Consider the following 72,089-nt stretch of genomic DNA (forward strand, 5'->3'; position numbering starts at 1 on the left):
ACTGATGACAAGTAGCAAGGCTGTAAGTAATAAGCAAGAAGTAAAGTGAACCAGAGAGTGCCTGGGTGACTGCTGGGGCTTGAAAGAAGCACTGTCAGAATCATAACTCTTCCCTTATATATACTTGAAGTGAGTTTACACTATCGCCATACTTTGGAAAATCATTTAACTCAATATCACCTGAGTTTCCTACATATAAATATGTGGCTCATCAAGAGTTCAAGTCAACCACTCAGAATAAAGTTCTACAAGTTTCATAACGCCATAATTCAAAAAAAGGAAAACAAAAAGGAAAACAAAAATAAAAACAAAAACAAACTCTTCTTGGTATTTCTATGTGTAGAAAACTGACTGGGTCACAGAAAGTCCAGGGAATAAAAAGACCAAGTAAGTACAACTCCCCAACAAGCTAGAGAAGATGACCTTCTGTCTCCAGCACACCATGTAGGAGGAAAGGACATTTCTGCCAAGTGTAATCCAAGCTTTTCCCACTTCCTTGCACTCCCTAGTTTACTTTCATTGCTTATTCTTTTGCCCCCTTAGAATATGAACTAGATAGTTACTGTTCCTTTGTGCCCCTGGTATTTCTCCCAAAGGTCAAAACTTAGCCTCCTCCTTGCCACTGCATCCAGCCTTTGACAGACCCAATAGCTAAATATTCCATACAAGGTCTTGTTGAAATCCCTTTTGGGATGCCTCATTTGCTGCTGTGGTTCTCCCTGGGCTTGGCATTGTAAAATATTGTTGATGTGAGGGGCGCCTGGGTGGCTCAGTGGGTTAAGCCGCTGCCTTCGGCTCAGGTCATGATCTCAGAGTCCTGGGATCGAGCCCTGCATCGGGCTCTCTGCTCAGCAGGGAGCCTGCTTCCTCCTCTCTCTCTGCCTGCCTCTCTGCCTGCTTGTAATCTCTCTGTCAAATAAATAAATAAAATCTTTAAAAAAAAAATATTGTTGATGTGAATTTCTAGGCATTAAAACCCAACTTTTTCCATGGAAAACTATACTATTTTAGACACAATTGAGATCTCTCCTTACAATGAAAATAACAATTGACCAAAATTTACTTTCTTTATAAATTCTTTTTCTATTTCTTCCAAAGTTTGGCCAAAATTGATGTTAAATGTAACCTTAGTTTTCCATAGTGCAAAATCATTGATGAGAAACTTATGATTGGAACTTTCTAGAAGTAAATTGACTTGCAAGCATACTTTTAGAATTGAGATATAAACTCTTACATTAAACTTTTAAAATTTCAACCACAACATTTTTTTTTTTTTTTTTTTTTGCTTCTCCATGATCAGCCATAGCTGATATCTTGAACTTGCAGAATTCAAGAAGATTATCTGAAAGGAGAGATGAAATAACATTTCCATGCCTTCTTTCCTGAGCCAAAAAATCTTTAAGTACCTAGGGCTCCCTAAATAATTGCTTATAGGTCATTATGTTACTGGCTAGTCCTATTATCAAGTGAAGTATGTATTTTTTAGGATTCTCCAGAGAAATTAAACCTGTATTTGTACATCCTATTGGTTCTGATTTCTCTCTGGCTCGATCTCTTTCTGTCTTTGTCTCTTTCTGTATATAGATAGGTAGGCAGATAGAAAGTTAGATAGATAATTAATAATAATATTAATAATAATAAAAAAAAATTGGTTCACACTTTACAGTCTGACAGGTCCCAAGACCTGCTGTTAACTGGCCAACTGGAAATCCAATGGTGTAGTTCCAGTCTGAAGTCTGGCAGGCTCAAGAATCAGGAAGACCTGAAATTTTAGTTTCATTGGAAAGGCAGGAAAAAGTCATTGTCACAGTTTAAAGGGAGTCAAGCAGAAGATTTCTTTCTTTTTTGAGTAGGATCAACCTTTTTGTTCTATTCAGGGCTTCACAGAATTGAATGAGGCCCACCCACAGTAGGAGAACAATCTGCTTAACTCAGTCCACCAATTTAAATGTTAATCTCACCCAAAAATAACCTCACAGAAATACCCAGAATAATGTGTGGGCAAATATTTAGGTATTCAATGACCCAGTCAAGGTGCTACATAAAGTTGACTACCACATAGTGATTTATAAATGTCTGGATGTAAATATACACATATGCATGCTATTACTAGTATAATAAAATTATCTAAACTAAAGGAAGAAATGTGCATTGAAATCTCAAAATAATTTTCCATTCTATTAAATAATTGGCCATACTATCTCTTCTATTTGAAGTTCTGTTGTATTTTTAAAATGTGAAACAAATTTGAAAAGAAAATTTACATGTCAGAGTGTTTCTTTTTACATAGAGAAAAAAAAGTGTGTTTCAGGATAAGTAAAGTTGATTGACAGCTGAAAATAAGTGAAGTTATACTAAAATATTTGAATTTTTCCACCATTTAAAAAAGAATTATCGTTTTTGCTAAGTGAAATGTGGCATTTAAAAGTAAATAGCAAAGAAAACCATTGGTAAATTCATTTGATACTGTTATTTGATTCATGGTCTTTTATGACTTGTTTCTGAATATGACTTAGATTTCTAAGTCATATTCAGAAAGTCATATTCAGAAACAAGTCTTCTACCAAGATTACTGCACAGTTTTTCAAAAGACAAACCATTTAATGAAAAGTCTGTAATTCTATTAATGCAAACACACTGCAAATACCATGGACTTAAATGTAAATCAAAAGTACATATTGTTAACACATTAAGATGCAGAGATGATTGCCATTATATTATTTCTTAAGACTTAATCTTGGATTTTTTGATGTTATATAAAACTTAGTTCATTTTAAATCTGTAATTATAAATCCAGTCCAGAAAGGCAGATTTCTTTCAGTTTTCTGAGCATGGAGGACAGTCTTCCCTTGCCCCTTTTGATTCACTTTTTATCCTTCTCCATTCTGCAAGGTCCACAACCTGAAAAAACATTAAAAAAAAAAAAAAGTCTTTTGGGGGGGGATTTGGGGTAGAAGCACAGCTTCTTTTGAATGTATGTTACAAAATAATGCACAGAGTTGGAGTGAAAGGCACAGTGTTAACATTCTTCAGAGTAGTCCCAACATGTACCCCCCAGACTTACAGGCTTCAGGAGGTTTTGAGAGAACTCTGGTGGCATAGAAATAGGAACATCTCACAAAGTGCCCTGGAAGCAGTTTCAGACTTACCTATTTTTTTTTTCTTATTTAAATCAATGTTTTATTTAGAAGAATTTTAGATTTACAGAGAATAAAATAAAATATAATATAGATTATTTATTTAAGTAGCAAAGGTGGTGCAGGGGTTCCTGAATGGCTCACGCCCAGTTTTCCCTACTGTTATATATTGTATTAATATTAAAAAAAATGTTACGATGGGGGAGGAGTCAAGATGGCGGAGAAGTAGCAGGCTGAGACTACTTCGGGTAGCGGGAGATCAGCTAAATAGCTTATCTAAAGATTGCAAACACCAACAAATCCAACGGGAGATTGAAGAGAAGAAGAACAGCAATACCAGAAACAGAAAATCAACCACTTTCTGCAAGGATCTCTTCTGATTTGGCTAAAGCATATTTTCCTGGGGTTGTTGCCACCCTTTTAGTATTTTACTTGCTCCTTCATAAACTCTTATCTGGACAAAATGACAAGGCGGAAAAATTCACAACAAAAAAAAGAACAAGAGGCAATACCAAAGGCTAGGGACCTAATCAATACAGACATTGGTAATATGTCAGATATAGAGTTCAGAATGATGATTCTCAAGGTTCTAGCCGGGCTTGAAAAAGGCATGGAAGATATTAAAGCAACCCTCTCGGGAGATATAAAAGCCCTTTCTGGAGAAATAAAAGAACTAAAATCTAACCAAGTTGAAATCAAAAAAGCTATTAATGAGGTGCAATAAAAAATGGAGGCTCTCACTGCTAGGATAAATGAGGCAGAAGAAAGAATTAGCGATATAGAAGACCAAATGACAGAGAATAAAGAAGCTGAGCAAAAGAGGGACAAACAGCTACTGGACCACGAGGGGAGAATTCGAGAGATAAGTGACACCATAAGACGAAACAACATTAGAATAATTGGGATTCCAGAAGAAGAGGAAACAGAGAGGGGAGCAGAAGGTATATTGGAGAGAATTATTGGAGAGAATTTCCCCAATATGGCAAAGGGAACAAGCATCAAAATCCAGGAGGTTCAGAGAACCCCCCTCAAAATCAATAAGAATAGGTCTACACCCCGTCACCTAATAGTAAAATTGACAAGTCTTAGTGACAAAGAAAAGATCCTGAAAGCAGCCCGGGAAAAGAAGTCTGTAACGTACAATGGTAAAAATATTAGATTGGCAGCAGACTTATCCACAGAGACCTGGCAGGCCAGAAAGAGCTGGCATGATATATTCAGAGTACTAAATGAGAAAAACATGCAGCCAAGAATACTATATCCAGCTAGGCTATCATTGAAAATAGACGGAGAGATTAAAAGCTTCCAGGACAAACAAAAACTGAAAGAATTTGCAAATACCAAACCAGCTCTACAGGAAATATTGAAAGGGGTCCTCTAAGCAAAGAGAGACCCTCAAAGTAGTAGATCAGAAAGAAACAGAGACAATATACAATAACAGTCACCTTACAGGCAATACAATGGCACTAAATTCATATCTCTCAATACTTACCCTGAATGTTAATGGGCTAAATGCCCCAATCAAAAGACACAGGGTATCAGAATGGATAAAAAAACAAAAACCATCTATATGTTGCCTACAAGAAACTCATCTTACACCCGAAGACACCTCCAGGTTTAAAGTGAGGGGGTGGAAAAGAATTTACCATGCTAATGGACATCAGAAGAAAGCAGGAGTGGCAATCCTTATATCAGATCAATTAGATTTTAAGCCAAAGATTATAATAAGAGATGAGGAAGGACACTATATCATACTCAAAGGAACTGTCCAACAAGAAGATCTAACAATTTTAAATATCTATGCCCCTAACGTGGGAGCAGCCAACTATATAAACCAATTAATAACAAAATCAAAGAAACACATCGACAAGAATACAATAATAGTAGGGGATTTTAACACTCCCCTCACTGAAATGGACAGATCATCCAAGCAAAAGATCAACAAGGAAATCAAGGCCTTAAATGACACACTGGACCAGATGGACATCACAGATATATTCAGAACATTTCATCCCAAAGCAACAGAATACACATTCTTCTCTAGTGCACATGGAACGTTCTCCAGAATAGATCACATTCTTGGTCCTAAATCAAGTCTCAACCAGTATCAAAAGATTGGGATCATTCCCTGCATATTTTCAGACCACAATGCTCTAAAGCTAGAACTCAATAACAAGAGGAAATTTGGAAAGAACCCAAATACATGGAGACTAAACAGCATCCTTCTAAAGAATGAATGGGTCAACCAGGAAATCAAAGAAGAATTGAAAAAATTTATGGAAACAAATGATAATGAAAACACAACAGTTCAGAATCTGTGTGACACAACAAAGGCAGTCCTGAGAGGAAAATATATAGCGGTACAAGCCTTTCTCAAGAAACAAGAAAGGTCTCAGGTACACAACCTAACCCTACACCTAAAGGAGCTGGAGAAAGAACAAGAAAGAAACCCTAAACCCAGCAGGAGAAGAGAAATCATAAAGATCAGAGCAGAAATCAATGAAATAGAAACCAAAAAAACAATAGAACAAATCAACGAAACTAGGAGCTGGTTCTTTGAAAGAATTAATAAGATTGATAAACCCCTGGCCAGACTTATCAAAAAGAAAAGAGAGAGGACCCAAATAAATAAAATCATGAATGAAAGAGGAGAGATCACAACGAACACCAAAGAAATACTGACAATTATAAGAACATACTATGAGCAACTCTACGCCAACAAATTTGACAATCTGGAAGAAATGGATGCATTCCTAGAGACATATAAACTACCACAACTGAACCAGGAAGAAATAGAAAGCCTGAACAGACCCATAACCAGTAAGGACATTGAAACAGTCATCAAAAATCTCCAAACAAACAAAAGCCCAGGGCCAGACGGCTTCCCGGGGGAATTCTACCAAACATTTAAAGAAGAACTAATTCCTATTCTCCTGAAACTGTTCCAAAAAACAGAAATGGAAGGAAAACTTCCAAACTCATTTTATGAGGCCAGCATCACCTTGATCCCAAAACCAGACAAGGATCCCAACAAAAAAGAGAACTACAGACCAATATCCTTGATGAACACAGATGCAAAAATTCTCGCCAAAATACTAGCCAATAGGATTCAACAGTACGTTAAAAGGATTATTCACCACGACCAAGTGGGATTTATTCCAGGGCTGCAAGGCTGGTTCAACATCCGCAAATCAATCAATGTGATACAACACATTAATAAAAGAAAGAACAAGAACCATATGATACTCTCCATAGATGCTGAAAAAGCATTTGACAAAGTACAACATCCCTTCCTGATCAAAACTCTTCAAAGTGTAGGGATAGAGGGCACATACCTCAATATTATCAAAGCCATCTATGAAAAACCCACCGCAAATATCATTCTCAATGGAGAAAACCTGAAAGCTTTTCCGCTAAGGTCAGGAACACGGCAGGGATGTCCGTTATCACCACTGCTATTCAACATAGTACTAGAAGTCCTAGCCTCAGCAATCAGACAACAAAAGGAAATTAAAGGCATCCAAATCGGCAAAGAAGAAGTCAAACTATCACTCTTCGCAGATGATATGATACTCTATGTGGAAAACCCAAAAGACTCCACTCCAAAACTGCTAGAACTTGTACAGGAATTCAGTAAAGTGTCAGGATATAAAATCAATGCACAGAAATCAGTTGCATTTCTCTACACCAACAACAAGACAGAAGAAAGAGAAATTAAGGAGTCCATCCCATTTACAATAGCACCCAAAACTATAAGATACCTAGGAATAAACCTAACCAAAGAGACTAAGAATCTATATTCAGAAAACTATAAAGTACTCATGAAAGAAATTGAGGAAGACACAAAGAAATGGAAAAATGTTCCATGCTCCTGGATTGGAAGAATAAATATTGTGAAAATGTCTATGCTACCTAAAGCAATCTACACATTTAATGCAATTCCTATCAAAGTACCATCCATTTTTTTCAAAGAAATGGAACAAATCATCCTAAAATTTATATGGAACCAGAAAAGACCTCGAATAGCCAAAGGAATATTGAAAAAGAAAGCCAAAGTTGGTGGCATCACAATTCCGGACTTCAAGCTCTATTACAAAGCTGTCATCATCCAGACAGCATGGTACTGGCACAAAAACAGACACATAGATCAATGGAACAGAATAGAGAGCCCAGAAATGGACCCTCAACTCTATGGTCAACTCATCTTCGACAAAGCAGGAAAGAATGTCCAATGGAACAAAGACAGCCTCTTCAATAAATGGTGTTGGGAAAATTGGACAGCCACATGCAGAAAAATGAAATTGGATCATTTCCTTACACCACACACGAAAATAGACTCAAAATGGATGAAGGATCTCAATGTGAGAAAAGAATCCATCAAAATCCTCGAGGAGAACACAGGCAGCAACCTCTTCGACGTCAGCCGCAGCAACATCTTCCTAGGAACATCACCAAAGGCAAGGGAAGCAAGGGCAAAAATGAACTTTTGGGATTTTATCAAGATCAAAAGCTTTTGCACAGCAAAGGAAACAGTGAACAAAACCAAAAGACAACTGACAGAATGGGAGAAGATATTTGCAAATGACATATCAGATAAAGGGCTAGTGTCCAAAATCTATAAAGAACTTAGCAAACTCAACACCCAAAGAACAAATAATCAAATCAAGAAATGGGCAGAGGACATGAACAGACATTTCTGCAAAGAAGACATCCAGATGGCCAACAGACACATGAAAAAGTGCTCCATATCACTCGGCATCAGGGAAATACAAATCAAAACCACCATGAGATATCACCTCACACCAGTCAGAATGGCTAAAATTGACAAGTCAGGAAATGACAGATGCTGGCGAGGATGCGGAGAAAGGGGAACCCTCCTACACTGTTGGTGGGAATGCAAGCTGGTGCAACCACTCTGGAAAACAGCATGGAGGTTCCTCAAAATGTTGAAAATAGAACTACCCTATGACCCAGCAATTGCACTGCTGGGTATTTACCCTAAAGATACAAACATAGTGATCCGAAGGGGCACATGCACCCGAATGTTTATAGCAGCAATGTCTACAATAGCCAAACTATGGAAAGAACCTAGATGTCCATCTACAGACGAATGGATAAAGAAGATGTGGTATATATACACAATGGAATACTATGCAGCCATCAAAAGAAATGAAATCTTGCCATTTGCGACGACGTGGATGGAACTAGAGGGTATCATGCTTAGCGAAATAAGTCAATCGGAGAAAGACAACTATCATATGATCTCCCTGATATGAGGGAGAGGAGATGCAACATGGGGGGTCGAGGGGGTAGGAGAAGAGTAAATGAAACAAGATGGGATTGGGAGGGAGACAAACCATAAGTGACTCTTAATCTCACAAAACAAACTGAGGGTTGGTGGGGGGAGGGGGTTGGGAGAGGGGGTGGGATTATGGATATCGGGGAGGGTATGTGCTATGGTGAGTGTTGTGAAGTGTGTAAACCTGGCGATTCGCAGACCTGTACCCCTGGGGATAAAAATATATGTTTATAAAGCTGTAAAAAAAAAAAAAAAAAGAAAGAAAGAAAGGATGAATCCCCAAGTTTTGTAGCAACATGGACAGGACTGGAAGAGATTATGCTGAGTGAAATAAGTCAAGCAGAGAGAGTCAATTATCATATGGTTTCACTTATTTGTGGAGCATAACAAATAGCATGGAGGACAAGGGGAGATGGAGAGGAGAAGGGAGTTGAGGGAAATTGGAAGGGGAGGTGAACCATGAGAGACTATGGACTCTGAAAAACGATCTGAGAATTTTGAAGGGGTGGGGGGTGGGAGGTTGGGGGCACCAGGTGGTGGGTATTGTAGAGGGCACGGATTGCATGGAGCACTGGGTGTGGTGCAAAAATAATGAATACTGTTATGCTGAAAAAAATAAAAAAATTAAAAAAAAATTAAAAAAAAATGTTACAACTAGTAAACCAATATTGACCTATTAATGTTAAGTAAAGTTCATATTTTATTCAGCTTTCCTTACTTTGCACTAATATCCTTTTTCTGTTCCAAGATACCATGCAGGATCCCACATTACTTTTTTTTCCTTCGTTTTTTTTTGTTGTCTTTTTTTTTTTTTAAGATTTTATTTATTTATTTATTTGACACACAGAGAGAGAAAGAGAGCAGCAGAGGAAGAGAGAGAAACAGACTCTTAACTGAGCAGGAAACCCAATGCGGGACTCAATCCCAGGACCCTGGTATCATGACCTGAGCTGAGGGCAGCTGCTTAACCAACTGATTAACCCAGGTACCCCCACATTACATTTCATTATCATCTTTCCTTAGGCTCTTCTAGATTGTAACAGTTTCTCAGACTTCCCTTGTTTTTGATGGTCTTGAGTTTTGAGGAATGCTGATCAAGTACTTTGTAGAATATCTCCCTGCTGAAATTTGTTTGATGTTTTCCTCATGATTAGACTCCAGGTTGCTTTTGTCAGTTGGAACAAGGTAAGAAAATAAAGCATTTGCAAATATCTTAAAATGTAAAGGTACATGAAGCCTAATCCATGTCAAATAAATGGTCAGTGATTTTTCAGTTGAAATTTCAAATTATAAATGGACTAAAGTTGAGGTGTCTTAAAAGTATGAGGACTTAAGGTATATTTTAGCAGGTGTTTAATGGAACATGTTTTGAGGACATTTTAATGGTTTATATGATTCTTAGATTGGGTCACAACTTTGTGTGTGTGTGTGTGTGTGTGTGTGTATACACTTTACTTTATATTGGGTCATTTTCTATGTAAGCTAATATACTTGAAATAAAAATAGGTTGTATCCAAATTTACCATCCCACTATTGGTAAAAGCAAAGGGAAAAAAAAAAATAAGACTATTTTAGGGAAGGTAAATATTAACACATTTAGAGGGAAGTTAGGTAATAATCATTGAAAGTAAAATGTACATATTACGTAATCCAAAAATTTGACTTCCAATAAAAACACATATGAAGTATGTAGTAGTAGATGTTCACTGATTTTTATTAAATAATTTTCATAATTCTCATAATTGCAGAAAAATTGGGAAGCAAACTCGGTGTCAGTGAACAGCCAGTTGGTTGAGTACACTGCTACAGTCATGAATTCAAATACTATGTATACCTAAATGAAATGGTTTAACCACAGAAATACAGTGGATTATAAGAAAGGACTATGAACAATTATACAGTAAAATAATTGGACAACCTAGAAGAAATTAATACATTCCTAGAAACATACAACCTGCAAAACTGAATTTTAAAAAAATAGAAAAGTTAATAGAAAAATAAGTGAAGAGATTGAATCAGTAATCTAAAGCCTCCTAACACAGGAAAACAAAGAACCAGAAAGTCTTCCCATCATTAAAACAGAGTGGATGCCAATCCTCCTCAAACTCTTCTGAAAAAATGAAGAAAGAAAATACCTCCAAGCTCATTTTACAAAACCAGCATTACACTGATATCAGAACTAGAGGAAGACACTACAGGAAAAAAAAAAAAAAATTACTGGCCAATATCCATGATAAACACAGTTACAAAAATTGTCAAAAAGATAATAGCAAACAATTCAATAGTATATTAAAATGATCATACACCGTGAGCAAGCAGGATTTATCCTAGAAATTTAAGGTTGTTTCAACAACCACAAATCAATTGGTATTATTTACCACGTTAACAAAATGAAGGATAAGAATCATGTGATTAGGGACATGTGGTGGCTCAGTCAGTTGAGTGCCTGCCTTATGCTTGGGTCATGATCCCAGTCTCCTGAGATCAAGTCCCAAATCAGGCTTCTTACTTGGTGGGGAAATTGCTTCTCCCTCTGCCTGCCACTCCTCCTGATTGTGCTCTCTTTCTCTCTCTGAAAAATAAATAAAAATTTAATTAATTTATTTGTTTTTTATTAACATAATGTATTATTTGTTTCAGGGGTACAGGCCTGTGATTCATAAGTCTTATAAAATTCACAACACTCCAGTGCCTCCCCAGTCTCCATCACCCAGCCACTCCATCCCACCTTCCCCTCTTCACTCCAGCAACCCTCAGTATGCTTCCTGAGATTAAGATCTCTTATGGTTTGTCTCCCTCTCTGGTTACATCTTGTTTCATTTTCCCCTCTCTTCCCCTATGATCCTCTGTCTTGTTTCTCAAATTCCCCATATGAGTGAGATCATATGATAATTGTCTTTCTCTGATTGACTTATTTCACTAAGCATAATATCCTCTAGTTCTAGCCACATCATTGCAAATGGCAAGATTGCATTTTTGATGGCTGCATAATATTTCATTGAATATGTATTGAATATATTCCATATAGATACCACATCTTCTTTACCCATTCATATGTTGATGGACTCTAGGTTCTCTCCATAGTTTGGCTATTGTGGACATTGCTGCTATAAACATTGGGGGGGGGGTGCACGTGTCCCTTCAGATCACTGCATTTGTATCCTTGGGGTAAATACCCAGTAACGCAATTGCTGGGTCATAAGATAGCTTTATTTCCAACTTTTTGAGGAACCTCCATACTGTTTTCCAGAGTGGCTACACCACCTTGCATTCCTAACAACACTGTCGGAGGGTTCCTCTTTCTCATAACCACAACAACATCTGTCATTTCCTGACTTGTTAATTTTAGCCATTCTGACTGTTATGAGGTGGTATCTCATTGAGGTCTTGATTTGAATTTCCCTGATGCCAAGTGATGTGGAGCACTTTTTCATGTGTCGTTGGCCTTCTGGATGTCTTCTTTGTAGAAATGTCTGTTCATGTCTTCTGCCCATTTCTCGATTGGATTATTTGTTCTTTGGGTGTTGAGTTTGATAAGTTCCTTACAGATTTTTGATACTAGCCCTTTATCTGATATGTCATTTGCAAATATCTTCTCCTATTCTGTCAGTTGTCTTTTGGTTTTGTTGACTGTTTGCTTTGCTGTGCAAAAGCTTTTGATCTTGATGAAGTCCCAATAGTTAATTTTTGTCCTTGCTTCCCTTGCCTTTGGTGATGTTTCTAGGAAGAAGTTGTTATGGCTGAGGTCGAAGAGGTTGCTGCCTGTGTTCTCCTAATGGATTTTGATGGATTCCTCCCTCACATTTAGATCCTTCATCCATTTTGAGTCTATTTTTGTGTGTGGTGTAAGGAAATGGTCCAATTTCATTTTTGTGCATGTGGCTGTCCAATTTTCCCAACACCATTTGTTGAAAAGACTATCTTTCTTCCATTGGACATTCTTTCCTGCTTTGTCAAAGATTAGTTCACCATAAAGTTGAGGGTCCATTTCTGGGCTTTCTATTCTGTTCCATTGATCTATGTATCTGTTTTTGTGTCAGTACCATACTTTCTTGATGATTACATCTTTGTAATAGAATTTAGATGAAGAACATCTTTGTCTGGAATTGTGATGCTACCAGCTTTGGTTTTCTTTTTCAATATTCCTCAGGCTATTCAGGGTCTTTTCTGGTTCCATACAAATTTTAGGATTATTTGTTCCATTTCTTTGAAAAAAAAAAAAAGATGGTATTTTGATAGGGATTGAATTAAATGTGTAGATTGCTTTAGGTAGCATTGATATTTTTACAATATTTTTTCTTCCAATTCAGGAGCATGGAACATTTTTCCATTTCTTTATGTCTTCCTCAATTTCTTTCATGAGTACTTAACAGTATTCTGAGTACAGATTCTTTGCCTCTTTGGTTAGGTTTATTCCTAGGTATCTTATGGTTTGGGGTGCAATTGTTAATGGGATTGACTCCTTAGTTTCTCTTTCTTCTGTCTTACTGTTGGTGTATAGCAATGCAACTGATTTCTGTGCATTGATTTTATATCCTGACACTTTACTGAATTTCTGTATCAGTTCTGGCAGTTTTGGAGTGGAGTCTTTTGGGTTTTCCACATAAAGTATCGTATCAACTGCAAAGAGTGAGAGTTTGACTTCTTCTTTACTGATTTGGATACCTTTTATTTCTTTTTGTTGTCTGATTGCTGAGGCCAGGATTTCTAGTACTATGTTGAATAGCAGTGGTGACAGTGGACATCCCTGCCATGTTCCTCACCTTAGGGGAATATTGAGAATATTTGTTGTGGGTTTTTAATAGATGGCTTTGATGATATTAAGGTATGTACCCTCTATCCCCCTACACTGTGAAGAGTTTTAATCAAGAAAAGATGCTGTACTTTGTCAAATGCTTTCTTGCATCTATTGAGAGTATTGTGTGGTTCTCAATCGTTTCCTGTATTTAATATATTGTATCACATTGATTGATTTGTGGATGTTGAACCAATCTTGCAACACAGGAATAAGTCCCACTTGGTTGGAGTGAATAATCCTTTGAATGTACTGCTGGATCCTATTGGCTAGTATTTTGGTGAGAATTTTTGCACCCATGTTCATCAGGGATATTTGTCTTTAATTATCCTTTTTGATGAGGTCTTTGTCTGGTTTTGGGATCAAGATAAGGCTGGCCTCATGAAATGAGTTTGGAAGTTTTCCTTCCATTTCTATTTTTTGGAACAATTTCAGGAGAATAGGTATTAATTCTTCTTTAAATGTTTGGCAGAATTCCCCTGGGAAGCTATCTGGCCCTGGGTTCTTATTTGTTGGGAAATTTTTGATGACTACTTCAATTTCCTTACTAGTTATGGGTCTGTTCAGGTTTTCTATTTCTTCCTGGTTCAGTTTTGGTAGTGTATATGTCTCTACAAGTCATCCAGATTTCTCTAATTTGCTGGCATATAGTTGCTCATAATATGTTCTTATAATTGTTTGTTTTTCTTTGGTAGTGGTTATGATCTCTCCTCTTTTATTCATTATTTATTAATTTGGTCCTTTCTCTCTTTTTTTCATAAGTCTGGCCAAGAGGTTATTAATCTTATTAATTCTTTCAAAGAACTTGCTCTTAGTTTCATTGATCTGTTTACTGTTCTTTTGTTTTCTATTTCATTGATTTCTGCTCTGATCTTTATAATTTCTCTTCTCCTGCTGGGTTTAGGCTTTCTTTGCTGTTTTTTCTCCAGCTCCTTTAAGTGCAGGGGTAGGTTGTATATTTGAGAAATTTTTTTTTTCTTGAGAAAGTCTTGTAATGCTATATGCTATCTTCTTAGGACCACCTTTGTTGCATCCCAAAGATTTTGAACAACTGTGTTTTCATCTTCATTTGTTTCCATGAATTTTTAAATTCTTCTTTAATTTCCTGGTTGACCCATTCATTCTTTAGTTGGATGATCTCCATGTATTTGAGTTCTTTACAACTTTCCTCTGGCGATTGAGTTCTAGTTTCAAAGCATTGTGGTCTGAAAATATGCAGGATGATCCCAATCTTTCAGTACCAGTTGAGACCTGGTTTGTGACCCAGGGTGTGATTTATTTTGGATAATGTTCCATGTGCAATAGAGAACAATATGTATTATGTTGCTTTGGGATGAAATGTTCTGAACATATCTGTGAAGTCCCTCTGATCTGGTGTGTCATTTAAAGCCTTTATTTCCTTGTTGATCTTTTGCTTGGATGATCTGTCCCTTTCATTGAGGGGGGTGTTAAAGTCCACTATTATTATTGCATTAGTGTCCATGTGTTTCTTTGATTTTGTTATTAATTCATTTATATAATTGGCTGCTCTCATGTTAGGGGCATAGATATTTAAAATTGCTAGATCTTCTTGTTGGACAGACCCTTTAAGCATGATATAGTGTCCTTCCTCATCTCTTGTTGTAGTTTTTGTTTTAAAATCTTATTTTCCTGATATAAGGATTGCCACCCAGCTTTCTTTTGATGTCCATTAGCATGGTAAATGATTTTCCACTCCCATACTTTAAACCTGTAGGTGTCTTTGGGTTTAAATTGAGTCTCTCGCAGACAGCATATTGATGGGTCTTGGTTTTTTTATCCAGCCTGATATCCTGTGTCTTTTGATTGGGGCATTCAGCCCATTTACATTCAGGGTAAGTATTGAAAGATATGCGTTTATTGCCATTGTATTGCCTGTAAGACAACTGTTACTGTATATTGTCTCTGTTCCTTTCTGGTCTATGTTACTTTTAGGCTGTCTCTTTTCTTTGAGGACTCCTTTCAATATTCCCTGTGGGCTTGCTTTGGTGTTTGCAAATTCTTTTAGTTTTTGTTTGTCCTGGAACCTTTTATCTCTCCTTCTATTTTCAATGACAGCCTAGCTGGGTATAGTATTCTTGTCTGCATATTTTTCTCATTTAGTGCTTTGAATACATCATGCCAGTACTTTCTGGCCTGCCAGATCTCTGTGGTTAGGTCTGCTGCCAGTTAATGTTGCTACCATTGTAGGTTATAGACCTCTTGTCCCAAGCTGCCTTCAGGATTTTGTCTTTGTCTTTGAGACTTGTAAGTTTTACTATGAGATGTCGGGGTGTTCACCTATTTTTATTGATTTTGAGGGGCATTCTCTGTGCCTCCTGGATGTGGATGCCTGTTTCTTTCCCCAAATTAGGGAAATTCTCTGATATAATTTGCTCTAATATACTTCCTGCCCCCCTTTCTTCTTCTTCTTGGATCCCAAATATTCTAATATTGTTTCACCTTACAGTATCACTTATCTCTCAAATTCTCCCTGAATGATCCAGTAGTTGTTTCTCTCTCTTTTTCTCAGCTTCTTTATTTCCCCATCATATTTTCTTCTATATCACTAATTCTCTCTTCTGCCTCATTTATCCTAGCAGTTAGAGTCTCCATGTTTTATTACACCTCATTAATACCCTTTTTGATTTCAACTTGGTTAGACTTTAGTTCTTTTATTTCTCCAGAAAGGGATTCTCTGGTATCTTCTATGCTTTTTTTCAAGCTCAGTTAGTAACTTTATCATCGTCATTCTGAGCTCTAGTTCCAACATCTTACCAATGTTTGTATTGATTAGGTCCCTGGCAGTCAGTATTGCCTCTTGTTCTTTTTTTTTTTTTTTTTTTTTTTTTTTGAGGTGAGTTTTTCTGTTTTGTCATTTTGTCCAGAGTAGAATAGAACAACGAGAGAAGAAAATCCTAAAAGAGGAATGATAATTCCAGAAAAATATACACTAAACAAATCAGAAGAGACTTGCAACCAGGGGATAGAAAGGAAAAACAAAACAAAAACAAGAACGAATATGATCAGGCTGGTGAATAAAACAGAGCCACTCATTAGATTTTGGGTGTATTTTGAGCTGTTAGACTAAACTGCCTCCCAAAATTTTAAAGGAAGAAAAACTTATATATACACAAAATAAGGGTAAATATGATAAAAGGATGGGATATGTAAAGATGAAAATTTTTAAAAAAAGATTTAAAAAAAGGAATTGATAAGAAGTTATCTGAAAAAGAAAGAAAAAAAAAGAGAGAGAGAGAATGTGTTCAGATAGAAGACTAGAAAGAAGCCATACAATTGATTTAAGGTATTTTTGGTCTCTCAGAAGAAACTGTATACCAAAATTTTGAAGAAAGAAAAAAGAAATATATATATATATATATATATATATATATACACACACACACACACATATATATATGTGCATATATGTATACATATATATATAGTTAAATAAAATGAAGGGATAGAATATAACTACAAAATGAAAATTAAAAAAGATTTTTTAAAAAGGGGCTGATAAGATATCAGTGCAAAAGGAAAGAAAAAAAATTTTTTAAATAGAAAAATAAAAAAGAAAATTTTAAAAATTAACTTTGAAAGACTAAAGAATCATGGAGAAAAAGCCATGAATTCTATGTGTTCTGTTCCCATAGTGCTGGAGTTTTGCAGTTCTCATTGATCAATAAACTTGGTCTTGGATGGATGTTCCTGCTGATCTTCTGGGACAGGAACCTGTTGCAGTGATTCTCAAATGTCTTTGTCCAAGGCAGAATTGAATCACCCTCGCCAGGGGCCAGGCTAAGTAACCTACTCCTATTTGCTCTTGATAGCTTTTGTTTCCTGAATATTTTCTGTACAGTTTTGGGGGACATGAATGAAAATGGAGGACTCCCAATCTCTGGCCCTGGAGGACTTGCAAACTCAGGGCCCACTCCTCAGTGAGCCCTCAGGAAAAGCAGTTAATCACTCTTCTCTCCCTGGTCTCCAGTCACACTCTGAGCTCACCCAGTCTGTGACCAAGTATTTCTATCACTGGCACCTGGCCCCACTTGGAGTCTCCAAACCTAGCAAATTCCTGTGGTGTGCTCCCTTGCTATTCCTCCTGGGGGAGGAAGGGGAGTCTCCCCAGCCTTGCCACTTGTTGGGTCCCTGCTTGACGAATAGTGGCCCAACTCTTCCATGGATCACAGTTCATTGCAACCTAGAGCTGAGAGCCCACTCCTCAGCTCCATCTTTGCAGCTGGCTTCCCCACTCTGATACTTAGGAGCTCTGTCACACTCAGGCACCCCCAGTCTTTCTGTGACCCTAAGGGTCCTGAGACCACACTGTCCCAGGGAGGGTTCCACCCCCCTCCCCCACTTAGCCACTGGAGGGATGTCCTTCAACAAAGCAGACTTATAAAAGTTCTGATTTTGTGCTCTACTGCTCTATCACTTGTTGGTAGTCAGCTGACGGAGGCCCCCCCTTCCCTCCCATTGTCTATCTTCCTAAAATATTGCCTTAGATTCACTTCTCCATACATCCTACATTCCAGAAAGTGGTTGCTTTTCTGTTTATAGAATTGCTGCTATTCATTTCTTTGATTCTTCCTGTGTTTGTAGGTGTTCAGAATGGTTTGATGAATATCTAGCTGAATTCCTGGGACCAGACGAAATTTAGATCTCCTACTCCTTTGCCATCTTACTCCTCCCTCCCAAATAAATAAAATGTTTTTTAAAAAAAGAATCATATGATTATGTCAATAGATACAAAAAAAAGTATTTGACAAAACAACCTCCTTTAATGATAAAAATTCTCAATTGACTGGATAAAGAGGGAAAGTAACTCAACATAATAGATGCCATCTACAACATTATATAGTACAACATAATAACTTAGCTAACATTGTTAGCTAAATTGTTTTCAATGGTGAAAAGCTGCAAAGTTTTTCCTCTAAGATCAGGAACAAGACAAAGATACCCACTCTTGCCACTTTTGTCCTACATAGTATTGGAAGTCCTAGCCAGAACGATCAGGCAAGAAAAATGAATAAAAAGCTTTCAACTTGGAAAGGAAGAAGTAAAATTTCTCTCTTTGCAGATGATGTGATGCTGTATATAGATATTTCTAAAGATTCCACCAGGAAATTGTTAAAACTAGAGAATGGATTCATTAAATTTGCAAGACACAAAATCAATATACAAAAATAAGTTGTATTTTTATACACTAACTTGGAACTCTCAGAAGTAGATATTAAGAAAACAATCTCAAAAAAATTCCATCAAAAATAAAATATTTAGAAATAAATTTAATGAAGGAACTGAAGGATCTATATACTGAAATATAAAGACATTGATTAAACAAATTGGAAAAGACATAAATAAAGGTAAGAAATTGCATGACCATGGACTGGAAGAATTACACTGTTAAAATGCTCATATTAATCAATGCAATCTACAGATTCAATGCAAACCTATCAAAATTCCAAATGAGTTTTCACAGAAATACAAAAACAATCCTAAAATTTGTATGAACCCACAAAAGGCCCTAAATAGCCAAAGCAATCTTGAGAGAAGCAAATCTAGAGTTATCACACATCCTGATTTCAAATTATAATACGAAGGTTTAGTAACCAAAACACTACACTATTGATGTAAAACCATGCATCTAGATCAATGAAACAGAATTGAGAGTCCAGGAATAATTTCATACATGTATGGTCATTAATTTATGACAAAGCAGTCAAGAATATACAAGAAGGAAAGGATAGTCTCTTCAATAAATGGTATTTAGAGAACTGAACAGCCACATGGAAAAGAATTAAACTGGAGACATACTTTACACAGTCACAAAAATCAACTCAAAATAAAGACTTAAGTTTAAGACCTGAAACTGTAAAACACTTAAAAGAAAACATAGCTCTTCAACATCAGTCTTAGCAATGACTTTCTGGATTTGACACTAAAAGTAAAGGCCTCAAAAGCAAAAATAAACAAGTGAGACTACATCAAATAAAAACCTTCTGAACAACAAGGGGAAACATGAACAAAATAAAAAGTCAACCAAATGAATGGAAGAACATATTTCCAAATCATGTATCTGATAAGGGGTTAATATCCAAACTATATAAAGAACTTTTACAACTCAATAGCAAACATAAATGAAAACAAACAAACAAAAAACATAATTTGATTAAAAATTCAGCAGAGGAACTGAATAGACACTTTTCCAAAGAAGACATGCAAATGTGCAGCAGGTACTTAAAAAAATGTTCAACATCACTAATTATCAAGGAAATGCAAATCAAAACCATAATGAGATATCATTTCACACCTGTTAGAATGGTTATCATAAAAAAAAAACATACAAACAAAAAAACAACAAAAAAAGCAAAGATACCAAGTGTTGGCAAGGATGTAGAGAGAAGGGAACTCTCAGGCAATGTTAGTGGGAATGTAAATTGGTGCAACTTCTAAGGAGAACAGTATGGAGGTTCCTCAAAAAATTTAAAAAGAATTGCCATATGATCCAGCAGCATCCCATTTTGGATATATACCCAACGAAAATGGAAATATACTATGGAATATTACTCAACTATAAAAAGCATGAAATTTTGCTATTTATAATTACATGGATGGAGCTAGAGAGAAGTAGGACAGTCAGAAAAAAACAAATACCGTATGATTCCACTCATATGTAGAATTTAAAAAACAAAATAAAAGAGCAATGGGAAAACAAAAAGAAAAGAAATGCAAACCAAGAAATAGATTCTTTTTTTTTTTTAAGATTTTTTATTTATTTATTTGACAGACAGAGATCACAAGTAGGCAGAGAGGCAGGCAGAGAGAGAGGAAGGGAAGCAGGTTCCCTGCTGAGCAGAGAGCCCAATGTGGGGCTCGATCCCAGGACCCCGGGATCATGACCTGAGCCGAAGGCAGCGGCTTTAACCCACTGAGCCACCCAGGTGCCCCAAGATTCTTAACTATAAAGAAGAAACTGAGGGTTACTAGAGGGGAGGTGGGGTAGGGGAATGGGTTAAATAGGTGATGGGAATTAAGGAGTGTACTTACTATGATGAGCACCAGATGTTGTATGGCAACTGTTGAATCACTATATTGTATACCTGAAACTAATATTATATTGTATGTTAAATGACTAGAATTTAGATAAGTTAAAAAAAGAAAATAAAATATTGAAGATGTATCCATACTCCCATGTTTATTGAAATATTAATCACAATAGCCAAGATATGAAAACAACCTATCTGTCAATGGATGAATGAATGGATAAAGAAAATGTGATTATATATAGGGGTGCCTGGGTGGGTTAGGCACTTAAGTGATTGACTCTTGGTTTTGGCTCAGGTCATGATCTCAAGGTCATCAGATGGAACTGGAGTAGGACTCTGCACTCAGTGTGGAGTCTGCTTGAGATTCTTTACCCCTCCTTCTCCTATGCCCTCTGCACCTCTCCCCCATCTCAAGCTATCTCTCAAATAAATTAAAAAAAAAAAAAATGATTGTGTGTCTGTGTGTGTGTGTGTGTGTGTGTGTATCACTCAATCATGAGAAAGATGGAAATTCTGCCATTTACAACATAAGTGTACCTTGAGGGCATTATGCCAAGTTAAAAAACCCAGAGAGAGAAAGATTAATTCCACACTGTAACACTTATATGTAGAATCGGGGGTGGGGGGAGTCAAACTCACAGAAACAGAGAGTAGAAAGATGGTTGCCAGGATCTGGGGCCTAGAGGAGACAGGGAAATGTTGGTAAAGAGTACAAACTTGCAGTCATAAGATGAAGAAGGTCTGAGAATCTAATGCAGAACATGGTGAATATAGTTGATAAAATCATATTATATAATTGAAATAAACTAGGAAAGTAGACCTTATCTGTTCTCACAAAAATGTGTATATGTATGTATGTATGTATGTGTGTGTGTGTATATATATAAATATACCTTTATGTATACACATATTTTTCTATATATATTGTGATGGTTATGTTAAAAATGAAGTAGATCTTTTCACAGAAATTTTCTAAAAATGTAATAACTTGTGAAAAACTATATAAATAAATTATGTTATTCTAGATTAAGATTTTTTTCTATATTAAGCTTAAATTAAAGTCACAGTTACCAAATTTTAGTAGAAATGTAAAAGTCTATAGGGACAGTTCACCCATACAACATTTAAAATATGTTAAATGCATCATCTGTTAAGGAATAGTTAAATACATCATTTTGCTTCTTCTGCTGCTGCTCTGCTGTTGTTATTCAGTAAAAGTCTTTGGAAGATTAATTTGTGAGTCTCTCTATAATCAAAAATGGCTTTATTTTACCCTCATGATGTATATGATTTACCTGGGAATATAATTCTGGTTTCAAAATAGTTTTCCCCTTGGAGGTGCCTGGGCATCTCAGTGGGTTAAAGTATCTGCCTTCAGTTCAGGTCATGATCCCAGGATCCTGGGATTGAGCTCCATATGGGGCTCTCTGCTCAGCGGGGAGCCTGCTTCCTCCTCTCTCTTTCTGCCTGCCTCTCTACCTACTTGTGATCTCTGTTTGTCCAATAAATAAATAAATAAATCTTTAAAATAATTTCCCCCTTGAAGTTTGAAAGATTTGCTGTAATTTTTTTCTTTATTATTAATATATTATTAAGTTAAAAATAATAATTACTATTAGTATTAATGTTAAGATACCTGGAGCATATTTAATTTCCATTCATTTATAGATAATCTACATTTTTCCCTCAGAAGGTATTTTTCTTTCCATTTTGACTATTTTGATTTTTTTTTAATATTTTATTTATTTATTTGACAGACAGAGATCACAAGTAGGCAGAGAGGCAGGCAGAGAGAGAGAGAGAGAGAGAGAGAGAGGAGGAAACAGGCTCCCTGCCGAGCAGAGAGCCCGATGTGGGGCTCGATCCCAGGACCCTGGGATCAGGACCTGAGCCGAAGGCAGAGGCTTTAACCCACTGAGCCACCCAGGTGCCCCGACTATTTTGATTTTTTAAAATACTTCTTTTTTTTAATGAAAAGTGTTGAACATTACTTAATTAAATTTCATAAGGATACGTGTAATTTTGGGTCTTTTATTTTTGTATACTATTCCATACTTAGTAGGAATTTTCCATGCTGGAAATCTCTATTTTTATACTTTTCTGGAAGTCTTTGTTCTAGTATTCTATTGATGTTTTTCTTGCTTTAATATTCATTCTAGTCTCTCTTTACAAATCTTACCAGATATAAATGAAATATGGTTTTATTCCCCCCCCCCAAAATATACAACACCACATATCTGGAATTTAGAGAAAGATAAAATCAGATTGATGTGCATTACTAATAAGAAGAAACTTCCTTTGACTTTAAAGAATTAAGGCAATTGAAGGTGTTGGTGAATATTCCTACTTTATGAGTCAAAACAGTCTGGGACTTGGAATTAGGAATGCTGATAAGGCCGGGAAACAATGAAGGCATAGACAGTATTGTGTCTGAATAAACTAATTGTATTGTGACTATTTATAAATAAAATTATTTACCTATAGATCTTGGCTTTTCAAATTGTACAACATATGGAATTAGATTTGAAGATGATACTTTTGTGTTAGGATTATGTCTCACTAGATAGAGAAATTTCTGGTTTGGACAAACTTAAGAATCATGCCAAGTAATTTGAAAGAAAATATTGTTTTAGAGTAGGGACATTAGATTTAAGAAATTTTGGGTTGTTTTTGTCATTGTTTTTTTAAGAGAGAGAGAGGGGAGAGAAAGAGACCATGCATACATATAAGCTGGGGAGGGCCAGAGGGAGAAGCAGAGAGAATCCTAAGCAGGCCCCATGCCCAGCACTGATCCAATGTCAGGCTTCATCTCACAACACCTGAGATTATGACCTGAGCTGAGTCAGCCACTTAACATACTGAGCTACCCAGGCATCCCTAAAAGCTTTTAGTTTATGATATTCTGAGGATGGTATATTCTGAACATGAGGAACATAGTTTGGACCTTTAATCTTTTTGGCTCCAAACACTTTTAAGAAGCTGAACAAATCCCTCCTTTTGAAATATAACCAAACTTACATAGAGAATTCATAATTCTCATAATTGTAATAGTAGTGCATGTAGTTCACCTTCCCAAATTATGCAAATATATGATTTATAGAATAAGAAGATTGTAAAAGAGGAACATATAAAACAGGAATATTAAGAGAAAGATATACATTCCCAGATTGGTTGTAGACTTCAACTACAAGAAAACTGAATGGAAATGCAAGATAATAGAGAATTATATAGGTAATAATAGAGAATAATATAGATAATAATAAAGAATTATCATTTCCATTTGTCCATATTTGGTTCTAATAGGGATAGCTGCAAAGACCAAAAAAAGGGTGACAATCTCTTTATAGAAATGAACTCTAGTTTCTGTGTCCTTGAGAAATATTCTGTGACCATATTTTTAAGCTATTATTTAAGCTATTATTAAGCATATTTTAAAGCTATCAGATGCTTTTGTCCTGAAAACAGATCATTGATCCTATATACTTCAAAATTTGATGGCCAAAGAAATACTTGAAAATTCATAATTTTAAATATAACAAATATATACATTATTTTTAGTTTTATATGATGTAGAATATTGAATTATCTTTTTATATAGACTGAACCACCTTGGAAAAACTATCCAATTGTCCTTAATTTATTCATGCATTCAGTTTTTAAAAAAATATTAAGATGGATTTAATCTTCTCCATTTTCAGTCCAGGAAACAAAAAGAAGCAAAGACCTTTGCCAGGAACAGCCCTGGGGATATAACCTACACTATGCCAAGAATTGTTATGGGGATACAGCTTTGAGAAATAAAGATAACATTTGCTCTCAAGGTGTTCACAGTCCTGTAGTGGAAAGCAGAGTATACTCAAGTTAGTTGTCTGAGCAACTCTGTACCTCCAAGTTTGAAAACCTATATGTAAAGATTTGAAAGCTTATCTAAATAGAAGATGGTTTTATTGAAGAAATATGTCTTTTCAAATCAAGGTCTTGAGTTGAATTTTCCAAACATTATTGTTGGTTTTGGTGGAGGGGTATGAGTTTATGCATGGTCCCATGATATGCTGCTTTAGGTGCCCAGTTAAATTTATCTGTGACAAGTTGTGCGGGAAGGCATTCTCCCTACTTCTGCACATTACCTAGGACTGCTCTGACACCTTGAAGATCTGTTGTTTGGGAAATGCCAGGAGATACAACTATTTTAATAACTTTGGTCATCTCCTGTTCATTGATAGGATGTTTCCTTTAAAATGGTCCCTTGCATTGGGGAGGGTATGTGCTATGGTTAGTGCTGTGAAGTGTGTAAACCTGGCGATTCACAGACCTGTACCCCTGGGGATAAAAATATATTATATGTTTATTAAAAAATGTTTTAAAATCCTCAAAAATAAAATAAAATTGTCCCTTGCATAGAGGAAACTCAGGAAGGATACCATATGGCTGTCACAGCTGAAAAATTATTTTCTAAGTGTAACCAGGTTTCCAATTTCACATTAGAAGTAAGAGTGGGCAATGTTGCAATAGGTAGTGGAGGTGGTACAGCTGTAGGTGAGGTCAAAAATAGTGGGATTTCATTTGTGACCATGTTTGGAAGTGTCTGCGATCATTTAGTTTTGTGTATATTTTTAATATCTTCATAAACTTAAGTTTATATGTGCATACATCGATATCTTCACAAATATAAGCTTATGTGTATATATATCAATACTTTCATAAATGTAAGCCTCATGTGTACATCTCCTTAAATACATTTCATGCCTCCTTTGAGACTAATATACGGTTCAAGCCCACTCTATAACAATTAATTGTTTACAGAAAGCATATTAGGGAAATAATTGTTGTATAGATAGGTCAAGAGATAAGGTTGGTGTTTGATATAAGAGTAATTTGGAATGCAATATGAACAAAATTGAGATTTGATTTAATAAATAAACTGGTACATAAATCACTGAACTTATTCAGGGATAATATTTCAATTTGCCACCTACACGAACACTGAGCTCATATGAATCCAATCATTAAAATATCCCTTAGAGTTGACCAGAATGAATTTCAAACTCCCAAAGCTACCCATTACATAAAAATAGTTTTATACTAAAGAGGTACTTTTATAGGGTAAATAACCATAAAATGAATGAAGGTATTTCAAGGGTATTAGATATTTGCAAAGTAGTTATTTATAAAAATGTTCCATTAGGAATAAGATCAAATGTTTTCTATAGAAAATAATGATGGGATTTAATATTGGAGGTGTCAGCTATGAAGACCACAGGGTTATTGTGAGAAATAACATTTAACCTTTCTTTTGTGGCTGATGGAGGCCAATGCAGTATTTTATTATCAACATTGGCAGGTGATTTATTACCACTGTTTCTACTCCAGTAAAGCCACATTAGGCTGTGCTCAGTGTATCATTTGTTATCTTCAACCCCCTGCACACTCTGCATGCAAAATCTCTTTGTTCTAACAATTTTTAAACATAGAAGAGTAAATATTTAAGTAATTATTCCAGATTCATCAGAAACTGTGGAGGTAAAATCAACTAGCTAAATAGATTATGCCAGACAATGTCTGACGTAATCATAAAGTTCTGGCTTCAGGAAGAGTGATGGTTATACATCTGAAACATCAGCTATGCATAATGGTGCATTAGTGTAGATACAGCAGTGACAGAGAATAAATCACAGGCACACTTTCAGATGGGAATAAAATTTTGTGGAATAAATTCAGGTCAGATAGCTTTCAACAGTTTCTGTTTTCAGAACTTACTACCTAAAAAATCAAATTGTCTGAAATAGCTTCACAGATGCATTGAAAATGGTTTCCCTACCTTTTAGTGAGTTTTACTATTAAACATTATTGTGGAAGCAAATTTAAGAATATCAAAATAGTTCTGTTTTCTAAAATCCCTGGTGAGAATTAGAATCTTTAGAAATATAACTTTTGCTTCAGTAAAATATGCTTAACAATCACCACTCTTAAATCCAGAATGAATTTGCTTCCATATGTTTTCCTTTCAGCCAGTGATCATAACTATTAACTAAACTTATAAAGCATTAGAGAAGTTTTTTTCTCTATGTGATGATTTATTCTATGAGAAAGGTTCTGAATTACTTTAATTCCTAACATCTCTCTCTTTATTCACTCTGCCCATGAGAGATGGAGCAATTTATAAGATTGGTAAATTTGGAAATAATCAACCAAGCATCTTTGCTAATCTCTGTCCTTCTTTTCTTGAGAGTAAGCAAGTCAGCAGAGATAATCCATTCTCTATTGTTCTTTCAGGGTTAGATCTACTCTATGCTGTTGTGACTTGGTTAATAACTATTAAATATGATATATGATATCAAGAATCTTATTTGTTTATTTTTTATCTGTGAATTTATTCTTCAATATTTTTAATTTGTTCCTAAATTTTTATTTAAATTCCAGTTACTTAACATACAGAGTATTATGAGTGTTGATTCAGTACATTTTAATTTACATAAATTACATTTACATACAACACCTGGTGCTCATCACAAGTGCTCTCCTTAATCTCTGTCAAGTATTTTACCCATTCCTCCATCCCACCTCCCCTCTGGAAACCATCAGTTTGTTCTCTAAAGTTAAGAATCTGTTTCTTGGTTTTCATATATTTTTATCCCCTTTATGACCATTTGTTTTTCTTAAATTCCACATATGAATGAAATCATATAGTATTTGCATTTCTCTGATTTACTTCACTTAGCATAATACTCTTTAGCTCTATCCATGTTATTGCAAATGGCAAGATTTCTCTCTTTTTGATGGCTGAGTAATATTCTAATATATATTCTGAGTAATATTCTAATATACATAATATATATTATATATATATGTAATATCACCTCTTCTTTATCCATTCATCAATTGATGAATATTTGGGCTCTTTCTACAATTGGGTACTGTTGATAATTCTGCTATTAACATGGAGGTGCATGTATCCTTTCAAATCATTATTTGTATATCTTTTGGGTAAATAACCTAGTAGTGCAATTGCTGGATTATAGGGTAGCTCTATTTTTAAATTTGTTAAAAAGATTTGTTTATTTATTTATTTATTTGAGAGAGAGTGTGAGAGTGAGAGATAGCATGAGGTGGGGGAGAGACAGTGGGAGAAGAAGAAGCAGACACCCCACTGAGCAGGGAGGCTGATGCAGGGCTCAATCCCAGGACCCTGAGATTGTGACCTGAGACAAAGACAGATGCTTAACAGACTGAGCCACCTAGGCACCCCTATTTTTAACTTTTTGAGAAACCACCATGCTGTTTTCCAGAATGGCTGCACCAGTTTACTTTCCCACCAACAAGGTAAAAAGATTTTGCTTTCTCCATATTCTCTCTAATGCCTGTTGTTTCCTGTGCTGTTAATTTTAGCCATTCTGACTGGTATAAGGTGATAGCTCATTGTAGCTTTGATTTGTATTTCCCTGATGATGTGTGATATTGAGCATTTTTTCATGTGTCTCTTGGCTAGCTATATGTTTTCTTTGGAAAAAGATGTTTATTCTTGTCTTCTGCCCATTTTTTAGTTGGATTTTTTTTTTTAGGTGTTAAGTTTTGTAAGTTCTTTCTATATATTTTGGATACTAACCCTTTATCAGATATATCATTTGTAAATATCTTCTCCCATTCTGTAGGTTGACTTTATTTTGCTGATAGTTTCCTTCACTGTGTGGAAGCTTTTTATTTTGATGAAGTCCCAATAGTTTATTTTTGTTCTTGTTTCCCTTGACTTAAAGGACATCTCATCAGAAGTTCTACAACCAATGTCAAAGAGGTTACTGCCTATATTCCTCTCTAGGATTTTAAATGTTTTATTTATTTATTTATTTATTTATTTATTTATTTATTTATTTTATTTTATTTATTTTCATTAACATATAATGTATTATTTGTTTCAGGGGTACGGGTCTGTGAATTATCAGTCTTACACAATTCACAGCACTCACCATAGCACATACCCTCCCCAATATCCATCACCCAGCCACCCTATCCTCCCCCCTCACTCTGAGCCCTTAATTTATTTCCTGAAATTAAGAGTATCTTACATCTTTCATCCATTTAGAATTTATTTTTGTGTATGGTGTAAGAGATGGCCCAGTACCATTCTTTTGCACATTGCTGTCCAGTTTTCTAAACATTTTTTGAAGAGACTGTCTTTTCCAATGGATATTCTTTCCTGCTTTGTTGAAGATTAATTGACCATGTAGTTGTGGGCCCATTTCTGGGTTTTCTCTGCTGGTCCATTGATCTATGTGTCTATTTTTGTGCTAGTATCATACTTCCTTGATCACAACAGATTTGTATTATAACTTGAAGTTTGAAATTGTGATGCCACCAGCTTTGCCTTTCTTTTTCAAGATTGCTTTGGCTATTCAGGGTCTTTTGTGGTTCCGTAAAAATTCTAGGATTGTTTGTTCTAGCTCTGTGAAAAATGCTGGTGGTATTTTGGTAAGGATTGCATTAAATGTGTAGCTTGCTTTGGATAATATAGACATTTTAACAATATTTGTTCTATCCCATGAGCATGGAATGTGGTTCCATGCCTTTGCGTCATCTTCAATTTCTTTCACCAGGGTTTTACCATTTTCAGAGTACAGATCTTTTACCTCTTTGGTTAGGTTTATTCCTAGGTGTCTTATAGTTTTTGGTGCAATTGTAAATGAGATTGATTTCTCTTTCTGCTGCTTCATTATGGTGAGTCCTAGCCACAGCAATCAGACAACACAAAAAATAAAAGTCATCCAAATCAACAAGGAAGAAATCAAACTTTTACTATTTGCAGATGACATGATACTTTAAATAGAAAATCCAAAGACTCTACCCAAAAATTGCTAGAACAAATACACAAATTAAAAACTTTCATAATATAGGGCGCCTGGGTGGCTCAGTGGGTTAAGCCGCTGCCTTCGGCTCAGGTCATGATCTCAGGGTCCTGGGATCGAGGCCCGCATCGGGCTCTCTGCTCAGCAGGGAGCCTGCTTCCCTCTCTCTGTCTCTCTGCCTGCCTCTCTGTCTACTTGTGATCTCTCTCTGTCAAATAAATAAAATCTTAAAAAAAAAAAAACTTTCATAATATAAAATTATTACTGGTTTTATACATAATTTAGTTTTCCAACCTACTGTTTAAAAATTGTAATGGAATAATTTTGTTTTCTATCACTCTCTATTTTTCAGAACTCAGCTGGAAAATTTATAGGGTTGCTACCTATTGAAAGTGCTTAGTAACTCAATATGTCTTACAGATTAAAAAAAAGTAAATTCCTCTTCCTCTTTTCCTCGCTATTTGAGCAGCTCCTTTTCCTGGGATTCCATATGATTGCCTATCTTTAACCTGGCAACCACAAAGCTTGAATTTATTTCATTCATTAAAAGAAAATACTATGCATGTATTTCCTAAGATGAATTATCATGGATAAACATTTGTTAGTTCCCACCATATGTGTGCCAAACATTTTAGGTGCTTTTTAGTAAAAGACTAAACAGGTAATTGGGACCAGAAGTAAACACAAAGATAAACAAATGAATGAATCAATAAGGGATAAAACATGGAAGTGGCATTCATTCAATCAATAAACATGTATTTAGGTGCTATAATAAATAAGACCTGGATGACACAATAAGGACCAACAGATATATATAGCCAGTTTTATCTGGAACAAAATTCTGCCTGTGCCACATATTTCAACTTTGAAAAGCAATCTTCTTGAACTTAATTTTAATCAATAGTAAAAGTATGAAGAAGGAAAAAAAAACTTTTAAGCCACAGGAAATTTAGATTTTTCTTAATAATATATGTAACATACTGACACATATTAATGAATGTAATATATTAAAAATATATATGTTGATTTTCTAGCTCTCTCCAAACTTTCTTAAGGTCTGTTTGGAAAGACTGACATATAAAGAGATAATGGGTATAGAAAGATGGGTATAGAATAGCAATTATGGAATAGGAAAAAAGTACTCTTAGTACATACTGTTAAATAAAATATGTTAAGAAGCATAAAGTGGTTATGTGCAGTGCCAAGAGATTAGTTGTTCGATCTGGGTTAGCTAAGGAAATTTGTTGAATTACAATATTTTGCCTTAATTTAATTTTCTGTGTGTGTACTTGTGTATGTGTGTGTATGTGCATATGTGTGTTTGAATGTGAATATGAGAAGAAGATATACACTGGGGTGCCTGCCTGGCTCAGATGGTCAAGCACCTGACTCAGTTTTGGCTCATGTCCTGATCCTGTGACTGTGGGATAGAGCCCTATTTCGGGTTCTGTGCTCAGTGTAGTGTCTGCTTCAGATTCTCTCTCCCTCTCCCTCCTGCTTGCTCCACTCTTTCTCAAATGAATAAATGAATAATTTTTTAAAAAGAAGATATAGATTAGTGAGTAGAACATATGTTTTTAAAACGTGGGACCATGGAATAATGTGGGTAAAAAATTGGATATGTTAAATAAGGCTACTGATATGGAAGTTACAGAATGCTGGGATTAACTGAAGTGATAGGTGGCAATAGACTACAATCTGAAGACAGATACTTATTACATTCATACGAAACTTAAAGTTCATATATCTAAATTTGGATCATGTTTTATTTATCATAGGCAAAACTAATATGATAGGGTTGAGTGAATAAAGAAGATAAGTTAAGAATAGAAATACAGGGGCGCCTGGGTGTTCAGTGGGTTAAGCCGCTGCCTTCGGCTCCGGTCATGATCTCAGGGTCCTGGGATCGAGCCCTGCATCGGGCTCTCTGCTCAGCAGGGAGCCTGCTTCCTCCTCTCTCTCTGCCTGCCTCTCTGCCTGCTTGTGATCTCTGTCTGTCAAATAAATAAATAAATAAAATATTTAAAAAACAAGAATAGAAATACAATAATTTTATGTATTTTAATTTAAAGAACATAACTAATATGACTTAGTTAAGTATGTGTGCTAAATAGCAATAATAAATACGAAAATATCTTCAGTTTAAACTGTGTAAATTTGCATAACTGCATACAGAGAGTGTAGTTGCATTATTCAATTTCTCTCACAATAATACACATCAGTAATCTTATTCAAATATTTGTGACTCAAAACATACACATATAGAACACACATAAACACATGCACACAAGAATATATATGCAAAATCATTGTAAAAAGCAATTGTCATCTATATGTGTCATTTCAAAATATGGTCAGAAATGGAAGTATTGATTGATGTAAGTAAGACAAACTTGAAAAGCCTAGTCTTGAAATTAAACCTGCTTATTTAAATGTAGCATATGCAAGAACACAAAAAAATCACATAAGGCACAGAGATTCCAGAACTGCAAGAAAGTTTATCAACAGGGACCATCAATTGGCAGATTCAGGTTGTACTTCTGGGGAATAACTCCTCTATTCTAGAACATAGTTAATGCGTGGCTCTGGGAAACTGTTGACATGACAACTTTCAGAAATCCAGGGGATCAAATCTAGATGTTGATCAGCCAAAATTAAGGATATAGTATTTTGCTTAGGAGGGAGAAATTTAGGGAAAAAAAAATAAGCCATCCTTGGCTGGGAGGTCACAAGAAAGTCAAAAGTGTATACACAATAAAGGGACTGAACCATAGCAATTTCTCATTGCATTGTTTGTACCCCTATGTATTATGTATTACAAGTTCTGGGAGTATAGACTATAGACAGGTCTCTATCTGGTCAAACTTCCTCAGAAGTGCTTAGGATTTCCATAAAAGTTTTTGGTACTGGTTTTTCATTCCTCTGTATTATAATTTGTATCCTGTGGTAGCAAACTGAATTCTCTCAGATGTACTATGTTAACCATTTTTATGTGTAAATATTTCTTTATCCTTTCATTTAAAAGTTTTTCAAATGATGCTATTTTATGTATTTGTTTCTCCAAAGATTATCTCATTCCACAAGAATAATAATGATGGAGTTATCCGTTTCTGGCCATGATGGATTAACAAAGTGGATTCTCCCACCTAAAATCAGAAAACAGAACAGAATACTGAAACAATGTCTTGCAAAGACATTAGCAATCAGGCAATAAAGGATATTAATCTCTGAAAGATGCAAAACAAATGAGGTGATCCCTAAATTAGCTCCGTGTATTCCTTTGAGAGAGTTTCAAGTCTGCTACATACAGAAGACAAACCAAGGAAAAGGCTGACCAACTTCATGGGTTGAGATGGAGCAGAGAATCTTTAGAGAACAAGGAGGCCAGAGTTTGTGGGACAAAGAATGAGAAGAGAGATCTCTACAGAGGGAGAACTACAAGGATCAATATTGCAGAGCTTCTGTAATATTCAGCTGCACATCACTACAGGGAATAAACCTTCAATCAAAGAAAGGACCTCACAAAAAGATTAGGAGCCTGGGTGGCTCAGTGGGTTAAAGCCTCTGCCTTCGGCTCAGGTCATGATCACAGGGTCCTGGGATCGAGCCCCGCATCGGGCTCTCTGCTCAGCAGGGAGCCTGCTTCCTCCTCTCTCTCTGCCTGCTTGTCTGCCTACTTGTGATCTCTGTCTGTCAAATAAATAAATAAAATCTTAAAAAAAAAAAAAAAGATTAGAGGTGACGGTGCCTGGCACACATACACCACACTGGCAATGGTTCTTATTCCACTACCAAATTGGGAGACCTCAGAATTCATGAAACAACGTGCAGAGAACACAGACCATATTGCCTTAATTGTTGGGGAAATAATTAGTTCATGACACAGCACTATTCTAAATGTGCTCAACAAATCCTAAAAGTAAGACACAAAGAATCAAATCTTTTTTTTTTAAGATTTTATTTATTTATTTGACAGAGAGAGAGAGAGAGAGAGAGATCACAAGAAGGCAGAGAGGCAGGCAGAAGAGGGGGAAGCAGGCTCCCCAGTGAGCAGAAAGCCTGATGCAGGGCTCCATCCCAGGGCCCTGAGACCATGGCCTGAACCGAAGTCAGAGGCTTAACCCACTGAGCCACCCACATGCCCCCAAACTTTATTTTTTTTTTAAGATTTTATTTAGTCATTAAAGAGAGAGAAATTAGAGAGCACACACAATGGGAGAAACAGGCCCCCCGCAGAGCAAGGAGTGATCCCAGGACCCTAGGATCATGCCCTGAGGCAAAGGTAGACACTTAGCTGACTGAGTCACTCAGGCACCCCAAGGATCAAACTTTTATCTATGAATGAAAGCTCAGAATGAAAGCTCAAGAATATTTATACAGGTACAAAAATATCCAGCATATAAAAAGTTAAATTCCTCAATGCCTGCAATTGTATCAAATCAAAATTTAGCCAAAAAAAAGGTAAATCATACCCAAAATAAGAAGAAAAATTAAATAACAAATACCAAAAACAGACACATAGGTAGACATCATAGAGAAGGAGAGTCAACCTGGATCTTTAGCACATTCCTCTCACCCAGAGAGCACCATAAGCAGAATGTCTCTGAATTCTGCCTGATCTTCCCTGTGGCCTCCTAAGGAGTACTTGGAGAAAAAGCCTGGAAGAGGACCCAAAATTAGCATGTCTGCGATACTTGATGGCTTTACACTCTCACCCTGGGTCATATTCAGATTTTAGGAGTTCACTAAAAATTTCTAGTTTATTCTTTTTACTAGCTTAAATAATAGTCTCTAGCTTGAAGGCAAGCAAATGTGAGGATCTTGTTTCTCCCTGTAGGGCCCTGTCTCTCTAGATTTAGGTTTAGTCATGATGCTGATCAGGTGAAAGCATTTAAGTCATCAAGGGAAGCCAAGTATTTCTTGGTACTCTCAGTGAGGGCAATTTCTCCTGTGGATTTTAATTAGCATACTTAGTTTTAAAATGATGTATTACCTAGCCTGTATTTTGACTCTGATCCACTAAAAGCATGATTATTTCTGCAATGCCAACTTCAAACTTTAGAAGTTTTGTATTAGTCATCCAGGAGTCTACAAATTAATTAAGCCATATTAATTTTAACCTCTCTCCCAGATTAATAATAGTTCATTGTATGGATTATTAGGATACATAATTGGTTGTTACTTTTTTTTTAAATTTTATTTATTTATTTGACAGTCGGAGATCACAAGTAGGCAGAGAGGCAGGCAGAGAGAGGGGGGGAAGCAGGCTCCCTGCTGAGCAGAGAGCCCAACGTGGGGTTTGATCCCAGGACCCTGAGATCATGACCTGAGCCGAAGACAGAGGCTTTAACCCACTGAGCCACCCAGGTGCCCCTAGTTGTTACTTTTAAACAGTAGGATTGATATTAGTTGAAATTTACTTATTTTTCTTTTCCAGATATGTTTCACTGTTATCATTTGGCATAGGATTCCCCTATGAGGAACTAATTATGACACTAGAGTAAAATACCTATTTTTTATATTTATACCTATTTTTATATTTATATTTTATGTTTTTATATTTACTCCATGTAAAGAAGTGTTTGCAAAATAAATGGAAGTGGTGTTAGTATTAATTTAACACCAAACAAGTTCCTTTATTTTTCAATGCGAAGCTATTTGATCCAACTTCTTCAAGGAACTTCTTAATTGAGGAAAAGAGTGGGTAGAGAGGTGGAAGTTAAATATAAAACCAAAGGTTATTTCTAATTCATACTTTATTTACACATAATGTTGTTTTATAAAAAGTATTCTATTTTAATTATGTTAATTAGTAGTCTTGACTTTAGCACTTACTAAATGCATTTAACAATGAACAATCCACTTCACAGTTCAGAGTCTGAATTACCTACTATATAGAATGATGACAATAATTCCCACTTCAAGAGTCATTGTGAAACTTGAGATACAGAGTGGAAATACCTTCTAGCTTACAATGTTCTTTGTAAATATAAGGCATGGTTATTATGTATTTTTATTGTTTTCTCCGTGTCGGGGCTCTGCTCAAGATACTAATTTGAATACCTCAATAGATTTATTTATGTATGTGTGTATTTATTTATTATTTTTAAAGATTTTATTTATTTGTCAGAGAGAGAGTGAGAAACAACATATAAACAGGGGGAGTGGCAGTCAGAGGAGGAAGCAGACTCCCCACTGAGCAAGGATCCCAATGTAGATGGAATCCCAGGATGCTGGGATCATGACCTGAGCTGAAGGCAGGGGATTAACTGACTGAGCCACCCAGGTGTCCCTCAATAAATTTATTTTAATCCCTCATGCACTAAAGTCCATCTATATCCCAACCCACATCTTTATTAAACACATAAATAATGTCAGTCTCAAGTAATACAAGTAAAACTTTGTTCAGAATAGCTTTGGTGTCTACAACCATACCACACTGAATGTGCCTGATCTCATCAGAATAGCTTTGGTATGACTGGAAATGTTTCTTGATACATATGACACAGACTATCTCTAAGAGTTCAAAGTAAAAGAGCTTGGGTAAGCATCAAGCTTTTTAATTAAAAGAATTGACAAAGAGGAAAAACATTATATAACTGACAGAATTCATAGCAAAAATCAGAGAAACTTATTCCTAATTCTAGCTCTACCATTATCACACTGCATTATGTAGTTAGGCATGTAATTTAGTTTCTTTATCTTTCCAGTAAATATTAGCATATCTAATAATTTTTGAAAAAATATAATATGAAATTATATATATATGTATATACATATGGATGTTAAAATGGCATGCAAAATGAGACAAGGTTTTTCCTTTTTTTTTTTTAAGATTTTATTTGTTTCTCTATTTGTCAGAGAGAGAGCACACACAAGCAGGCAGAGTGGCAGGCAGAGGCAGAGAGAGAAGCAGGCTCCCCACTGAGCAAGGAGCCCGATGCTGGACTCGATCCCAGGACCCTGGGATCATGACCTGAGCCGAAGGCAGCAGCTTAACTGACTGAGCCACCCAGGTGTCCCAGGTTTTTCCTTTTTTTATTTTGTTTTGTTTTGACCTAAGAATATCTTTAAGAGAAAAATTTCTATATTTTTAAAGCCTCTTTAATGACACATGGTTGACATATGAAAAGCTGTACATATTTAATGTACAACTTGAAAAATTTGGAGATAAGCATATACTGATGAAACCATCACCACAATCTATATCATAAACATACCTTTTACCTCCAAAATTTTCCTTCTACCTTCTTCATTTTTTTAACATAAGATCAATTTTTTAAGTATACAATAAGTATTAACAGTAGGCACTATGGTATATAATAAACCTTAAGGACTTATTTTGTGTAACTGAAACTTTATACCCTTTCTTTAGTATACCATTGTCTGCCCTGCCCCAAGATCTTGTTAATCACCATTCTACTTTCTGCTTCTATGAGTTTGATGATTTTAGGTTCCTCATATAAGTGGTATCATGTAGCATTTGTACTTCAGTGTCTGACTTGTTTCATTTACCATAATGTCCTCTAGGATCATCTGTGTTGTTGTAAGTTGTAGGATTTCCTTCCTCTCCCCCTTTTTAATGCTGGATAATATTCGATTGTATGTATATACCAAAATTTCTTTATCCATCCATTAGTCAACAGAGATTTAGGTTGCACCCATGTATTGGCTATTGTGAATAATGCTGTGATAAACATGGGAGTGCAGATTCTAATTTCATTTCCTTTGGATTTATATGTAGAAGAGAAACTGCTAAACCATATGATACTCTTGTTTTTAATTTTTTGAGGAACCTTTACGCTGTTCTCCATAGAGATTGCATCAATTTACATTCCCCTCAACAGTGTACAAGGATTGCCTTTTCTCTACATCCTTTCCAACATTTTTTTTTTTCATAATATCATCCTAACAGGTGTAGAATTTGGGTACAATTAGTTTATTAGTAGGTGGTCTCAGGAGACAACAAAGGGAGAAGGAGGAGTGAAAATGGATGGAAGGCAGCCAATTAAAGGCTGTAGGAAATCTGAGATGAATTCTATTACAGAAATTTCGAAGCCAGTGCGGTATACATATCTCATCATAATACCACTTAAAAGGCCAAAGATCTGGGTTGTTTTTGTTCTGTTTACCCTTAACTGAGGGTATCTCCCAAAAAGGTTATTAAATTCCTGATACTTCTGTCTTGCTGTGCACAGCAGGTCTAAGGGGACATAGAGATGCAGGTACTGGCATTTGGAGAAGTAGGAAGAGTGAGGGGTTGAAGGTGGAACATTGTCTGCTCACATCTACTCATACACCACATTATAACCACTCTAACTTGAACATGGTTTTTTTTTTTTTTTAAGATTTTATTTACTTGACAGAGAGGGACAACGAGAGAGGGACAAGCAGGGGGACAAGCAGGGGGAGTGGGAGAGGAAGAAACAGCCCCGCAGAACAGGGAGCCAGACACAGGCTCGATCCCAGAGTCCTGGGATCATGACCTAAACCAAAGGCAGACACTTAATGACTGAGCCATCCAGGCACCCCCTTGCAAAAGTTTTTTTTTTTTTTTTTTTTTTAATATATTTCATTTATTTATTTGTCAGAGAGAAGGAGAGAGAGAAGCACACAAGCAGGCAGAAAGGCAAGCAGAGGCAGACAGAGAAGCAGGCTCCCTGCTGAACAAGGAGCCCATGCGGGACTCCATCCCAGGACCCTGGGATCATGACCTGAGCTGAAGGCAGCGGCTTAACCTACTGAGCCACCCAGGCATTCTGCAAATGTTTCTTAAAGGTAGTAAGCAGTCACAATATTTGAAGAAACGATTTACGAGAGAGAGAGAGCGAGAGAGAGAGAGAGTGTTAATAAGCTATACTCCTGCTGAAGCAGTTAATCCTGAGAAAATAATTATATTCATCATTTTTCTCTTCTGCAAAATGTTCTTGATGCTCTTCACTCTTGACTGTATTATTTGCTGATTTGCATTGTTAGACATGGAAAGTAGCCCAAATCTATATTTCCAAAGAGATCTTTACCCCCGGCTATCATGCTGTTTTCTAGGCATTGTTTGGTAAAACTGCCCAGTCACAGTTATGATCACTGAAATAATAAATGGTTTCGGAATAAATTTATCAAATCCCAAACAAATTTTCTGCCCCCAACAAGTCGTAACAACTGCCATCTCATGATAATCAGAATTAAAATTGTCACATTATAGTGGTTCCTTTCTTTGACTGCTGGTCTACCGTAATGAAGAACACAAGTGATCAGGTGGCAGTCTTAGCTTTTGTTTAGTGAAATCTTTATTCCATTAGTAGGATTATTCTTCCACAGAAACTTGGACCTCCAGTCCAGCAGAAACTAAAACTGTGAAAATAGGAAGCTGGAATTCCCCAAGTCAGTGCTTCTCCCATCCCCTGAGACACATGCATTCTACCCAATGCAAAACAATACCATATAATGACCATTGATTCAGAAAGTCTTGAAATCTTCCAGAGACTCATCCTCAAACTAAAGTCTAAGCTTTGCATTAGTTTGGTGGCTTTTGGGTGATATGTTATTACACGGTAGACCTGGGAACATCAAGCTCATGAGCTCATTTATCAGAAAGTGGACCCAGATTACATCACTAATCTAGCCAGGTTATATTATTCTCACAGCAATGGGAAAAACATGAGTAGAAACACATGAGGCCTTTTTAGGCCTAGACTTAACACCACACTACCACTTTTGCCTCATGAAACTAGCCAAAGTGAAAAGTCAAAGAGTGGGGAGATAAAATCCCTTACAATAAAGGCAATGATAAGTATGTGAATTCAAGGAGAGATGAAGACTTTGGGGCAATCTTTCATTTTACCATAGTAATTAATGACTTTTTAAAAATTAGTGTCTTTCATATATTTTTATAGTCCAAAGAAAGAATAATGCATGGACACCCTCATATGCCTTGTTTTACATATCTTTTCTCAATATTTTTCCTGAGATACATATAAATTTAAGCCTCTTACATTATCAATAGTACTTCAGAAATGATTGTAGTTAGTTAGTATCTTTCCCTCATTTATAATTAGTTAAGGACATGGGGGGAATGCAAAATATAGAAATACATTGCCGGGCTCAAGATACACAACATATTTGTAAAAGAAAAATTTAGAACTCTTAAAAGCAATAAAAAATTAGTAAAGTTAGATTAAAAGTATCCAAATGTTGACAAATGGTAAAAGGATAAGAAAATTCAAATGGAATGTCATTAACTAAGAATTTCATGTTAGAAAAATGCATTTTTTGAAAGACAAATGAGAATTGAATCAGGGAAAAGAAGAGAGTCAAATTTTAGATAGTGAGAAACAGTTGATGTTCAAATAGAAACAAGATTAGTTCATCTAAATTGAATGTCTTATTTTCAAGCTAAAATTAGATTAAGTTTAGTTAAGTATGGTTCTACCAGCCTAAGATGAATAAAAATAGAGCTATTTAAACATTTTAATATGCACTTATAAAAATGCACACTTTTTTGTATTTTTGCACCTTCATTTTGGAATTCCCCATATTTTTATAAGTGTTTACAGTGGTAGGTGCTACACAAGATTTAGTGACTAATCAAGTATTTACTTGAAATCAATAGCAGTTGCATCTTCACAACTAGTGGCAAATGAATAAAGACCCTAACTACAAAATATAGAGGAGGTGGTAAAACAAATTTGGGAAATACAAAGATAAGTAGAAATAGGAATAAAATAGCAACTACTAAACTCATTAAAACTCTAATAAACTAAAGGAGTCTTTTACTCTAAAATCTCATTATAAGAGACATAAGTCAAAACAAAAGAATATGAGTCTTTTAAATATTATGCATTTATTGTTGCTCATAGGAAAAGAACAAAGTATCTTTTAATAATGATAAGATATTCAAAAAGAAAATTAAAAAATTAAAATTTCATTCAAACTTATCTATGTCATAGTGTTCTTATCAACATAATATTACATGTTAACAACTGATTTGGAAAACTTACGCATAATTTTAAAACACTAACATTTTCCTATATGTTATCTGGGAAATGATGGAGAATGCATTTGCCTTATAGATATAGAATAAATATGACTTTTACTGACATAAATAGGACCCAAATATTTCTATTACTATCTCACCTTTCTTTCAAAAAAGGATTTATGCATTTAATAAATCTTCTCTGACAATGTCCCAAAATACAAGAAGTTTCTGAGAAAATGACAATTATATTCTGATAATCCCTCCAAAATGGAACAGATTATGTAATCCTCAAATGAATAAGATGTAAGTTTTATCATAAATATACAGAATAGGGGCACCTGTGTGGCTCAGTCAGTTAAGCATCTGCCTTTGGCTTAGGTCATGATCCCAGTGTCTTGGGATCAAGCCCCACGTTGGGGTCCCCACTTGGCAGGGAGTCTGCTTTTCCCATTCACTCTCCCTCTGCCCCTGCTTCTGTGCACTCTCTCTCTCTCTCACTCTCTCAAATAAATAAATAAAATCTTTAAAAAATACATACAGAATAAAGACACTGTCTAGGGTGATTATAAAAAAAAACTATAAAACATTAAGTACGTTTTGGTAGTTTACTTTAATGTGAAATCCAGAAAATAGATAATTATTTTGTTGGTAATCACCTTATAAGACATATATGAGGGCGATTTGAATTATTGAATGTCATATTTTTATGATATTTGATGACATATTATCAAATAAACACTTATTTTCAATAGAGATCATCCATCATTATTACACTCAGCTCTGATCAATACATTTATTTTTTTATAACTTAGGTGTTAATTTACATTATTCCCAATTTTCCCTAGGTAATCATTTAAAACAATAGTCAAAACCCAAAAGGATGATTAATTTTTAAACTATTTGAACAGCAACCATAATTTAGAACAAATGAGTTGTGGTCGCAATTCTTGTCTCAAGAGACTAGGCTCCAAAATGACCCCATATGCCATCAAAAAAATCACATGAAGATGTGAGCTCAGAATAAGTTGCTCTTAACCTTGAATGTGAGAACAATTTTGCATATCCATAATTGTCAATATGATACCCTTCAGGATACACTGGTTTCTCTGGGCAAAGAGCCAGTCAACCTTATGTTCAGTTATATGTGAGCCAGCTGGACATCTGACAGATGCATTGTGGTGGTTAACTGCCCTCATCTACACTCTTTAACTCTCCAGTGACTTTGTTGTTCTGAGTTGCTTCCTAGGGGAACAGGCCATGAAAGAGATGACTAAGGCATAACATGTGTACCTTCTGGCGATAATGGCACTACTAAAGCCCAAAGATTTAAAAAAAAAAAAAATATGACAATTCTATAAGCCCCTGTATGTGCTCACTTTTGGGAGAAGACCATTCTCTGATTATCCCTTTAAATAAATGTATCTAAGCGTTAGCCTAAAATATGCCACTTTAGAGAATAGTGCCGACATGGTCTTCAGGCTGGATCAAGGCTACCAAGTAGGATATAGGACCAATTCCTAAAAGTTTCCTTAAATTTTTAGGTCTCCTAAAACCAGATAAACTAGTAAGTTACCCATATCACTTCAAGCACTGTCACTGATCCCAGAGAGTGTTTACTGGAAGAAAGATGCCCAAATGATTAGATTAGCCCTTTTCAAAAATAACTATTATTGTCAAAAATTATGCCTATTGAAACTCTAAAGGTGATAGACGTACTTAATGTGATTCCAGGAAGTGATCTGATGTGTATTTTGTCCAATAGGAGGATTCATCTTCTACTCTAGATCCATGAAAATAGTATAGGAAATACACATTCATATATTACTGGTAGAAATACATAGTTATACATTATTTGTAAAAAGGAATTTGATAATATCTAGAAAAAATGCTTATTGATTTGTCCCTTTAAACATAAATCTCTCCTTTAGGAATCTTTCCCAAAGTTATGAGAACTGAAATAGCATGTGCACAAGGCTATTTATTGTTGTTCTACTTGTCAAAACAAAAAAGCACTAGAAATAATCAAAATGTTCATCTACAGGGGACTAGGTGAAGAAACTATGAAACATCGATGGAATGGAGTACTATCAATCCCTAAAAAGAATGAGGAAAATCTTTATACATGACTATAGATTAATCCCCAAAAGTATTTTAAAGGTATAAAACAATGTGATTATTGCATTATCTTTCATTTATGAAGGGGTTAAGATATACATGTAAAAGGAGATAAATCTATTCATCTGTACATTTGTATAATAGATGTCTGTATTTTACAAGTGGAAATAGAAACAAAAAACTAATGAAAATTACTATTGAAAGAGTAGAAGTGAAGAGACTTAAAGGAAAAGAAATTGAAGGTACAGTCCTCTGAATGTATCTTGTTTTACAGATTACACTTCAGAGACTTCTAGTTGTTTTAAATGATTATAAAAAATTAAATATAAATTAATTTAAAAATCCTACAAGTAGAAAATAAACCTAAATTATAAACCAATTTGATGGCTTAACTATACAATAATTGTTTTTTATGACCTTAAGACAGTAATGTAATTGCACATCTTTAGTGGGCTATATCACAATTAAAAAGAACTGAAAAGAAATATCAAATGGTATTTGATATTGATATTCATAGAAATAATATTGGCATTATTACTTTTAAGATTTACATGTAGATAGATATGTACTTTTATGTGGGTACAGAGAGACATAGATGATAAATCAAAAGCAAGTGTTATATTGTCTTTAGGAAATAAGATGTTGAGTAACAACGAAGAGATAAAAAATGAAAGGAAAAAATTTGATAAAAACTCGGTACTGTTAATTTTAATTACAACTAGAATATTAACTCTTGTTATGTTTTTCTCTTCCACATTATAATATATATTTATTTTCTGGCTACTAAACTAAAAAGGGCCAGAAGCAGTAGTCAAACAAAATATAAAGAACCCAGACTATGGTCTCTAAATAAGAGTTCTTAGTAAAGTCAACACTTCTTGAAGAAAGATTACATTCCACTCTCTGATAAGAACTGCACAACATAATCCTAGAATTATTTTCATAGCCAAAAGCAACACAAAGAAACTATTAAAGATGACTAGAGTCTTTGGAAGTCATGGGAGTCAAAGTAAAGGAGCTTCTACCTGTTGAAAACAGTATGGCTAAACATTAAGAACTACAATGATTGCTATGAACATTCCAAACATGTTAAAAAAATGAGCTTATAATAATTTTTAACATCTCTTTGATTACCTCTGGAAGTTGCTAGGGCAACAATTCATTTTTCTGGAAACTAATATATAACAGGGAAAAGTGAACCAGTTATCTTTCCTTTGGTGTACAAATATATTTAAGGGTAACAAAATAGTTCATGAGTAAATGTTTTATGGGAGAATTACAGCTTAATATATCCAGAAAAAATGATAGCATTGAAGCAACACAAATTTGCATCCCCTAATGGAGAAATGAGTGTTGGCAATGATCTTGAATGGCTACTAACACATTAAGTGAAAGCTAACAGAGAATTTTATAGCAGAAAGATCACAAAATGAGAGATGACCAGATATCTTGAGACTCATAAGAAATTCTTGATAAAAAATAAAAATTAAAATTAAGCTTAATTAATCCATTTGATGTAACCACTTTATATGAAACTTAGAAAAATAGATGGGGCACCGGGGTGGCTCAGTGGGTTAAGCCTCTGCCTTCGGCTCAGGTCATGATCTCAGGGTCCTGGGATCGAGCCCAGCATCGGGCTCTCTGCTCAGCAGGGAGCCTGCTTCCCCCTCTCTCTCTGCCTGCCTTTCTGCGTACTTATGATCTCTCTCTCTCTCTCTCTGTCAAATAAAGAAATAAAATCTTTTAAAAAATAGATATGTTAAATGATATAGGGATGCAATTAGCTAAACTCCAAATGTGGAAAATTATATAGAAGAAATGAAACAAAATAAAGGGAAAGGCAAAAAAGGAAAGGATTTTATAGATTAAAAGAGACCAAGATATATAAAATAATGAAATATGTGAGGGTTTTTTGGCTCTTGGTATGGAAAAAAAAAAAAAAAAAACACTTACTGGAAAACACAGTTATGGCGTGTGTAGGTGGCTCAGTCAGTTAAGCATCTGGCTTTGGCTCAGGTTACAATCCCAGAGTTCCAGGACTGAACCATGCATTGGAGAGACTGTTTCTCCATGTCCCTCTGCTGCTCCCCCTATTTGTGCTCTGTCTCTCTCTGTCAGATAAAAAAAAAAAATAAAATCTAACAAAAATACAGTTATGGGACAAATGAATACTTGTGAACATGAAAGGATATTAGATGATATTAAAGAAGTGTTCCCCTTTTTAGATATAATAATGGGATCAGGTTATATAATTTTTTAAAAAGTGAGTGTTTCTTAGAAATGCATGCTTACTTAAGGGTAAAATTTTTTGCTGTGTTTCCTTTAAAATAACCCACCTGAGTGAGAGAAAGTTGAGCATAATCCACAACCACCCATTTCCACATCCTGCTGAATGTGGAGGGAGTCAGAAAGACTCCCTTTAGAGAACTTTAGAGAACTTGTGAACAAAGTGATCAGGTTGGAAAAGCTGAAGTTATTTCGCATTAAAAGTTATCACTATTTTTAGACTATATTATTTTTCTGATATTCAAATAATTTATGGTCATGGAAAGAAGCAAAAGGTTCCTAGAAGTCAGTTGATTATTTACTTTTTATATAAAGATAGGGATTTGATCAAGGACATAAACAAAGATTAAGAACTTTCTCTGACTAAATAATAAGATCAAGAAGTAAGAAAAAGTATAACACAGCATGGGATGAGATGATATGGAAAATTCACAGACTAAAATAAAATATAATAAAAATGGATCATATAAGAGAATGTTGCCTTAATTATAGTAGTTATAAATCTTCATCTGCTCTTTAGTGAAGAAAACATGGACAGTGAAATCATCTTGCATTCTGCTCTGTGTATTTTTTTTTTATATTTTCATATGCTTTACATTTTATTACACATGCCATACGAGGCACTTGTTATTTTCACCAACGAATTTGAGTGCTGTTGTTAAGAGCAAGTTGTAGGGGCGCCTGGGTGGCTCAGTGGGTTAAAGCCTCTGCCTTCGGCTCAGGTCATGATCCCAGCGTGCTGGGGATCAAGCCCCACATCGGGCTCTCTGCTCTGCAGGGAGCCTGCTTCCTCCTCTCTCTCTCTGCCTGCCTCTTTGCCTACTTGTGATCTCTGTCTGAAATAAATAAATAAATTCTTTAAAAAAAAAAAAAGTGCAAGTTGTATTGTCATCTTCATAACAATTTTTGAAAGAACACTGATGTACTGCTATCTCAGTGCATCTGTGTAAATGCTTTCTGCTTTGTGGTGGAAGAAGCTGCAGTATGAGGCGCTGTGTCTCTCAACCATTCTTATATGTGATAGCAATGACACTGTATTTCACAGTACAGTGCTAGCCGACGTATTTGCTATACTTTCATCATAAAGTACTCCGATTCTTTCAAAAGTATATACTTAAAAAGCTTCTTCAGAAAAATAGTTAGGGGTTGAGTTTATTTTTTGAACAAAATCTAACAGAGGTTCATGTTGAAGCAGACCTCAGTTTGAAAATCTAATTAATTCCAAAACATTGTCACAGTGCATAAACAGAGTAAGGACCAAAAGATCAAAGTCTTAATTTTGCTTTCCCACCCTCTGACCCTCACAAACACTAAGACTTTACAAGACGTAATTTCAAAGTTAAAAAGGGGTTTCCCGTGCTAAGGTTAAGAACAGACTCTGGAAAGAGTTCAATTATAGTGCAGAGGAAAAAAAAAAAAAAAAGGAAGAATTTTATTATTTTTTGTTTGTTTGTTTGTGCTAAATTTCCCCTTTAGAAAAAAAATAGGTACATCAAGGTATACATATAAATAGATATAATGTAGGTATAAAATAGGTACATCAAGAAATGATTTTAGATTCAATTGGACTAGCCATAGGACATACTGATACTGATTTTCTCCCTGGCAATTCGTAGACACAATTTTAAGAATATTTTAAGAATTTGAAAGACAGTTTGTAGAGACAAATTTTTGGCCAGCTTGTAAATTTAGTAAATTTGGAAATAAGCCACTTAGATAACTTATAATTTTTTATACTGATTTTTTTTTTTTTTTAAGATGGGAGAAGGAGACGTACTTCCACACCAGGCATTTCCTATACCTCTCCAGCTTCTTCTTCTTCTTCTTTTTTTTTTTTTAAAGATTTTATTTATTTATTTGACAGAGAGATCACAAGCAGGCAGAGAGGCAGGCAGAGAGAGAGGAGGAAGCAGGTTCCCTGCTGAGCAGAGAGCCCGATGCGGGGCTCGATCCCAGGACCCTGAGATCATGACCTGAGCCGAAGGCAGCAGCTTAACCCACTGAGCCACCCAGGCGCACCTTTTATACTGATTTTTAAAGATTCTTCTTAGAGTAGTTTTAGGTTCATAACAAAATTGAAAGGAAAATGCAGAGAACAGGGTAGTATAGCTGCTTTAACTAATTTGCTGAATTTTATTTTCATTCACTTGACCCAGAGCCCAGGTGTATTCTCTGACAAAGAGAAACCCCTGCAACAGGGTCTGCTATGATTTCCTCATGGCTGCGCTTCTGAGATTTTACACAGTGTGGGTACTTAAAACAATTAATACCTTAATAAGTGAATGATTAATATGACAAAGAAAAAGTATTTAATTGACCCACCTTTTATGACTGAAAATCAATGTAATTACTACACCAAAGATGACATGAAAGCTTCAAATCTAATCCCAGGTGTGAGAAGATGAAGCAACTATAGCAGCCTAAAGAAATACTGGCAGAAACGTGTTAAATCTTTCTTTTTTTTCCTTAGAGTAAACATTGTGGGTTAGTTAAGTACCATCTTAATTGTAAAATTCATCTTTGACACGTTATTAATCAGAGTTCTGAGGAAAATAGAGAGAAAAAATCTTACATGTGACAGCTTCTCAACATTTGAAGATATCAGTTACATTTGTTCCACAGGATTTTATAAGCTAAATATTCCAAGTCCCCTGAAGTATTTCCTGTTACATTTTCACTTGACTTCATATTCTTGTTATTCTCTATTTTTCTAAATATATGACTCTCCAACTTAGTTATATAATTTCAAATGTGACTGACCAGCATGTTTGTAACACCATGGCTCTGTTTAGCTGTTTCTTTTAATGCATCCTCTTGTTCATTTGTTTTTCCATAGGCCCTCTCCAATCCCTTAATACCCATAGTAATTTACCCTGATTTCATGAACAACTTGTTTGTACAAATTATTTCACAGGAGTTGTTCTCAAAATTGCAGCACTCTGAATTTGTGTAAAATGTTTTAATAAAAATTATCAATTCACATTTATTCCTTAAAAAGTTATTTATTAAATACTGACTCAATACTTGTTATATTGTCAGTAGTATATTAGACACTAAAAAGAAACAAACAGGTGAACATTCTTGTCTTATTACCAATTATTTCTTAGCAGATGAAGCATAGAAAAAAATTTTAAATTAAAAACATAAGAACTTCTGGGTGGCTCGATCAGTTAAGCCTCTGACTCTTGATTTCAGCTCACTTCATGATCTCAAGGTCCTGACCTCGAGATTGAGCCCAGAATCAGGCTTTGTGCAGGGCTTGGTGCCTGCTTATGATTTTCCTTCTCTCCTTCTCTCCCTCTCCCCCACCTTTTCCTCCCTCTTTAAAAAAATTATGAAAAGTGATAAATCACAAATGTTGATAAATAAGCAAACAATGTTCTGTGAGAAATATCAATAGTAGGCCCTCAATTTAATTATGCTGCTTAGGGAAGACTTAGGAAGAGACAATGTTTTGTGTAGAATATAAACAAGATTTTTGAGGTTGTGACAGAATAAAGTTGGCCACAAATTCATTGACACTTTTCATATCAGGAAGTGAAGTTTATGTTTCTTCGTCTTGAATCTGGGAGACTCCGACTGCCTTGACCAATGAAATGTGTTTAAGTTGAATCTGCCAGTTTTGGGACACTAACTTTAAAAGACTACTTTCCAGGGCACCTGGGTGGCTCAGTGGGTTAAAGCCTCTGCCTTCGGCTCAGGTCATGATCCTAGAGCCCATATCGGGCTCTCTGCTCAGCGGGGAGCCTGCTTCCCCCTCTCTCTCTGCCTGCCTCTCTGCCTACTTGTGATCACTGTCTGTCAAATAAATAACCAAAAAAGGGGGAGGGGGACTGCTTTCCATTACTATCTCTGAATGCTCTTGGAGAATCTACTAGCTATGTCCAAATAGCTTGCTGGTGGCTGGTGGAGAAGCCCTGAAATTATATAAAGAGGAAATATGGACTAGCTGAAACTGGTCCTTTCCTCATTAAGGTAGCATATTTATAAATGAAATGTCTTGAAGGCTCTACACTAGATCAGCCACTAACTATACGTCATTGAGCAACTTCATTACACACAAAGTGGAGTGGAAGGACTGTCCAGCTGAATACTGCTTACATTTCTGATCTACAAAATTGTGACATTTAATAAATGATTATTATTTTAAGCCACTAAGTGTTAGGGTATTTTGTTACGCAGTAATAGATAACTAGACTAAAAGTGGAGGATGGAACGTTCACCAAAAAGGAAATAATATATAACCAATCCCAATCTGAGAAATATTGTGGTGGTTTGAGAAGCTCATCAACCACCAGGAGGGCTATAGCTTACTTAAGAGAAAGGGCTGTTAGATAAGGCAGAAGAGACAGGAGTTGGATTACTTAGGGCCTAAGGTTCAGTGAAAATTTATTGGAATTTATTTCAAGTGCTATGGAAAAAAAATTGAATGTTTATGCATATGGAAAGGTCTTCTAATTTTTAGATACAGACTAAATTGGAGAAAAACAAAAGGGATCATATGAAGATATTCAGGGTGCTGATATAGTGGTCTGGTAAAAAAAAAATAAGAATACCATGGATATAATAATGGCAGAAAAAATTTAGGGAAATATTCGCATTTGAGATATATTTTGAAATTGAATCAACATGACTTGCCTTCATACAGATTGGATCTAGGGAATGGTAGGAAGGAAAGAAATCAGAGATTATATTGAATAGAGTCCTTTATTAATGCTAATTAATAGATTTAATAGATTTTAATTTAATTTTAATAGATTAATAGATTTCATTTATTAAGGGTAGAACACACATTTCTTATGTTTTTAATTTAAATTTTAATATAAGGATAGAACACACATTTCAAAAAGGGAGAACTAAAAAGAGTTCCATTTTATACTTATTTTAATTAATTCAATAGTGAAGTTATATATAAAGGTGGATATTAGAATAGTGTTACTATCTAATGAGCAATCGAGGCAAGGAATTTATGCTAGGAAGTAGTCAGCAATTAAATGGAAATAAGTTTCAATGAAACATTGACATCTCCTAGGGAATGAGTATATGGTAAGAGGAGGAGAGGGACAAGAAACAAGCTCTAAGGAATGCCAATATTGCAAATACAGATAGATAGAATTTAAATTAAAGAAATATAGAGAAAGATGACTTTGCAAGGAAAACTGAAAATGAAGGAACAGTGAAGGGGGAGCAAAATTAAGAGTAATAACATAAAAGACAAGACTATTGTGGTATTTTTTGGTAAATGTCTTCAATAAATACACTTCTAAGGAAGGAGAATAAAACAATATATGAATGATATCGGCCTGTATTTCAGTCGCATGAAATCTATTAGAACAATTTCAATTAAAATTAAATTCAATTAAAAAATTATTATTTGAAATTGACCTTGAGAAAAAGATGTTTTTTAACATTTAAAAAGGTATTATGGTATTAAATAATATCACTAGAGGATTATTTAATAATTATCCCTTCTTTTTTTTCTCTTTTCCCTTTCTTTCTGAATATTCTCATTAAATACACATGTAATTACATACGTATATCAGGTTGTAAAAATAGGGCTATCATTCTCTTTATTTTTAAGATTTTATTTATTTATTTGAGAGAGAGAGAGCATGAGAGGGGGGACAGGTAGAGGGAGAGGGAGAAACAGACTCCTTGGTGAGCAGGGAACCTGACCTGGGGCTCCATCACAGGACCCTGGGATCATGACCTGAGCCGAAGGCAGACGCTTACCCGACTGAGCCACTCAGGTGCCCCTATCATTTTTCTCTTATGTAACAGTACTATAGACATTATATCCCAAAGCATGTGTAAGATAGTTTTCCATATGCTGAATTACAAATAAATAAATAAGTGACTGAGTGAATAAATGAATAATAATAAAAGTAAATTGATTTTATATTACTTGGCCTTTTTCCAACTTCAAAATTTTCAAAGAATCAATATTTGGAAAACAAATTAGTACTTTTGGGATTTTTTTTTTTTTTGAGAGCACTGATGCCTGGATGAGTCCTTTTTTTTTTTTTTTTAACCACCTCATTCCCCTTTCTCGCCTCCTTATAATTCCAAAACTTATTAAGGGCTGCTTCTTTGACATTACTCAGAAAGCTTGATTGAAAGCATCTAAGATAATTGTTTTTCTCATCCCTTTACTTATTTATTTTTAAATTTCCAAACAAGAGATTTAATTCTTAAAATAATTAAATGCTCTAGACTTAAAAGCAGGGTGGCTAACTTGTCCCACCTTGTCTGGGACTCTGGTTTGAGCACAAAAAATCCCAAGTCCTGGGAAATGCTTCAGTCCCTGGCCAACCAGGATGGCTGGTCACCGAAGCAGGTGTTGCTTCTTACAAGGCAAGCAGGCATTAACTTATTTCCTATGAAGTAGAAGCTAAGCTTTGACCACCATGATTCTTTCCAGGCCAAGATGAAAAGCTCATATTTCAACTCTCCCTTCCACTTAAGGCCTTCCCACTCCATGTCTTTATCTTGTTACTAGAGAAATCAACTTTAAATATTGCCAGACCCAAAGAGCAGAAATCCACCCACAAATAAGAAAATCCCTGTTACTTCTTCTGTTTCTCCATTCCCAGAAGAAAGCTCCAAAGGCACTGACACTTCATGTAGATCTAGATGCATCACATCAGAGTAAAAAAAGAAAAATCCCACCACATTCTTCTTTCCTAGTTATGGGGTTCTTTTCAACTTTGGCTTTACTTTGTAGACTTGGTTTCACTTGTCAATTAAAGTGTTACTTAATATCTTGGACTGGATTTCTGATTGAGACTGTTTTGAGATTTTTAAGTGACCATAAGATTGTCTATTAAGCTTTTATCAAGGGCCAGAGAAAGATCACTTCAACCAAAATAACTATTACAATACAAGAATATAACATATACTTATTATGTTTATGAATCATGCTTGCTCAACATACATTCATACATAAAATATAAAATTTTTATAATCAAAATTGCATGTACATTTTTACTTAAGTAGCTTACTATAAATTCAGTGCCATTATTTATTTCATTCAAAAAACATTTCATAGACTGTTAAGGTTTTATCCAGAATTACAAAGTTAATAATTTGCAGTAATTCATTAGTATTGATGGACAACTAGTTCTTGTTTATTTGTGTGTGTTTGCATTTAAACAGTGAATTAGAGAATTACGTTTATCATCTCTAAATGACCACATTTCAGTATCAAAGATTTTGATTAATAGATCTAGTGTAGGACACAGAATACGATTCTAAGAAAACCCCCCTGGTGGACCTTCTACATAGGGGTCTCCATCATATTTTAAGAAAATACTGGGCTGACTAAATTTACCAGAGCATTTACAGAACTATTCTCCAATGTACAACAATAATTTTACTATATTTTAAATAGTAACACACCCTTGGACTGTTTGTAATCCTTTTTTTGTGCTTGTTTTGTGTTTGTGTCTCTTGGAATCCATGCTATCTTAATATGAGCTCTCAATAGAAATGAGAAAAAAAAAGGGGGCTTTGAAGTCGAATAGAGTTGAGTCAAATCCTTTTATGACTTATGTGTTCATGGGCAAGAAACTTAATTTCATGTTACCTAAATTTCCTTATTTTTAAATTATAAAATATGAAACAAATGCCATGTGTTCAGGCATATAAAGCACATGATGTTCAATGAAATTGAATTTATTTATTCTACATTCTTTTCTTTACTCTCCTTAATAATCTTATTACCCAATAGATATGCTTGTAATAGCATTCCTCTTCCATGAAAAGGCATAATCAAATATTTTTAATCAAAATTCCAATTTTTTTCATAACATTATTACAGGATCCTCTCCGGTAGCACAATTTCTATACTAAAAATGTGTAATATATTGGTACTCTACTGTTCTAAGTCCCTTGATTTCATTTTAGCAACTTTTTTGGTAGTCACATGTATTAAATCTGTAAGAATTATTACACATCTGAAAAATACACCAGTAGTGACAACACTAAGAAGTTGTACTGTGACTATTTCACATTAATATCTGCATTACAATAGCTGTACTTTTATGTGTTTATTCTCTAATGGGGATAGGAAAATGACATAGGAGCCCTAGGGAAAAAGAAATTCAGTATCATTTCACACTCATTAACCATATAAAACCAGATGTTCATTATCACTTCTATAGAGAAATGTCAAAAAATCTGAATGATTGGAAAAACAAGCTGTTTGATTAATGACTTTCTTAAATTGATTAACACAGTTTTATTTCAATTTCCATTGTTGAAATATTTATTCTATCTTAGCAAATATAGCACAATAAATACAATTGGATTTTTGTAAGCAAATTCTTTTCATATAATCTTAACTCTGAATTTAATTCAAGTGGGATTATGTTGACTATAAAAGAAAGTGAGAAATGGGTACAACCCTATTTTCAGAAAAAAAAAAACTGAAAACATTTTTCCTCAGGAAATTTGTTTTCCTGTAAGTTCACAGTAATTGGATTGTTTTAGCTGAAATTTCCTTAAACTTTGCTCTTCTTTTACTATTTAAAAAGTAGCATTTTTGTGCTCTACGAGATCATATCTATTAAAAAGAAAGAAACAAAAGCTAAATATATCTTTCATCAGTTTTTCTTTTGAAGTATAAGTCACATGTGGACATATTCACACTAGAAAAATACAGTGCAAAATATGCAACTATGAATAATAAACATCTCCCTGTGAGATAAATTAGCATTAAGTTGAATTTCTAAAATTGTTATTTCTCTAACATATAGCACTGTCATTTATAGTTTCCGGTGTTGAGCAGCAGCACATTTCCAACCTTTATGTTGCAAAGACTGAATCTGTTTCTATCTTTAGATTCACAGCTGTTTGGTTTTCTCACAGATGCTTCCACTACTAAGATAAACTTTAAAGAACAGATGAATATGTCAAAATGTTTGTCTTTTATAGAGAAAATAAAAATAATTTATATTTAAAATGATTACTTGTTTTAGGATCAACATGTATTGAGCTCTTTGCACTAGGATTGGAAAGACATAAGGATACAAATGAAGACATTTCACAGGTCATGCCAGAAATAAGAGAACCTTGTATTTGTAAGCCAAAAATGGTCCTTTTCCATCTCTCTTAAAAGAACTAAATATTCAGATTACACCTACAGACAAAAAAAATAATAATAATAATTTCCCTGGATGCTAATTTATCTCTAATTTATACAAAATTGTTTGTTCCTTCTCTGTTTAAGCGTAAGGCAAGTAAGGTCAAATGAAAAGTAGGTCAGGAATTTGTTATATGAACTCTATTCTTCCGCATTAAATATTATTTTGATTAGTGAAATTCGTGTGAAGTACTTAAAAGCAAAAATTTGGGAATGATATATACCTGGCCTTCTCCACATAGCATTTCTGTCTAGTTAATAGGGTTTAGTTATTTAACTTCTTTGCCCTCTATTTCATCTCCTCTTTACAACCAGGGTAATACTGTTATCTTCCTCAGAATGTTTTGAGGATTAAATTACATTGAATATAAAGGGCTAGTACAGTATTTAATATATGATAACACTAAATCACTTTTATTAAAATTATTACTATTTTCTCCTTTTTTATCATGAAATTAAAACTTGCACTTTTAAAAACTAAATGTTAAAAATGTATGTAAAAATGTGGACCATCTTCCCAACCTAGATCCATAATTCCATTCTCAAAAGATAAACAGCATCAAAAATGTCATATGTATTAGTACATAACATTTGCCTATAAATTATAGGTTTCATTTTTATAAGATGGGAATGTACTATCCACATTTTTGGTATAATGCTTTTTAATTTAGTTAATAATATATCCTAAAGGGTCTCCTGTGTGGCTCAGTTGATTAAGTATCCAACTCTTGATTTCAGCTCCAGTCATAATCTCAGGGTCTTGACACAGAGCTGTACGTGGGCTCCACACTCAAGTGGGAGTCTTCCCCATCCTCACCCCCTACTCATGTTCTCTTTCTCTAAAATAAATAAATAAATTTTGAAAAACATATATATCCCAAAGACCTTGTATTACAATAGTAGAGTTATTTATTAATTATTATTACTTTAGAGTAGAATCATTTGAAGTATGGATTGGTTATCAAGAATTTAATTAGTCTTCTACTAAACATTTGTTATTTTCATTTTGTGTGTGTTACAAATAATATTCTCAAGAACCTTAATTAATGAGCACATTTAGGTACAGTTGATAGTAAATATGTGAAAAAATATTCCTACTGGATGAATTGTTGCATGAAATAATATATGCATGTTCAATTTAATAAATAATGCCAGGTTGCCAAAATGGTAATGCCTATTTCCCCATATTCTATTATGATCATAATCTCAACTATGGTATATAACTGTTATTACATAGATATAAAGTTGTACTATAGCTTTAATTATATTTTACTACCTAGATTTTTACATCAATACATTAGAGGACTTTGAACTGAGACAAATAATTTATCTCAGCTATGTGTCCTTTACTCTTGTCTGGAACATAAAACAACAGCAACAATATAACCCAATAGGATCTTACACTGATGAACTGTTACAATGAATGCAAAGGGCTTTATAGATGTTAAATGCTGATTTAAAAAATAAATTGGGACATTTTTCTATTTTGAAGAATACTTATTAAAATCTAGTTTCCTGTAGTAAAATTAAGTAAAATACTTCCTTAAAATCAAGGGGAACCATATACCTCTTGTTTAATTGTTGCTAGGTTCCATATCTTGACTATAAAAAAATAATAAACCTAACTGGAATTTAGATAAAAATTTGAAAAAAATTAATGAGCTCTTTGACTATACTCATGATCTAGAATATCTGGGACTTTTTCAATATTCAGTGAACCTAATTGGGCAGGATCATGCTCAATTAAAATTCGGATAGAGATTTTGACTAATTTCTTTTTGTGCTGTAAAGATCTGTATTTTTATTCAGAGCAATAAACCATGTTTATTTAACCCTGGAAATGTTTATCCCTGAAGTGTAAAATAATCACTAACAGGACTTTTTTAGGTCTGTGGTAGATAGAGTTACTATCCCCAACTTTTTTTTTTTTCCCCTCCCCCTTAGCACTCCATACTTTTTGCCACTTGACTTTGCATTACTTCCATTTTAAGGGGGCCAGAGTATTTATTTATCAATCTAAGTAAAATGACTGGCTTTAAATGGATGATTAAAATGTTTTTTGACACAAGTGTGACCAATGATGGAAATAAAAATACTAGGAAAATGTTTCTAGGTACCTAGAACTATTAATTCAATTAAATAAAAATACCTTTTTTCAGAAGTTTCATGTTACTTTTATATTATCTATTTTGGTTATTTTCATATATCTGAAATATCCATTCTAAAGAAGGCAAGTCTGAAATAAAAGTAGAGAGACGTCTAATTACTGCCCAAGATTGTCAACCTCACACTAAGTCAGAAATTTGGATAAGGTAACTCTGTTCAAATTTATAAACTTTCTATAGTATTTACTGTAGAGATAAAATAAATCATTTGATCTAACTGGAAAAAGGTTAAAATTATTTTATGGCTTTCCTGGTTTATTGTTAATAACTTCTCTTCCTTTAGCCGAAACTTCAATACATGTATCTTGTAGTCTAAGCTCATGCTTGATTATCCTGGATTATTAAATAAATCTATTAAGTAAATGTTAAATCAATACTTAAACAAATGTATTAAAATGTGATTTTAAAATAATTAATACAGGAATTAACAAATAATGCAGTATACATAAATTAATATGAAAATGCCTATAGAAGCACTCAGATGTAGTAAAACAACTCGATAATGGCTAAGGGAATTATGATATTTTAACCATTCCGCTATAAAAATGTCTAGCCTAAAACAAATTATAATATATTTTAAGTCAAATTTATATTAATTTCATATGAAAAATAATTTAAAACAGAATGTGTGCATTTAGAGAAGATATTCTTTAATATCCACTGACAAAATAAATTGTATTGCCATTACATTGTTACCATTCCAAAATGTAACTTCTCTAATCAATTTACTATTTTTGCTTCTGTGAAGCATTTAAATATTTCTCTCTTAATCTGGCAGTCTGCTGAATCTGATAATCTCCAAATACTGCCTACCTTTCTAGCACTTGAAAACTTACCTTTTTGAATATTTCGGCATCTGTACTATCCTTTGGTGTACTGGAAGCTGAAAATTCAAACAATATGTTTTTAAAAAGAAATAATCCTGATTATTAAAATGAGTGATTTTAATCCTGAACAATATATTTTAATGTTTTTATCCTCTGTAAGATACACAACCATAAAGATTTGCAAAAATACAGCACTGGTAAGATCTCAACTTTCTCATCATTTTACAGGATATTAATGGACTATGTTCATGTCATCAAATTCCTTGATTGATTAAAGATCTTCTTGGAAGTAAATGATTTTATATCTAGGATTTCAGTAAAGCCTTAGATCTTAGGGGAAAAAAATGTTGATTACTTAAACAGTGATTTAAAGAATAGGGATTTGGTAGCATTGATTCACAGAATGCTTGACTATTGTAAGGTGTGTCAACTTCAACAATATGATGAAGTCTACACATTGCCATCTTGGAAGCAGTAATAGTTCTTTGGTTTATGGATTCACAGCATCCTAGTGGGCATGCAAGAAGTTAAACCCCCTTATGTGAAAGTCACTTAAATAGCAAGGAAGTAGGACAACAGGAGCAAAAGGGCTCTCCTTATTCTGGATTTATTTTACTGTTTCTTAAGACCTATTTTTGTAACTGAACCAATTTTTAAAAGATATTTTTTATTAAAATTGAACATATGGGGGTGTCTGGGTGGCTCAGATGGTTAAGCATCTGCCTTGAGCCCAGGTCATGATCTCAGGGTCCTGGAATGGAGCCCTGCATCTGGCTCCCCCAATTCCTGCCTGCCTCTCTGCCTACTTGTGATCTCTGTCTGTCAAATAAATAAATCTTAAAAAAAATAAAATAAAATGAATCCATAATGGGGTTATGGATTGCAGTTTGTTGAGAGTCTGACTCTTGATCTCACCTCAGGTCCTGATCACGGTCATGAGTTCAAGCCCTGCATTGGGTTCCCTTTGGACCCTACTTACAAAAAAAAAAATAAAAACTAAAAAAAAAAATTTCAAAAAATCCACATCATATAATAATAATATCCTCTCTTTGGAAATAATTTTCATCATTACAGTTTGATCCAAACATATTGATGGCATCACATGGAAAATACACATTCATATGAAATGTTTCATTTAATTGATTCATTTATTCAGCAAATATTAATTAAGCACTTACAATATTTGGCATCATTGCTATAACAATGAATATTAGAATATTTTATTCATTGAATTAAAGTATAATGGAGAATACAAATGCTGAATACATATTTGTTAAAAAACCAACCAAACAAACAAAAAAAACCCTGACACCTCCTGCTCTTAATTTTGCACAATTCACTTTTTGCCTTTGTTACAGTCATCTGATAATCCAAACTTTCTCCCACCCTCTTTGGAGATTTTTTTGGGGGGTGGGCTCATTCCCTATCTCCAAGATAATTCTATGTTAATCACTGATGGGTTATGCCATGCCAAATCTTTCCTTCATAAATATTTTCCCTTTTGCCCTCTTACTGCCCAATTCACCCATTTACTCCAACAGTCGGTCATCTACCTTAGATCAATATCTTTGGTGAATATACACTGAATGTATTCAGTGACTAAAGATGTACCAGATTATATGATAAATAATATAGTTATTTGATCAATGGCCAATTAAATTCCTCTATAATCTTGATATCAGTCATATAACTCTGACTAACTATCTTCTTCCCTATAGTATCTTACTCCAACAAGCTTTTGATTCACATTTGGACTTACTATTGATTATTGATCCTTTATCTTTCACCAACAACATAGTCTCATTTCATTCCTTAACAAGCTTAAATTTTAGTTAGTAATTATAACTATATACATAGATATATCCACAACTTCCTTATCTGCCTTTGCTTCATTATATTTTAATTTATTATACTTGTGTAGGTAAAATAAAACCTTATATCCAGTATTCCATGCATTTCTTGTCTGCACCCATGCAGTTGAACATAGTTGAACAAAAAAACACTTTTGGCAGGTCTCACTTTAAATTCATGATAATTGATCTTGAGATTTCATTTTTGTCCAGCCTTCATCCTGTATGTTTGCAGTCCACTCACTACTGAACTCTTATAGATGAGTAATTCATAATTTCTTCTCTCTCCACTACCAAATAACATATCCTCACACTCAGCTCATGATTTTGATTGATATTTTCCCAAGAAGCTTGAAGAAATACTCACAATAAACTCTCCCCTCCACATATATCCATGTAACTTGAGCTATTCTTTATCTACTTTATTTCTTCCAAACACTTGACAATTTATTTACTACTACATCATATAACCCTTCTACTTGCTCTCTAAATGTTATACTTGTTTATCTACTAAAGAACAAAATATAGCAGTTGAGTATTCATTTAAAAAGCTGATAGAATACCCACCTTTTGTTCCATGTATCTGGAATGTGCCAGTTACTCAGGACTTCTTAAGACATGACTTTACTCAGTCATTCAGTGACATAACTTAGTGGTCAGTTTTGCAGATCACACATTATTCAATAGTAGGATTATCAGGCTGTTAGAATAAATCTATGGTAACTACAATGTGTATATGTTTAGAACTAGGAATTTAAGGTACAATTCTAATAATCTGTAAAGTATATGCAAATTAAATTTTAAATTAATATTTTAATAGAATGATATCTTTATAATGCTTGCTTTTCCAAACAAGAAATTATATATTTGCTCCAGATATATATTAATCCCAATAAGTTTTCTCATAGAGTTTTATCAAATTACTTTTATCTTGCAATGTTATTGCAAATGGATCATTTCACAAAATATGTTCTAAATGAATATCAAGGACATAAAACAGAAGATGTACACCTGTGATCCACAGGAAGATGTTGCTATAAGACATGAGTTATTTTATATATTAAAATCTCTCTGAAAATGTCAACTGTGAAAAAACATACTACAGTCCATGAAAGTTAAATATGCAAGAGATGAAAGCTCTAGAGAGGGAGGGAGGAAGTAATACTGATGGCATGTAGCTATATAATGATTATAGATCCAACGAAAGCCTGAAAAACAGACTGGCCCTCTGGCAGATGCTTATGTTTCACATTGAAATGAGTAGAGATTTTAGAACCCCTCTCTGAGTTGAAGTGACTGAATTAGGGAAGGGAACAGTCTCAAAACACAGCTGTTCCCTCTCAAAATCTGTACAAAATTTTGAATCTACAAGGCAAAGAAAGATAACAGCTTTGCTGAAAACGTTATGAAGAGTTGAAATGAATTGTCCATGGCCTTTCAGGGCTGAGGAAAAGAAGACTTAACAGGTTTCAAATGAAATTCTTAGAAGACCACATCCTAAAGATGAACAAGACGCAATCTTGTTAAATGGTAATTTGACTCATGTCCAGGTTCAATTCTGGCAAAACTGAGGTGATCAGCCTCAAATTTCTGTTACAGAAAATAAAGAATTTTTTTTTTTTTGAGGAGGGATGATAACATCATGTTCTATAGTTATTCAAAATGTCCAATATAAAATAAAGAGCATTAGACATATTACAAGGCAACAAAATATGACCAACATTTAAGATAATGTTCAAGATAAAACCATGTCATAGATGTAGAACTTGAGGTGATTTAGGAATTAGAGATATTTAAACAAGGACTTCAAAATAATATAAACTATATGTCTAAAATAGTAAGGGAAAGAATGGACAAAATAAAGAAGAAAATAATATTATAAAAGATCTGAATGTACTAAAAAGGCTAAATAAACATTATAGAAGTGAAAATAAACATATTTGAAATTAACTTAATAAATAGACTATTGAAATGTTAGACACAGCAGTAACAACTGAAAGTCAAATGAACAACAGGTCAGTAAAAATATCAAAATTAAAGCACAGAAATAGAACAAAAGCAAAAATGATTAAAGCATAAGGGACACATGAAACACTCTCTAAAAGAAAAAAGTAAGCACAACTACAAGGAAGGAGATAGTAAAAATGAGAACATATACAAATGAAAATAAAATAAATGTGCAATAAAGAATACTTACAAGGAGGCCTGAGTGACTCAGTCGGTTAAGCATCTGCCTTTGACTCAGGTCATGGTTTCAGGGTCCTGGTATCCAGCCTCACTTCTGCTCCTTGCTCATCAGGGAGTCTGCTTCTCCTTCTCCCTCTGTCCCCTGCTCATGCTCTCTCTCTCTTTCACTTACTATCTCTCTCTCTCAAATAAATAAATAAAATCTTTAAATAAAAAAGAATACCTACAAATTAAAAGCTGATCCTGTAAAAGATTAGTAAAACATGATGAACCTCTAGAAGGGTTAGGTAGAGAGAGAGAGAGAGAGTGAGTGAGTGAGACAGGGAGAGAGAAAGAATAATTATTATCAAAAATAAAAATGGGGACATCAATACAGATCTTACAGTCACCAAAAGAAAACAAAAAGTTGAAATTAATACATTTCATAAAATAAAAAAGAACAAATACCTAAAAAAATCCTACAACTAAACAAAGTTGGCAGAAGAAAATAAAGAAAAATCTGAACACTAATGATGTTAAATATCTTTTTATAAATCACCATCACAAAGAAAACAAAGGCCTGGATATTTTATCAGTAATTTTTCCCAATCATTTACAGAGACCAAAAAAAAAAAAAAAAAAAAAAAAAAAAAACTACTAATCTTCCACAGACTAGGAAAAAAAAATCTCTTAGCAAATTTTATGATGCCTAGTAACCTTTATTCTAAAGCTTAAAAAGGACATAAAAGAAGAACTCATAAGACATAAAACACACTTTAACAAGTTCAAAAGAATAGAAATGATACATTGTTTATTCTTATATCACAATAGAATTAAACTGGAAATCAGTAACAGAGAAATAGCTGGAAAATCCCCAAGTACTTGGAAATAAAACAAAATACTTCTGAAAAACATGAGTCAAAAAGAAGTTTCAAGAAAGTTTTAAAATATTTTGATCTAAATTAAAATGAAATACAACTTAAAATTTGTGGAGTGAAGCAACAACGATGCTTACAGGGAAATTTATTGAATTTTTATTCAATACGTGTGTTAGAAAAGAAAGGTCTAATATTAATAATCTAAGCTTCCAACTTAGGATACTAGAAAAGAAGAGCAAATTAAAACCAAAGTAAGCAAAAGAAAAGAAATAATAAGAATTAAAACAGAATCATTGCAGTTGAATGCAAGAAATCAATTAGATAAAATCAATGAAACCAAAATTTGGTTCATTGAAAAGGTCAATAAAATCAATAAACCTCTAGTCAGGTTAACTAAGAAAAAGAAAAATGAAAGAGGGAAATCACTACAGATCCCATAGATGTCAAAAGATAAAGTACATGTACACAAGCACATACACACCAACCAAACAAATTATAGCAAGATATAGAAAATAAAATCAAGATATCCATATGAAATATAACATGTCATAATCAAACTAAGTTTGTTTCAGAAATGCAAGGCTAGCTTATCACTTAAAACTCAATATGCTTTATCATATTAATTGAGAAAAGCAGAAAATTCATATGATTTTCTTTATAGTTGAAAATCAAACTTCTGACAAAATTCAACCTCTATTCATGATTTTTAAAAACTTATTTAGTAAACCAAACATAGATGACAATTTCTTTAAGCTGTTACTTTATACCCAAAATGGCAAACATCATGAGCAATGATGAAATAGTAAATATTTTCTTTGAGTTTGGAAATGAAACAAAAATGCCCACATTTGTCAGTATTGTAGTAGAGATCCTTATCACTGTATTCAGGTAAGAAATATAAGTAAAAGACATAAAGAATTGGATACAAATTCAGTATACAAAATCAATAGAATTTCTGCACACCAAGAACAAATAATATGAAAATCAGAGCTTAAATATTATTTAAAATATCATTACATATGGGGATGCCTGGGTGTGTCAGTTGTTTAAGCATCTGACTTGGTTTCAGCTCAGGTTGTGACCTCAGGGTCATGGGATCAAGCCTTGTATCATTCTCTGAGCTCAGTGTGGAGTCTGCTTGTCCCTCTCCTTCTCCCTCTCCCTCTGCTCTCCCCACCTCCTTCTCTCCCTGCTCTCTCTCTAATAAATAAATAAATATATCTTTAAAAACATATAGGATTATATATGATGAATTCGTAGAAAAAAAAATCTAAGATTGTATAAGATCTCGACACCAATTAAGTATAAAACATTACTAGGACAAGTTAAAGAACTAAATACATAGATTGGAAGTTGCAATATTTTATAGATGTTGACTTCCCAAATATAATCTGTAGATGAAGTTCAGTAGCAATCAAAATGTATTCAAGCTCTACAACTGGAAATTTACAATTTAATTTTAATGATTAACAGTGAAAAGAGCCAAAAAAGACAAGCTAAACTTAAGGAAGAGTATAGCTGAAGGAATTTGTAATGACAAATAGTCACACCTATTTAACCTTGTGTTAAAAGGACAGTGTGGTATTGGCATATATTAAAACATATGATGAAATAGTTTTCAGACATAAAAATGTATGAAATACCAATACATTCTACAACAGGGATGACCCTTGAAAACATCTTAAGCGAAAGAAACCAGGCAGAAAAGGTTATATGTAGGACAATTCCATTTATATGAAATATTTAGACCAGGCAAATTCATATACAGAAAGCAGATTGAAGGAGATGTGTGGGTGGGAGAATGGAGAGTAACTGCTTAATGGGTATAGGGTTTTTCTTGGGCTGATGAAAAAGTTCTGGAACTAAATGGGAAGAAATCAGAGAGGGAGACAAACCATGAGAGACTCAACTATAGGAAACAAACTAAAGGTTTCTGGAGGGGAGGTCAGGTTGGTGATGGGGTAACTGGGTGATGGGCATTAAGAAGGGCACACACATAATGTGATGAGCACTGGGTGTTATATGCAACTGATGAGTTACTGAACTCTACATATGAAACTAATTATGTACTAGATGTTGGCTAATTGAATTTAAATAATTTTTTTAAAAAAACAAAACAAAAAAACTATGCATAGAAACAGGCCCACCCCAACTCATGACAAAAGGGACACATGTTAAAAATATACATTGACCGGGGCGCCTGGGTGGCTCAGTGGGTTAAGCCGCTGCCTTCGGCTCAGGTTATGATCCCAGGTCCTGGGTTCGAGTCCCGCATCGGGCTTTCTGCTCAGTGGGGAGCCTGCTTCCTCCTCTCTCTCTGCCTGCCTCTCTGCTTACTTGTGATTTCTCTCTGTCAAGTAAATAAATAAAATCTTTAAAAAAAAAAAAAAGAAAAAATATACATTGACCTATACAACATACTCTACACATGTATGTATGTATGTACACATGCATTCAGCTCAGAAGGATTATAGATTGCTGAGTGGAAGGTATCTTAAAAATGCTTTAGGGGGAAGTGTATGAGGATATTTCTTGACCGTGGAATAAGAAAACTTCTTTAAACAGAATCAAAGATGCTTACCATAAATAAAAAGTTTGGTGAATTTGATAAATTAGGAACTTTTGTTTATCAAAATACTGTTATGAGAGAGAACAAATACCACCCAAAGCAATAAATGATATTCCTCTCTCTATATATATGAATCCTTGTATATTGCCAAAATAAACAGAACATTACTAGTACCTCAAGAAATATTACTCATGTCCATCCTAGTCATTATCAAACCATTGTTCCCTTAAGAGTCACACTATCCTGACTTCTAACATCACGAATGATACTCATTTTCTTCATTTAAGTGGAATAGTGTATATATAATATCTAGTTTATTTCACTCAACATAATTTTTGTAAGATGCGTCTGTACTGTTGTGCTGTATGGAATCTCACTGTATGATTAGACCACATTTTATTATCTTTTCTATTACATTGTAGACATTTGGATATTCTAGACATAAGGGTATTCTAAACTATTAATATTAAATATTTTTAACAATTGTATTTTGTCAATATAGGAACAAAACCACCCAAGGTAATGTACTCAATTACAGATCTTAGTTGCAGATAACTTGGCAAATTGGTTGCGCCAATATATATTTCCTTCAGCAATACATGAGATTTCCAGTTCTATATCTTCACCAACACTGTCACCCCTTCCAAGGACTATAGGAGAGTGGGGTGATGTCAACCAATGGGCTCTTGATTATGTCAGGAGCTGATGGAAATGCTCAGAGAAATAATTATGAATATAAAAGCCTGTTGATAGTTCAAGACAGGTCAGTGGAAAGATATGGGTGGTGAACATGACTGAGGTTAAGAAAATGTAGAGCAATCGGAGGATAGAATTAATTTAGAGGATTCATGCTGAATGACGATAATATGGGAATTAAGGCATGACTGTTTAGTTGCAGTTGTCCTTTTGAGAAGTATCAGCAGTGAGGCTAGAATCAAAGGACTTATCTCACCTCACATGACTTAAATAATCTATAGGTGTTTGTAAAATAGAATAATATTGGTAATAATATTGCTGACTTCCTAGATTTATAGGAAAAAATAAAGAAGAAAACGTCAACTTTGACAACATTTGGAAGATCATAAGCTCTAAATAAAATCCTAACATTCTCTACTACCAGTTCCAATTTCCTTCCTTGGTGTCAACTGTGATCTTTGGGGATTTGGAAAGTAACAAACATAGTGAGACTAATCTGGTTTACCAACTCTTAACAGAGTTTGTTAAGACCTTGGTACCTCATGGCATTATGAGAGCATGCTAAACCTTTGTTAACCTATAAGTAAGTTTTTAGCATGATTCTCTATAATTTTGTTTAAATATTGGGATTCTATATGGTCAATGTCAAATATTATAGAACTGGTTCTCTGCTAACTGAAAATTTCTCAATGATTACTGAAACATATAAACATACTCCGTTTTTAATCTCAGGATAACCCCTTTTGGCAGCATGACTCCTCCCCCTCCCCGGACTCCCCAAAAAGGAACAGTGAATGACATTTACAAACTATAACAAAGATTTTGCTAATTGTCATAGAGGACAACAATTAGACTGCTGATCAAAGAACATTCCAGCTCCCTATAAAACTCAGCCATTCACACTAGTGAGTTGGGAAGTGTCTTCCAAATTGATAAGAAGAGCCTTGCAGTGGGGAATCCAGGGCTGTGGAAACAAAAGTGGAAAACAGTACCTATCTTGTTAATTTGTACCAAGTCAATAAAGGCTCAGCAACAAGAATATTGGTCAAATCCCTGAGAAATTTTTTCTATGCAATTAGGGAATTTAAGAATGAGAGCCCTGCTTGTCCCATGAACCTCCCATTTTTTAAAAATAAAGAATTTTTAAAAAAATTATACAAAGCCCAAGCCAAATCATTCTGAGAAGGCATATCTTCCTTAAAAGTCTGTAAAAGAATTTCCCAACTTTATCAAAGTCATTACTTATTTAGGAATTCAACAAAAGTATAATTGTGGTTTTCAGATGAAGATTTATATTGGTAAAAAAGAATCATTAGGTGGAGAAGTCAAGATGGCGGAGAAGTAGCAGCCTGAGACTACATCAAGTAGCAAGAGATCAGCTAGATAGCTTATCAAACCATTGCAAACACCACAAATCTCCACAAATCCAATGGGAGATTGAAGAGAAGAAGAACAGCAATTCTAGAAACAGAAAATCAACCACTTTATGAAAGGTAGGACGGGCGGAGAAGTGAATCCAAAGTGATCGGAAGATAGACTGCAGGGGGAGGGGCCAGCTCCCGGAAAACGGCGGAGCAATGGAGCACAAAATCAGGACTTTTAAAAGTCTGAGCCACTGAGGGACATAGCTCCAGAGGCTAAACCAGGGTGAAGCCCATGCGGGGCCAGCATGGCCCTAGATCCCGCAGAGTCACAGAAGGATCGGGGGTGTCTGAGCATCACAGAACTCGCAGGTATTAGACCGGGGAAGCCAGCTACAGAGACAAAGCCGAGGAGTGAGCTCTCAGCTCGGGGTTACCTTGAACCGGTCACAGACTGGGTGAGCTCGGAGCACGGCCAGAGGCCAGGGAGACAGGAGTGATTGGGCTCTTTTCTCTGAAGGTCCACTGAGCAGTGGGGCCCTGAGCTCTCGGCTCCTCCCGGCCAGAGACTGGGATGCTGCCATTTTCATTCTTGTCCTCCAGAAATCTACGGAAAGTGTTCAGGGAACAAAAGCTCCCGAGAGCGAACCCAAGCAGATTACTTAGCTTGGCCCCTGGTAAGGGCGGTGCAATTCCGCCTTGGGCAAAGACACTTGAGAATCACTACAACAGGCCCCTCCCCCAGAAGATCAACAAGAAATCCAGCCAAGACAGAATTCACCTACCAAAGAGAACAACAGAATTCCAGTGGAGGAAAAAGCAAAGCACGGAACTCATGGCTTTCTCCCCATGATTCTCTAACCTTGCAGTTAATTTAATATTTTTAATTTAATTTTTTTCTTCTGCTAATTTTTTTTAACTTTTACCCTTTTCATTTTTAACTAGTTTATCTAATATATATATATATATATATATTTTTTTTTTCTTTTTTATATTTTATCTTTATTTGTTTTCTTTTTTTAATTTTTTTTTCTGAACTTCTTTTTATCCCCTTTCTCCCTCCTATGATTTGGGGTCTCTTCTGATTTGGTTAAAGTGCATTTTCCTGGGGTCTTTGCCAACCTTTCAGTATTTTATTTGCTCCTTCATATACTCTTATCTGGATGAAATGACAAGACCGAAAAACCACAAAAAAAAAGAACAAGAGGCAGTACCAAAGGCTAGGGACATAATCAATACAGACATTGGTAATATGTCAGATCTAGAGTTCAGAATGACGATTCTCAAGGTTCTAGCCAGGCTCAAAAAAGGCATGGAAGATATTAAAGAAACCCTCTCTGAAGAGATAAAAGCCCTTTCCGGAGAAATAAAAGAACTAAAATCTAAACAAGTTGAAATAAAAAAAGCTATTAATGAGATGCAATCAAAAATGGAGGCTCATACTGCTAGGATAAATGAGGCAGAAGAAAGAATTAGTGATATAGAAGACCAAATGACAGAGAATAAAGAAGCTGAGCAAAAGAGGGACAAACAGCTACTGGACCACAAGGGGAGAATTCGAGAGATAAGTGACATCATAAGATGAAACAACATTAAAATACTTGGGATTCCAGAAGAAGAAGAAAGAAGGAGGGAAGCAGAAGGTATATTGGAGAGAATTATTGTAGAGAATTTCCCTAATATGGCAAAGGGAACAAGCATCTAAATCTAGGAGGCACAGAGAACCCCCCTCAAAATCAACAAGAATAGGTCCACACCCTGTCACCTAATAGTAAAATATTTATAAGTCTTCGCAACAAAGAGAAAATCCTGAAAGCAGCCCGGGAAAAGAAGTCTGTAAAATACAATGGTAAAATATTAGATTGGCAGTGGACTTATCCACAGAGACCTGGCAGGCCAGAAAGAACTGGCATGATATATTCAGAGCACTAAATAAGAAAAACATACAGCCAAGAATACTATATCCATCTAGGCTATCATTAAAAATAAAAGGAGAGATAAAAAGCTTCCAGGACAAACAAAAACTGAAAGAATTTGCAAATACCAAACCAGCTCTACAGGAAATATTGAAAGGGGTCCTCTAAGCAAAGAGAGATGCTAAAAGACTCTAAAAGACACTAAAAGTAGATCAGAAAGGAACAGAGACAATATACAGTAACAGTCACCTTACAGGCAATACAATGGCACTAAATTCATATCTCTCAATAGTTACCCTGAATGTTAATGGGCTAAATGCCCCAATCAAAAGACACAGGGTATCAGAATGGATATAAAAACAAAACCCATCAATATGTTGCCTACAAGAAACTCATTTTAGACCAGAAGACACCTCCAGATTTAAAGTGAGGGGGTGGAAAACAATGTACCATGCGAATGGAAATCAGAAGAAAGCAGGAGTGGCAATCCTTATATCAGATCAATTAGATTTTAAGCCAAAGACTATAATAAGAGATGAGGAAGGACACTATATCATACTCAAAGGATCTGTCCAACAAGAAGATCTAACAATTTTAAATATCTATGCCCCTAACGTGGGAGCAGACAACTATATAACCAATTAATAACAAAATCAAAGAAACACATCGACCATAATACAATAATTGTAGGGGACTTTAACACTCCCTCAATGAAATGGTCAGATCATCCAAGCAAAAGGTCAACAAGGAAATAAAGGCCTTAAATAACACACTGGACCAGATGGACATCACAGTTATATTCAGAACATTCCATCCCAAAGCAACAGAATACACATTCTTCTCTAGTTCACATGGAACATTCTCCAGAAGAGATCACATCCTCGGTCCTAAATCAGGTCTCAGCCAGTATCAAAAGATTGGGATCATTCCCTGCATATTTTCAGACCACAATGCTCTGAAGCTAGAACTCAATCACAAGAAGAAATTTGGAAAGAACCCAAATACATGGAGGCTAAACAGCATCCTTCTAAAGAATGAATGGGTCAACCAGGAAATTAAAGAAGAATTGAAAAAAATTCATGGAAACCAATGATAATGAAAACACAATGGTTCAAAATCTGTGGGACACAGCAAAGGCAGTCCTGAGAGGAAAATATATAGTGGTACAAGCCTTTCTCAAGAAACAAGAAAGGTCTCAAATACACAACCTAACCCTACACCTAAAGAAGCTGGAGAAAGAACAGCAAAGAAAGCCTAAACCCAGCAGGAGAAGGGAAATCATAAAGATCAGAGCAGAAATCAATGAAATACAAACCAAAAAAAAAAAAAAAAAAAAACCAATAGAACAAATCAACAAAACTAGGAGCTGGTTCTTTGAAAGGATTAATAAGATTGATAAACCCCTGGCGAGACTTATCAAAAAGAAAAGAGAAAGGACCCAAATAAATAAAATCATGAATGAAAGAGGAAAGATCACAACTAACACCAAAGAAATACAAACAATTATAAGAGCATACTATGAGCAACTATACGCAAAAAAAATTTGAAAATCTGGAAGAAATGGATGCATTCTTAGAGACATAGAAACTACCACAACTGAACCAGGAAGAAATAGAAAACCTGAACAGACCCATAACCAGTAAGGAGATTGAAATAGTCATCAAAAATCTCTCAACAAACAAGAGCGCAGGGCCAGACGGCTTCCCAGGGGAATTCTACCAAACATTTAAAGAAGAACTAATTTCTATTCTCCTGAAACTGTTCCAAAAAATAGAAATGGAAGGAAAACTTCCAAACTCATTTTATGAGGCCAGCATCACCTTGATCCCAAAACCAGACAAGGAGCCCATCAAAAAAGAGAATTATAGACCAATATCCTTAATGAACACAGATGCGAAAATTCTCACCAAAATACTAGCTAATAGGATTCAACAGTACATTAAATGTACAATAAATACAACAGTACATTAAATGTATAATAATACATTAAAAGGATTATTCACCACGACCAAGTTGGATTTATTCCAGGGCTGCAAGTTTGGTTCAAAATCCGCAAATCAATCAATGTGATACAACACATTAATAAAAGAAAGAACAAGAACCATATGATACTCTCCATAGATGCTGAAAAAGCATTTGACAAAGTACAGCATCCCTTCCTGATCAAAACTCTTCATAGTGTAAGGATAGAGGGCACATACCTCAATATTATCAAAGCCATCTATGAAAAACCCACCACATATCATTCTCAATGGAGAAAAACTTAAAGCTTTTCTGCTAAGGTCAGGAACATGGCAGGGATGTCCATTATCACCACTGCTATTCAACATAGTACTAGAAGTCCTAGCCTCAGACATCAGACAACAAAAAGAAATTAAAGGCATCCAAATCAGCAAAGAAGAAGTCAAACTATCACTTTTCGCAGATGATATGATACTATATGTGGAAAACCCAAAAGACTCCACTCCAAAACTTCTAGAACTTTTACTGGAATTTAGTAAAGTGTCAGGATATAAAATCAATGCACAGAAATCAGTTGTGTTTCTCTACACCAACAACAAGACAGAAGAAAGAAAAATTAAGGAGTCAATCCCATTTACAATTGCACCCAAAACTATAAGATACCTAGGAATAAACCTAAACAAAGAGGCTAAGAATCTGTACTCAGAAAACTATAAAGAACTCATGAAAGAAATTGAGGAAGACACAAAGAAATGGAAAAAAGTTCCATGCTCCTGGATTGGAAGAACAAATATTGTGAAAATGTCTATGCTACCTAAAGCAATCTACACATTTAATGCAATCCCTATCAAAATCCCACCCATTTTTTCAAAAAAATGGAACAAATAATCCTAAAATTTATATGGAACCAGAAAAGACCTCGTATAGCCAAAGGAATATTGAAAAAGAAAGCCAAAGTTGGTGGCATCACAATTCCGGACTTCAAGCTCTATTACAAAGCTGTCATCATCAAGTCAGCATGGTACTGGCACAAAAAGAGACACATAGATCAATGGAACAGAACAGAGAGTCCAGAAATAGACCCTCAACTCTATGGTCAACTAATCTTTGACAAAGCAGGAAAGAATGTCCAATGGAAAAAAGACAACCTCTTCAACAAATGGTGTTGGGAAAATTAGACAGCCACATGCAGAAAAATGAAATTGGATCATTTCCTTACACCACACACGAAAATAGACTCAAAATGGATGAAGGACCTCAATGTGAGAAAGGAATCCATCAAAATCCTTGAGGAGAACACAGGCAGCTACCTCTTCGACCTCAGCTGCAGCAACGTCTTCCTAAGAACATTGCCAAAGGCAAGGGAAGCAAGGGCAAAAATGAACTATTGGGATTTCATCAAGATCAAAATCTTTTGCACAGCAAAGGAAACAGTTAACAAAACCAAAAGACAACTGACAGAATTGGAGAAGATATTTGCAAACGACATATCAGATAAAGGGCTAGTGTCCAAAATCTATAAAGAACTTAGCAAACTCAACATCCAAAGAACAAATAATCCAATCAAGAAATGGGCAGAAGACATGGGCAGACATTTCTGCAAAGAAGACATCCAGATGGCCAACAGACACATGAAAAAGTGCTCCACATCACTCGGCATCAGGGAAATACAAATCAAAACCACAATGAGATATCACCTCACACCAGTCAGAATGGCTAAAATGAACAAGTCAGGAAATGACGATGCTGGCGAGGATGCGGAGAAAGGGGAACCCTCCTACACTGTTGGTGGGAATGCAAGCTGGTCCAACCACTCTAGAAAACAGCATGGAGGTTCCTCAAAAAGTTGAAAATAGAACTACCCTATGACCCAGCAATTGGACTACTGGGTATTTACCCTAAAGATACAAAAGTAGTGATCCGAAGGGGCACGTGCACCCAAATGTTTATAGCAGCAATGTCCACAATAACCAAACTATGGAAAGAACCTAGATGTCCATCAACAGATGACTGGATAAAGAAGATGTGTATATATATACACAATGGAATACTATGCAGCCATCA

Source organism: Lutra lutra, chromosome 2 (genome assembly GCF_902655055.1).
Source record: "Lutra lutra chromosome 2, mLutLut1.2, whole genome shotgun sequence".
Classification (NCBI taxonomy): Eukaryota; Metazoa; Chordata; class Mammalia; order Carnivora; family Mustelidae; genus Lutra; species Lutra lutra.